The following is a 63,576-nucleotide window of genomic DNA, read 5'->3' on the forward strand; positions in this document are numbered from 1 at the left end:
TCTACCACCAATGGAACAGAGACTTTGAGAAGCAAAGCTAGGGATAAAACACCAGTGGAAATCAATACAACTTGAAGCGAGAGTGAAAGTGAAACCATTTCCCCCCTTTCTTTTTTGAGTTTTCTGAATTAAACCTTACCTCCGTTGTGTGGTTTTTGGGATGGAAATTGGAGAGTGAGGGCTGCGGAGAGAGAGCAATGGATATATAAGGAGGAAGGAGGAACGAGGAAGTACAAGGACGCGGTTAGTGAAGAAATTTGGTCCATTGGATTTAGGTGGGATATAAATTTTATGTATGAAATAAATATATAAAAAATTTATTATTTAGTGTTTAAATATTTTTATTATTAATAAGTTTATTTTTATATTTTTAAAAATTTATTAAAATATTTTTATTTTTTTAATAAAATAATTTTTATTAATAAATATAAAAATTATTTTATTCACAGACAAAAAAAATTATTTTATTGACATTGAAAAAAATAAAATTATTTTAATAAATTTTTAAAAATATAAAAATTAATTTATTAATAATAATAATATTTAAAATAATATTATATTTTATAGAAAAATAAAAAATAATTTTATATTTAAAAAAGTTAAGTTCTATACAAAACTTATGTTAGCAAAAGATTTCCAACTTTGTATTTCAAATACAAATTTTTTCATATGATGGATTAAAAATAATTAATATTGATTTTTAATTTAATTAAATTTTAAATTGAAAAATCCATTAAATATAATTAATATGGTTGGCACTGCAAATGATCATTCTTGAAACAGGAAAGAGACCTAGAGAATTGGTAGAACGAGGCACTCAAGGAGTGTCAGAAGCACTTGAATATTTAAATGTAGGCATTCCTAACGGTAACTTGACCGTTACTCACGCAGGCTGCACCAAGAAGCCAAAGCGCTAATCCAATGGGTGCGGCTGGCTCGGCATTGGCACGTGCCCATCAGTTTGGTGGGTGCAGCCCTAACCGACCATCCCTTTACTCTTTTTAGCTTTTATTAGACTCGTAAATAAATTGCAGTCGTACATAGTTGAATAGCCCCCTACATACGCGCAAAAGTAGACATGATCCATTTTCAAAATTAAAATTAATTTAATTTATAATTAAGTTCAAAAATTAAAATAAATTTAACTAAATTTAACTAAATTAATATTCAATCAGAATTAAACAGTTTAATATCAAGCTTAAACTATTTTAAAAAATTATACATTTCAACCATTATTTAACTAAAATTAAAATTATCCTCATTTCAATTTTAATCATTCAAATTTAAAATTAAATTGAAAGGACTCAAAATGAAGGAACTAATATAGGTGTATTTTTATTGGTATTTTTTTTTATAATGGGCGTAGTTAATTTAGATTTTATATTCATTTTAATTAATTTATTCATTGAAATACATATTTTTATAATATATGAAACTGTCCAATGGTACTAATTATTAGGACCCATGACTATTTTTTCAGGATATAAAATAACCCCATCCCACGATAAGTTTCCACATTATTATAATTATTTGGTCAAAGAAAAGATATTTATCTGCCCTATCCAATAGTCTAAATATATTTACAAAAGAAAGTACAAAAAGGAAGAGCTGTGTGTTCATGCATCGGACAATACTTCTATTTTAGTTTCCACAAATAGGAACAATTTTTAAAATTATTTTTTAAGAATTTAAAAATGATCGCTAAAGAGATAAATAATAGAAATAATAATTTTTATAATTTTAAGAGAGGATATTAATTTTTTTTAATGCTTTTTCTTTATTCTAACTCTAATATGATATTATAAATTTTAAGGATCACCAGACTTTTATATTTTGAGATGAGGCGGGTCTTTGAAAAAAGTTATAGATCCAAAATCTATCTGAACTCCAACACCATATTGGCCCAATGACGCGTACACCAGCCCATGACTTAGGCAGGCTGAACTGACCCATGTGTGGGTCCACCTGGAGATGGCTTAGCCCCGTGATGTAATGGAAGGCAGGAGAGTAGACCCAACTACTTTACAGCTTTATCAGCATGGGTACCGAGAGAATTAAATGGCTGCCTGACAGAGGAGGGTACGCTGGCACATCCTTACGTATGGATCTAATTGACAGAGACAGGTAGCACTGTAGTAAGATGGCGGTTATGCGTCACTGGAGGACAAAGAAAAAGGGATAAAAAGAGGAAGACGTGATCTTTCCAGATAAACTTACCCTGATATTATAAATCCTATTTTCTGAATCTCATAACATCAATTGGTGCTGTCTGTGGGGACGAAGGAGATTATCTCGTCACCGGAGTTTCATTTATGTAATACCTACTGAGTCCACATAGCAAACCTTAACGAAAACCATACCAGTAACACCCCAAACGACCTGAATTCTGCTCAAGAAGGTCAGCAGTTCTCATTTTTAAGCCCCACAACTCATTCAAGTGGAAAGTGGGTCCAAAAGTTATTGGGATCAATTTGGACCGGCTTGTTTCAATTGGTATCAGAGCAATCCTGGATTAGAAAAATTGCGTAGAGCTAGTGGACCTATAAGGAAAGGACTACTCGTGTGAAATGAGGTGGAGTCGCTCGAGGTACTAGCGAACCACAATACCCGAGGGTTCGGTTCTCGCTTAGCAATTGTATTCGATTCAGTTGCGATGAGGACGTCGCAAATTTAGCAGGGGAGACTGTGAGATTCAGCTGCTTCCCGTCCCACATCGATGGAATACGGAAAATCAAAATTTTATATAATAGCTAGCACGAAACTACTAAGTAACTTGGGTTAACTATTTTGGGCTAAGTGGAAAATGGGTCCAAAAGTTATATGGGTCAGTTTGGGCCGGTCTGTTTCAATTGGTATCAGAGCCACTCTGGGTTAGAAAAATTGTGCAGAGCTAGTGGACCTGCAAGGAAAGGGCTACCCGTGTGAGACGAGGTGGAACCACCTGAGGTACTAGCGAATTACAATACCCGAGGGTTCAGTCCTCGCTTAGCAATTGTATTCGATTTAGTTGCGACGAGGACGTCACAAATTTAGCAGGGGAGAGTGTGAGATTCAGCTGCTTCCCGTCTCACAGACGGCGCCATGTGGTTCATGTCTCCTTCGTGCTAAAGGACACAGAGGTTCAAAAAGGACACAAAGGTACGATCCTATAGAATAGATCCTGTTCAAGTAAGGTTGTACCTCTATGTCCTTTAGCACGAAGGAGACAGGAACCACAGTCTGTCAGGCAACCGTGCGACCACCCTAGCCACGTGTGGCTGAGAACAATCCTCTACAACTCACGGACCCCAAAGGATCCTTAGCCGTTAATCACGCTAAGATCAAACGACCATGCTTCATCTTCCAAACTATATCGTTCCAATTTTATTAGATGTCCCTTAGCATGCGAGGAGTTACTCCGAAATAACGAAAAACCTCTATGAAAAAGGGAGAAAAAGAAAAGGTTAAACTAAAATCACGCTGCTTGACAAAAAAGACCAAGCTGCAATCCGCTGGGGTTAATCAAATCCGGCGGCGGAGGATCGGGAAGAACAATCCTCTCATTACGATGGAGAGTCCTAACACGATAGATGGAGGTATCTAGATATTCTCGAGAAAAGAAGATGGTAAGGGAAGCAATAGTGATGCAGGACCTCAGATTTGCAACATCAGGAAGTCTAGGGACAACCATTAGAGAACAAAAGATGTACCTCGAAGAAATTTTGCAGAAGATGAGAGAGACGAAATACAGAGAGCAAAGTGAGAAGAAGAGTCTGGAGAGAAATGGGAAGTTTGAATTTGAAAAGAGTAAAGACAGAGAAGGGACGTTTTGACAGGAGCCTCCCTTGAGCCCAGTGGTCATAATGGAGGCCTAGGGATTTACCCCCTCATCACTCATGAAATAATTGCTGAGGAGGTAAAGGGGCACTTGACGACCGCCAAGCTTCTTACATCCTGAGGTGAGGCTGGACCCTAGAGAAAGACATAGGTCCAAAGCCCATCAGAACCCCCAACATCAGATTGGCCCAATGACGCGTACAACAGCCTGTGACTCAGACCAAATTAACCCATGTGCGGGTCCACCTGAGGATGCTTAGCCCGGTGATGTGATGGAAAGCAGGAAAGCAGGCCCAGCTACTTCGCAGCCCTATCAGCATGCGCGCCGGGAGGAATTAAATAGCCACCTGACAGAGGAGGGTATGCTGACATATTCGTACGTACGGGGTTGAGTGATAGAGATAGGTAGTGTTGGTGTATTTGCCCTAGGCTATTATTGTAACGACCCGAAAATAGGACCGCTACCGGCGCTAGGATCCAGATCGGCTTAAGGCCGCCGGGACCCGTAGCAAGCCTGACATGTAACCTGTGAACCTGTTCAATCCCATACATGATCAACAATCATACATAAAAATTTAAAACTTTTCTTTTCCTCATTCACCAAACTCAACCTGTGCATGCACTATACATAGCATAACTTAAACATTAATCCCTCTGTGGGATCTCATCATTTGCCCCAATGGGCGATACATCAGAAGTTGAGTTGGTAAAACATAAACATCAAGATCATGTATATAACAAAAAGGGATTACAACAGACTATGGTCAAGCACACTTCTAAACCTTAATATCATCATTACATAACATGGCTAAACATAACATTAAATCATTACATAATTTGTCATGTCCACTTTCTATCTATTACAAAACAAGGACTTCTTTACTCTTGCTGACCTCCTGGTCTACCCTGTACCTGCAAGCCTGGGGGTTAAGAGAGAGGGGTGAGCTACAAGAGCCCAGTGAGCAGAATAATAAAACAATTTAAAACATATGGTAACATGGAATGCATCACAACACAGCTAATCACATCAAGGATGAATTTGTCACCAATAGTCCCCTACATGGTCCAACTGTGCCAGGGGCGTAGAATGGGCCTCACTGGTCTTTCTCTTACATAACATAACATAACATGGTCCAACTGTGCCAGGGGCGTAGAATGGGCCTCACTGGTCTTTCTCTTACATAGTGCCAGGGGCGTAGAATGGGCCTCACTGGTCTTCCGTACCGTATCATCATCATCATAGCATAGGGGGACTAATGGATCATTCAACATTCATCCACATCATCAAACATAATATGCAATGCAACATATTCGTGAGTCTAATGCAACACCCTATTATCTCATGGCATTCATGATGCGTGAATCATGTTAAAACTGGTTTATTTATTTAAAAGCATAAGAGTTATTCCACTCACCTCTGGCTGAAGCTCTACTGACTCTGAAGTGACTGACTCACTGCTGGGGTCCTCGGTTCCTCGGGTCTGAACCTACAGAGGTGGACTCAAATGAGGGACCAAACATACATGAACATAACTCTAAACTACTCCCCAAAAACCCCCTAAAATACCTCAAAACAATCATGCAAAAACATGTAAAGAAAGGCTGGACAGGGCAGGTTCGGCGGCACCTTCGGCGACCGAAAGTCCCTCCAGAGCCGAAACCCAAACAGGTTCGGCGGCACCTTCGGCAGCCGAAAGTCCCAGACAGAGACGAAAGTCTCTTTTCGGGGGCAACTTCGGCAGCCGAAAGGCCTGCCTCCCAAGCCATGTTCGGCGGCCGAAAGTTCCTTCGGCTGCCGAACCTGGTTTCTGCCAAAGGGCAGAAACTTGGCTCCCTTTGCACAAAATCTTCTCCCATCCAATCCAACATGCATATAACTCACCAAATCATGCACAAACACACACATTGGCTCCTAGGGGTTTCAAACTACCTAAAACCCCAACTACAACACACAACAACAACACAATCCAGGCCACATTGCTCAAAACATAACATTAACTCAAAAACCTAACTATGAGCTAAACATGCATTCTACCCCATAGATCTTGCATAAAACTTACTTTAAACATAAAATGAGCTTAAGATCGGCTCTTACCTCTTGAAGATCGAGAGGGAGACGTCCTAAACTCGGAGGTGGGAGATTTTGAGTTCTTGAACCTCAAAGCTCCAAAACTTGCTCAAATCTCTTCAAAACGACATAAACCTTGTTAAAACATGAAGGATTGAAGGAAAATCATCAAAAACGAGCCATGGAGGAGCAAGAACTCACCGTAGCCGAAAATGGGGAGAAAACTCACCCGTTTCGGCTATGGAGCTCTTATATAGGGGCTGGCCAGTTCACGTTCGGGGGCCGAACGTGCCCCCACATCTCATGCATGTTCGGTGGCCGAACATGAGGTTCAGCGGCCGAACCTGGTTTCTTTCAAACAAAACTTTCGGAGGCCAAAAGTGCTCCCAAAACCTATCCACGTTCGGCGGCCGAACATGACTTTCGGCGACCGAACCTGGTAAAGGTTCCATGGTCTTTTTCATTTAAAAACTCAAATTCTTTCTTACTTAAAAATCATTAAAACATGAAAACATTTGTGAAAACATGATTTTACCCTTCTAGAGGTCTCCGACATCCGAGATTCCACCGGACGGTAGGAATTCCGATACCGGAGTCTAGCCGGGTATTACAATTATCTTGGACCTTTTTGTATGTCGTTTTGGTTATTAATAAAAAGAGGTTTTACTATCATTATTATTTGTTTGCATGTTACATAATAATGATTAACATCCTTGGTTACTTATTATTATGGTGATAATAATAAAACATGACTAGTATGATTATTGATTGATAATCATGAGATGATTATGTATATGTTGATATAATTCAATAATTATAGATACTTGTTAAAGAACAAAATATTGGATGGACCCGCATTGAGATTATTACATGGATTCGTGTCATAAGTGAATCTCAAAAATAGTTATGTCTTAATCCTTTGACTTAAGATTGTCATAGTTTCCAACATAAGAACTATTATATTTTGAAATAACCAAATAATGTCTTTAATCGGACAATCATAAAGGTTATGATTGAGCATAATAGAAATTATGTAGAGGATATTAAACAATCAAGATAGAATTTGTCCCTCTCTTTGAGAGAGATATCTTCCGGGCCCCTCGATAAGTGAGACTGAGAAATGCATGGTTGTGCTCAAATAAATTGATAGTGTGATCAATATCATTTGGTTTTATCAGTCTACTTAGAGATCGAGAAATCATAAGTTTGAACATTATAAATTTGACATTGACCATGACTTATGTTCAAACTAGATATTGTTTGACAAACGGATTAATACATGTTCTATTTATTAGGTTTTATCAGACTATCAATCCTCATATTAGTTGGGTAGTCATAATGTCTTGCTATAGGCCGCTTATGATTTATGGGCCTTGTGGGACTGGGCCTATTGTCAATTAATATTGTAACAGCCCGGAAACCGAACTGCTACCGGCATTAGGATCCAGATCGACTTAAGGTCGCCGGGACCCGTAGTAAGCCTGCTATACTGTCTGTGTACCTGTGAAATCCCATACATGATCATACAGTTTCTATCAAACCATTAAAACTTTTCTTTACTCCAAGGCTTAACCTGTGCATGCACTCTATCTCTGCTAGTTTATCCCCACTCTAGGCGGATATAACTCATAATGTTAAGCCTGGTTTTCTCATATACATAACAAGAAAAGAAAACATACCTATATTGATCATGTGTATACAAAAAGGGATTACAACTCTTCTAAGTCAAGCACAAGTCTATACACTATACACTAGCTCTTTACAATTACATGTCCACACTAGCTATTACATAACTCTTCTTCCTTCATACCCTGCTGGCCTCCCTCTGGACTCTGAACCTGCAAGACTGGAGTTAGGGGAGAGGGATGAGCTATACAAGCCCAATGAGCAGAACTATAAAACATGAGTTAAAAACATGATCTCATGGAATGCATCACATCACAGACATTTCATCTCAGGGATAAACATGACCACCAAAAATCCCACTATAAGGATGCCTGGCCTAGCCAGGTCTTACAACCTCGGTTTGCCTGGCCCGGCCAGGTCTTACAAACTCTGCCTGCCTGGCCCAACCAGGTCTTACTATCTCTGCTGCCTGGCCTAGCCAGGTCTTACCTACAGATGGCTGCCTGGCCCGGCCAGGTCTTATAACAGAGCTTGGGCTATTGGAGTCGCCTTGGTCTATCCACTTCCTCATATTCATCGTATTATGCAATGCGGCATATTCGTGAAACTAATGCAAGCATCCTACTAGACTCATTATGATGCATGAAATATGCTCAAAGCAGTTTAGTTCTGAAAAGAGAAGTTCCACTCACCTCTGGCTGACTTTGTACTAACTCTGCAGGTTCGGAAACAGTGCTCACTGTTGACTTCCCTGATTCCTCTGGTCCGTACCTACACAGGTGGACTCAAATGAGGGACCAAACTAACTCAAGAACATCTCTAAGAAACTCCCCAAAAGCCCTCTAAAAGATCCTAAAAAAATCACATAAAACATGCAAAAGAAGGTTGGACAGGGCACTTTCGGCGGCAGGTTCGGCGGTTGAAACCCCCCTCCAGAGACGAAACTCATGCATGTTCGGCGGCACCTTCGGCAGCCGAAAGTCTCGTTCAGAGACGAAACTCAACCTTCGGCGGCACTTTCGGCGGCCTAAACTTGCCTCCAGAGACGAAAGTCCAAATGTTCGGGGGCAAGCTTTGGCAGCCGAAACTGCCTCCACAAGGGGTTCGGCGGCCGAACCTTCCTTCGGCGGCCAAACCTGGCTTTGCCCAACGGGCAGAAACCTGCTCTGTTTCATGCAAAACTCAACCAAAACTTACCCAACATGCATATCAACTACTCCCAACTAGCAAAGACCATATAACATGCATAAAGAGGTCTCAACCTCTCTTAAACCCTCAAACAAACATATCAAACAACACTTAAACATGCTTGAACTCAAAGATCTCCAAAAACCTCTCCTAAACCTAAGCATGCATACTACCCATCAAACTTCCATAAAACCTTCAAAAAACATTAAAAGAGCTTCTGGATCTTCACTTACCTCTTCAAAACAAGAGATCAAACGATCCTAACGTGGAGATATGGAGAAATCCTCTCTCAAACTCTCCAAGCTTCAAAACTTTGTTCTTTTGCTCCAAACTCTCAAAACCTTCAAAAACACATCAAAACTCTTCAAAACCTTCAAAGATTTTAGCAAATCCATGAAAGTCAACTAGGGAGGGTGTTGGACTCACCTCTGGCTGAAGATGGAAGCAAAATACATCCTTCCACCGACTTGGCGCCCTTTTATAGGAGGCTGGCCAGACCACCTTCGGCGGCCAAATGTGAATCCGAAACCATGCAAGGTTCGGCGGCCGAAAACTCACTTTCGGCGGCCGAACTTGCCATTTCTCCCTTGACTCTTTTCCTTCACAAAACTCATTTTCCTTTATACTTAAAACCTTAAAACAAGTTAAAATTCATTAGAAAACATATGTATTACCCTTCTAGGAAATTCCGACACCCGAGATTCCACCGGACTACAGGAATTCCGATGCCGGACTCTAGCCGGGTATTACAAATATGAGCCTATTAGGTCACACACAAAAGAACGTTGTTGATGTGCTATGTCATATTAATGAGCTAAAAGCCCATTAGTATAATTAATAATAAAAATATTATTATTATTAATATTAATTATTATTATAAGATAATAATATTTAAAAAGATCTATAGTCTATTTGTAACTGTTACAGATAGAAAATTCTTCGATTTTTCTTATTAAAACAAACTATCACGTAAGATATTTGAGTATCTGTGAGATTGTAATAGTTGGTTATGCATACAACTCTTTTATGAAAAAAAGTGTGAAAAAACTAAAAAAAACTAAAAAACTTATAAAACTCCTGTTGCGAATTGTGGGGTAATGTTTTTTAGAGAAATTGTTTTGAGCTGCAGATTGGAAAAGCACATAGCTTATCCATCTTTGAGAGAGCTAGCACTCTAGAAGGATAAAAGACATTTGTGTGGATACCATTGAGGGTGTTCGTTGAAAAGCAGCACCTTGAGTCCAGGATTGTATCTTTTTGTCGAGTCTAACAGGTTAGTCTCTTATCTTTCCTTTCGAAATAAATTAAGTACTCGGATTTTATGAAGGAAACTAGAGATTTTTATTTTTTGCTGCGTGTTTGAATTGCAGTAATCTCTGGGTTTCCTAACAGGTGACATTGTAGTAGAGTGACAGTTATACGTCACTAGAGGACAAAGAAAAAAGAATAAAAAGAGGGACACATGATCTTTCCAGACTAAGCTTATCATGATACTGTAAACTCTATTTTCTAGATTTCAGAACATTAAATTTTATTTTTATTATAATTTCCAGCAATTTTCAAATGTTCGGTGTGGACTATTTTAGGTCAAGTCATACAAAAAAGAAAAAGTCATACGTAATCAACCAGGAAGAATATTTGACTTGCCATGGGGAGATGCATATGTGTATACGTATGTACAGGATTATCCAAAAGTTGTACGTAGGTCAAACAGTTAACTAAAAATTGAATATTTTAATTCAATAATAATATTTTTTTTGATACAAAAATTTAATCCGAAAACATAATATTATTTTATATACTCAGAGAATCAAGGGAAAAAAGAATCGAAAGCTTACGACGGGTCCAATTGATAACATCGCTCCTTGATTTTGACACTACGGTCATATCCTTTGTTTTTTTTCTTTACACGACTATAAAATGTTAGTGATTTATTTAGAGAAAAAAGATTATTTAAATATTATTTTTTTAATGAAAGTGATATTGGAATCTTATATCTTCCATGTGATCATTAAAGAAAAGGCTACAATTGATTAGAGAATGAGAATATCCAAATTCACATTTTTGTAATAATTACAAGCTGTTAACATGAGTCTTTTTATCACCGTATGTTTATTTATATATATTAATTAGGTTGGTATATTTTTGAATGGTATATTTTTGAATATGATAATAGTTCGATTTTGGATATCTCGGTTCTTATTAAGTTCATAAGAGAGGGTCAGATTAGAGTCTCATAGCAACCCAGCACACTAATACACTTTTCTGGACGCGATCTAGATCTCAACCTAATAGAGTCCAAAAAGTTAAAGTTCAAGTTACTCGATTTGATGAGTTAGTAGGGCTATAAACCCCTTATGCATCTAGAACTAGACCCATATAGGTGCTGGAGGAAATTAAATAGCCATCTGACAACTTCAGGCGCTGGATGAAATTAAATAGTCATCTGACAATGGAAGAACGGGGATATTCGTACGTATAGCCCTGCGTGATAATGACACGTAACTAAAAGACAAAAGTGGACGGATATAGGGAAGAAAAAGGGTGAACCATGAGGACTAAGCTTACATACATACCAAAACTCTACCCTCTTCTGGATCTCAAACCATTAATTGACGCCGTCTGTGGGGACGAAGAAGATCTTTTCGTCATCGGAGTTCTTACCCTCATTACATCCACTGAGATCCACATAGCCAATCACGACGAAAATTACACCGAAAGCACCCAAACGATCTGAACTCTGTTCCGGAAGGAACACAGTTCTCATTCTCTAGCTCTGTGGTGCCACGAGAAGGTGAAAGACCCAAGAATCACAACCTACATAAAAAAGCCACACGGTAAAAGTCGGATAGAGGAAGATACCGATATAAAGAGAAAGGGCAATGTAGGGGTGATTCACAAATTATGGAAGAAAAACGTCATAACTAAGTTGCATGGTCACTTATTTAGCTCAAAGTATTTTCATTATCATGATTAGTTATAAAATTAAGATTGTAGATGAAAACCTTGTGTGTATGAGACTGAACATGATAGTATACTGAAATAACTTAAAGGCATGAATTTTAACGTGGGAAACATTAAGAAAAGGATTATTTGTTTACGCATAATATTGAGAAAAAATGTAAAATAAATCACGCATATGAATTATTATTTAATGAATTCTTTGAATCGCATAAAAAGATAGGGTTGGTCAAAATTAATATCTACATTCCCTTGTAATATACCCTATGCAAGCTTTTATTTTGCAGAAAAATTTTAAAAAGAAATGAAGAAGACCCTAGTGAGGTAGGTGACCGGTCTCGGAATATAATTGCTGACACCACAAAACCTGCTGAGGAGAAGAAGACCCCAGTGAGTTAGGTGACCGGTCTCGAAACATGACCGCCGGCACCATAAAACCGGCTGGGAAGATGAAGCTCTCAATGAGGTAGGTGACCGATCTCAGAACATGATCGTCGGTACCACAAAACCGACTGAGGAGAAGAAGACCTTAGTGAGGTAGGTGATCGGTCTCTGAACATGACCGTTGACACCACAAAACCGGCTGGAAAGATGAAGCCCTCAGTGGGGTAGGTGAACAACCTTGAAATATGACTGCCAGCACCACAAAACCGGCTGAGGAAAAGAAGACCCCAGTGAGGTAGGTGATTAGTCTCGGAATATGATTGATGGCACTACAAAACCAGCTGAGAAGAAGAAAACCCTAGTGAGGTAGGTGACTAGTCTCGGAACATGACTGCCGGCACCACAAAACTGACTGGGGAGCGAACGCAACATAAAAAAATAACATCAACAAAGGCCATAAGCCTCTAAGAGAATAGGTAAAGGCCTGGCTCCAACCTCACAAAAAGAGCTCGGATAGTACAAAAATAACATATGAAAACCCAGCTCCGACCTCACATGAAGAATAAAAACACTGGACCACAAATAAAAAATTTGAATTCGACCTTACAAAAGAGCTCGGACCACAGAATAATGAGACTCCGATCTCACAAAATAGCCAACATATAAAGGAATTAACCTAAGGCATCCTAATGCCTGCTTCATGAAGCAACGTGGCCTACTAAAGGCCAATTTAAGGCTCACAAAGTCAAAGCGCTAAAGTGCCACGCTGACCTCAGAAAAATGAGCTTGGTGCCAATAAGGTCAATAGGCAAATAGAATTAAGGCAAAGCGAATCCTAGGCAAAATGCATACCAAGATAGAGAACTAAACGAAAAATTAGGGGCAATCATGAGAGGCGCCAACCTCAAGAATTGACCTCTGGCACCAAACCAGTCTGGTTAGCTTGGAGAAAGGTCTAGGCAGTAAAGAGCCCAAAAGACGCTTGGGGGCAGACAGCTCGGAAAGCACTTAGGAGCAAATAACCCAAACAACCGAGATGCACCTAAGAGCAAAACGCTCAGATAAAGAATCAAGAAGCCCGGGATGATATCAAAAGCCAGAGAGCTCGAACGAGGAGGCAAGGCCAAAGTGCACAGAACGATATAAAAAGCTGAAGAGCTTGAACAAAGAATCAGGGATAAAGAGTCCGGTAAAAAGCCAAAATGCTCGTAAGAACTAATATGCAAGATTGATATGTAAAAAGGAAGTACCAAAATAGCAGGACAGATCCCTTTCTCCGACAGTCATAAATAACCATTGGAGATATAAAGGGACAACACCAACACTAAGTCAAATAAGACCCATCAAGATCGTGACACATGTATACGTAATCCGAAAAGGTCAAATGAACCATTTCGAATGGTCGAATAGGGCAGTAGAAAGCCCCAATTTATTGGGTACAAAAGAATCAAATCCTAGTATGGTCAGATCCAAAATAGATAGACCTACCTCTTCAACCCTTGGCCGATATCTCCAAAGCCCAGAGAGGTCGGACATACCTCTTTAAAGGCCTACACCTACAAGTCTATAAGCCTACAAGAGAAAAGTTGAGAAACAAGCAGTCGACCTAAGAAAAGGGCCTCAGCATGCGTAAAGCTCAGTAAATAAGACAATAACCTGACTCCGACCTCACACAAAGGCTCGGATTATAAGGACGTAAGTGAAAAATTCAAATTCAACCTCACCAAAGGACACGGATTGCAAGCATACCAATAGAAGGCATAGCTCCAACCTAGTCAAAAGGCTCGGATCGTAGGAATATGAGACCCCGATCCCACAATAACTATAAAAGTGTAATTCAATAATCAATTCATTATTTATCTCTCTGTGTATGTATATGGCCAATTTAAGGGTGTCCTTCTTATTTTGCGTTTTTCTTAAGAAAATCTGTCAATGTAGGTATAAAGCTTCTTCACATTTTCTATGAGTTAGTTATGGGCTCAACTTTCACACGCAGACCTCAAAAAAGTGAGCTCGGCTCCCTCAAGGCTCATACGCAAATAAAAGCAAGGATAATAATGAGAAGTGCCAACCTCAAGAATTGACCTCTGATATCAAACTAGTTCGGTAAAAAGAGAATCTTAGGACTTAACCTAGAAAAAAAAAAGAAGAGAAGGATCTAAAAGACGCTTAGGGGCAAGAAGCCTAGAAAGTGCATGCGGACAAACTCAAGAGTAAAAGGCTCGAACCAAAGCCAGGGCCAAAGGGCCCTGAATGATATGAGATTCAGAGAGCTTGAACGAGGGAGCAAAGTTAAAAAGAGAGAACCCAGCATGTGCGAGACTCGAGGAAAAGGACGCAAACCTAAGTGAGCGGCCTCTTAAAAGGGCCCAGATCGCAAACAAGGAATCCATTCCCAACCTCTCTGTAGAGATCGAATCACAAGAGAATGAGAGTTCGACCTCACAAAGAAGCTCGACTCATAAAAAACTCTAACCTAAGGTACAATGCTGACCTCTCTAAAGAGCCTGGATTACAAGAAAATGAGAGTCTGACCTCACGAAGAAGCTCGGCTCATAAGAAAAATTAACTTAAGGTATGATGGTAATATAAATTTCACGAAAGAGTATACTTCATCAGAAAGTTAATCTAAAGTTTGTAAAGTCTAAGGCACAGCACCGAAGCAAAAGAAGAGCCCAATGCCCCTAAGACCTAAAGAAAAACAAAGCTAAGGCAAAATCAAAATAAAAATAAAACTAAGAAACTTCAAAGAAGCAAGAGATAGGAAGACACGAAGGTATCCAACAGATAAAAAATAATAAATAATACAACAAATAAAATGGTCTGCAGATAAAACAAGTCGGCAGGACACCAGCTCAGCACAATTCAACATGAAAATAGCCTAAGTATAGGAAGGATACAAACAAGTCTGAATTAACGAGCTGACAGTCCGGCTACATTCATAAGTTATGCATACAAAAGCATACTAAGTGTAAAAATACAAGCAAATTTAATGAGGGAAATAAAAGGTGAACAGAGGAAAAACAACAAAAAATTGAGTTTTATTAATTATTTGAATGGGTTACAGAGGCAGTAGGGGAAGAGGGGGCAAAACTAACTAATTCATTTACAGGGTTATCTATCATATTCTCCCCCCGAGGTCCAAAAGGCAAGCAAGGAGCGTTTTTGGGCAAAGGGTTGTCATCCTCTCCGTAGCATACCTCCCCGCTGTCAGAGTCCACTTCAAGGGCTCGCATGTCTACCAACGGAGTGGAGGGGGCATCCCTAACCGCTTTAAGGCCTTGATTATACCCGAAAGCGAACATGCAAAAGGCCTCCCTGTATATATTTTTCTTCATCTCCGCAAAGACATTATACTCTTCTAACCACGCTTCACAGGCCTGCTGGATTTGGTCCTTCAGCTCTGTCAAGTTCTTATACTCCTGCAAATGCTCGTCACATGCCTGCTAGACCCTATCCTCTATAATCCGGACATCCTTTAGCAATGAAGTACACCTCTCTTTCAGGACAGAAACCTCTCGATGGAGTTGTTGTTGCTAAACGCGAGACTCCTCCGCTGCGGAAGCCATACCTTTCAAGTCCTCAATGTGTTTATTAAGCTCTTATTGGAGGACAACAGCATGGGTTAAAGCCTCATTGCACTGAGACCTGGCCTCATCACGCTGGCAGCAGGGCTCCTTCAAAGCAGACAACTGTGCTAAGGCTTCGTCTCGCTGAGACTCCACCGCAGAAGCCCGTTAAGAAGCCTTGCCGACCTCTTCCTTCATGTCTCCCAGCCGTTTGGTGAGGTCCTTGATCTGGTTCCAAAAGTCGATGATATACCCGCGGGCCTTACCAGTGACCACAATTTCCTCACTGAGCGCTTCGTCAATGCGCTGGTCCATTGAGCTCTGGAGGGATTGGTCCCGAGCATCAATCTCCATGAACACACCAATGCCTGTCAAGGAAAGGTAACAAAAAAAAAGTTACAGAGACTAAAAAAAGAAATGTATTTAAGAAAAGCAGACGACTTACCATGAGGAGCATTTCTCTCAAGGTATCCCCTAAGTCCTCTCGAAACCATGAACTGAAGGCCGCCTGTTGTTTAGTCGAGCAGGCCAGATGGCTGGCGAGAGCGAGGAATTAGGGATCAAATTCTCACGCAGCATCTCAGCCACAGAAGCCAGAGTAGACTCAGCAGTCACCTCGGCAACACTTAACAGCTTGTTGTCTAAGGCAGACGCTAGGTGCTCCACTGCTTTCTTCCCTTTGTTGGCTGAAGGAGAGAGGGCTGCCCTTGCGGGTTTAGGAGTGCAAGTGCGTTTAGTAGCCCTGCCCTCGGTTGTAGTCTCAACAGTTCGGGCTTGCTTGGCAGCCTGGCCCCTAATTACGACGGCCCCTACGGCCTGGATAGGCGGGATATCAAAGGAGCCGCTCCAGTGCCTTCTTCCGAGCTGCTCCCCGTAGACTCACTAAGTGTAACGAGCTCCCTGGTGGCTTTCTTAGGGGGAGTCTGGACTGAAGCCTAAGCTTTAGCTGGGACAAAGGTCCTGGATGCGGCGGAGCAAGAGCCCTTAGCCATAGGCACTAGAGCCTGGGAAGGTGCCAAGGCAGGAGTAGCATGGCGAGTTGCGAGTGTAGAGTCGACGGTGTGGAAAACCTCATGAGTCACGTCGACCATGGACTTATTGGCCTTGAAGGCCGCCAGGGTCGCCTTCATACCCTCCCAGAATAGGGTAAAATTCTTAGGCAGTTTGATCATGTCCATGGGCACAGTAGAAGCTAAAAAAAGAAACATCAACCTAATTAAAATTCAGAGCCACAAGAGAAAAAACACAACAAGAAAGAAAAATAGATAAATAACAATACCAGCTTCTTGGCAGTCCCGAAGGCTGGATATAAACATACACTTCTCGATATCGTACTTCCTCGACACAGAGGTCAGTCGAAGGAGGCAGATTTAGTCCACTAGGGTTAATTTGGGGAAGTTATTGCAACCTTAGGGAATTTCCCCCAAAAAAAGATCGACATCCCAGCTGATCCCCGAGCTTTCTTTCAACTCGACTACCACAAAAGCGTCAGCCCAGCCTTTGATCAAGTCCTTGTACCCCGCAAATATAGACAACCCAGCTTGGGGACTAAAGTAGTAAAACTCATAGTTGGACCAGACTAGATGAAAGAAGGTACATAATAACTCGTTGGAGGGGGCAAAACCCCAATACAAACAAATAGACTCGAAATAGCACATGAACAAGATGGAGTTTAGAGAGAGCATCCGAAGAGTCATCCTAAAGTGACAGAAGACCTCGATGAAGAAGGGGGTGAAGGGGAAGGTCAGCCCTAGGTCGCGCTGCTTGACAAAAAAGACTAAGCTACACCTCTGTTGGGCGTCTATTAGACCTGCCGGAGGGGGATTAGGAAGTACAATCCTCTCATTAGGAAGAGGGGCCCTAATTCTATAGATGGTGGTGTCGGCTTAGTCGCTAGAGAAATAACGAGAAAGGGAAGAAGGAATGATAGAAGACACTAGACCCACGACATTAGGAATTCTAGCGGAATCCATGGGGGAGTAAGACATACCTCAGATTGAAAAAGCGGGGGTCATAGAGAAAAAGGAGAACAAGATAGCAGAAGTAGCGTAAGAGGCAGAGTAGCGAGTGAAATCAGAAGAGAAAGTTTATAATGGATAAAGACGGAGAAAATACGTTTTGATAAAAGCGTTCCTATAGCTGTGCGATAATGATTGGGGCATCGAGATTTCCCCTTTATTAATCATGGAATAATTAACGAGCGAGCAAAGGAGCACTTGATAACAGTTGGGTATTTGACATCCTGGTCCTTACTAAGCCCATAAGAGAGGATCAGACCAGAGTCTCATGACAACCCAGCACATCGGTCCACTTTCCTGGGCATGGCCTAGACCTTATGCTAACAGATCTGACCTAACACGGTCAGGGTCCAACAAGTCAAAGTCCAAATTACTCGATTTTTGATGGGTCAATAGAGCTATAGACCCCTATGCATCCAGAACCAGGTCCATACAGGTGCTGGAGAAAATTAAATAGTCGCCTGACAATGAAAAAAAGATGACATCTATACGTACGGTCATACATGATAATGACACGTCACTAGAAAATAAAAGAGGAGGGATATAGGGAAGAAAAAGGGTGAACCATGGGACTAAACTTACACGCATACCAAAACTCTACCCTCTTCTGGATCTCTGACCATCAAAATATATCAAACTAATATGAAAAATATGCTTTTAGAATTGGTATAAAAAAAATTACTGTCAACCCACAGAAAATTAATAATAATAAAAAAAATTCTATGATGTGAAATTGAGTCCATAGAATATTAACAACGAAAGTTGCTCAAAATATTAAAAACTTAAAACATTAACACTATTAAAGGAAAAGAATTTTCTTATGCAAATTTTTTTTAAAAAAAAAAAAGGAAAAAAAGGAAAGAAATGAACGTTTTCATATCTGAATACGCAAAAATAATCCATAAATTCCATGCACAATTAATATTAAGCATTAAATATCATATTCTGTTTAGGTGGCAACTTTGGAATAAGTCTCTCGAAGGATTTGGCAGTTAATAATGTTTATTTAGTTCAACAAAACTGAACTAACTGCCACTATCAGTCAATCCTGTTGTGTTGTGTCATTGATAACCAAAGATCTGAATAATTCTTGGCAAATAGAAGCAAAGATGAAATTCAAAATGACTACTAAAATTGCATAGGACTTGCAGCTGCAAAGACACTGCACTAGGAGGGTTCATATGCCATTCTACTTTATAAATGTCATTCTACATGGACATCTAAGCAAAATATTAAGGTACATCTCCTGTCCTTCTTTCAATAGAACAATCTACTAAATATTCCATTTGCATATATAACTCTAGTTACTGTCTGATCATATCAATCTTTCTTATTTAGTTTCAACTTTGTTTCCACTTCTCCACTATACGGCGAAACGTGGTATGCATACTGTTGGAGAACAGAGAACACAACCATCTCCAAACATACCAAGACATTCTGAAGAGCTTCCTCAATGTGCTCCACATCCAACCAAAAATGATGAGATCGAATTATACCCAAGCCAACTAGTATGTCAAGCACCACTCCCTGCACATAATGGAATGGCATTTGTAAACAAGAAACATAGCATATTTTCCAAACAAATGAAATGGACAACAATACAAATAATTGGGAAAGATCAAATCCTGGAAAGGAAGTTTCAGCAGATTGCAAATAAATCATGATTATCCAGCTTTCATAATTTCTGAGGTGCACAGAACTACACAAGGAACTGTAACTTAGGCTTGCTTCGCAGAACAAGTTACCAAACTTCATTAAATTCTGGAACTTTGGTTAAACAACCCAACTCAAAACTAATTTAAGCACCAGTACAGTGAATGGTGGGTGTGAGGTTGATTATTTATGAACCTTTTTCCCCTGTGTTCTGTTAGAGGGCTCTTTATATGCCCTTGAAGCTCTTCCCAAAACCTCTCCCAGGAAGATGCAGAAGGACAAGCAAGAAAGCAGGGTAGATATTTACCTGCCAAAAGCAAAAGAAGACAATCCCCTTGATGCATAAGAACTTTGCAAGTGGATTGTGTGGTGCCAACTCCTTTGCAAACACATGGTAAAAAACCACCAGAGAATACAATGCCAGAGAAACCGAAATGTTAAGGATAATGGTGAATGTCCAACTCAACCAAGAAGGGTAAAACCCAAGAAGTTGTAGTGTTATCATCAAAATGGAACATATCGGGCGGATGATAACAAATTGCCATGTCCAGTATTTGAGAAGCCTTAGTGTACGGTGGTCCAGCCGGACAGTGCGAGGCTGCAGTTTATGAAACCAAATATTCAATATAGACACCTAACCAGTAGTATCATTCATTTGCAATCATTTTAAAATAAAAAAGGTAAAACAGAACAATTGTTTCACCTGGAAAAGTGTCATCGGGAAAGAATGGTGAATTTCTCTTCCTTTTATTCCATCTGGTACAATATTTCTACTAATGGATATATTCAGGTAACTGTACATCAAAGCTAGGAATTTGGCAATCACCTACAAGCATAAATGAAAAGCTAGAAGTGAAGTAGAGAACCAAAAGGGCCACAAGATGGCCAAATCATAATTGAGTATGAGGCACTCACCAAAGCCTCATAACATTCCTTAATTGAGTCCAAAAACATGAAGAATGCCTTACTCCCCTGAATATCCAATAAACCCACAAACGAGTCTATGGCATATATTGGAGCCATAAGGATAATAATTATTATGGCCTTCTGTTCCTTTGGGTTTTTCCAGTAAAAAAGATGCTGCGATAGGAGCTGCAGGGTAAAATGCATTGTTATCATCGTACAGAATGCAGATCCCATTAGTGTGAGCTGTCCTGGGTTCAAAGTGGTTATATCCATTATTGAACAGCAAGCTGAGAAGTCTCTGTCAAGCAGCATTAAAAACCATCAGGACTAAATAGATCAGTGGTCAACAAAGGAATTACAAATTGAGCAATATACATGCACACGTTTGTTCAAAGAGGTTATATACATTATTGAACAGCAAGATGAGAAGACTCTGTTAAACAGTATTAACAAATCATCATGATTAAATAAGATCAGTGGTCAATCGAAGGAATTACAAATTGAGCAATATACAGGCACACATTTGGAAGAGAAAACACCTAAACAGGCCTCTGCAAGACTGCAACTGCAGAATTTAGTTTACTGATGTTTATTATCTTACTCCGATCTACAAAAAGCAAAAGATGCACCAAAAAAAGCTCAAAAAATAAAGTTACACATTAAGCCACTGCTTTGAAATCCCCCCATGAATACATATCCATTAACTTATACCATATAATTACGATTCAAAAGATATGATGTTGCAAAAGCTATTGCTAATATTGAAGTTGAACATCATCAATGGATCAAGTATCACAGCTATGAGTCCAATAGAGAACGAAATGAAACATGTGAAAATTGAAATTGCAGTCCATTATGTAAAAGAAAAGTACTTCTAGCAACAGAATATCCCTCCTATCAATTTGAATGCTCACTGCTATCAGCACAAAGTTCAAGTCCCAGATGGTACACCTAAATACAAAGATGTCTTGAGCGCTTTTGTTCATGAACAGGGTAAAAAAATTCCACTTCTTGTGCTTTAGATTAGAGAACCAGAAAAACAAGAACTTTGCAGAAGGTCACCAATCATATTCCCCTAAACTATGAAACTTACCGGATCAAATCAAGGTAGAGTGAACGAGAAAACGGAGATCGACTGAACTTGAACAATGATTTGAAAGGCACTTGTTCTTGCTTCTTGGGCTGTTGACCGCTCTGTGGATGCAAGAAAATAAAATCCTCCAATAGTCCTGATTGAACATCAGAAATTCAGAATTCAGGAGTAAATTCCAAGTTAATAACGTGGGCCCATGACAGGCAGACGCGTTTCGGTCGACCTTATGATCTCCATAGAAAAATTTTCCAGTCTCCTGTCCTGGGCTTCTGGCTCGAGCCTACAGGTGTCCATCTGGGGGTAGGTGTTGGAGTTGGGTTCAGGTTGCCGATCCAAATATGGGCTGCAAACTTGGACTAGGGTTCGTGCCTAAGTCAGAAGGATGGCTCGTTACAGGTTCAGCCAAGTCAGAGACATTGAAATAATAATTGGCAGAATACCCAAATATTTAAGAGGCCTAACAACCAAGCCCAACCTACAGGCAGAAAGCAGTAGAAACCAGATCTTTGTAGATTGTGCTGTGATTCATATCTTGAATTTGGCGGGTTCTACCTTTGCCGTCCCAAGTATTTTCCGCTTACAATGATTGCCATACAAAAGCTGCCAAAGCAAGAAGAAGGAAATTATAACACCCCCATATATATATATGGGTTCAACAGAAACCTCCAAAGCTTCTGTGCTGTCTCATTCTATCCTCGTTGAAAGCTACCTTCTCTTTTTTCTTAGCGACCATAAAATGGTTACAAAACCAAGCTTTGGACTTTCCGTTTGGATAATCATACAGGTCAGAATTATTCTCTTTCAAAAAACTTTTCACATATTCCTTATTTTCATTTCCAACAAGTGAACCTGAACAAAATCCACGAATATCGTCTTCTTTTAGGGAGGAAAGTGGTCCATTTAGTTCCTGGTCTTAAAGATTATGGGAAGCAAGACTACTCTAGTATTAGCTTTACTGATTGTTTTAATTTTTACATGTTATTGCTTTGAATGGGGATTGTGTGGTACAGTGAGTTATGATCATAGAGCTCTGGTAATCGATGGAAAGAGGCGGGTCTTGCAATCTGGTTCAATACATTATCCTCGTACTACTCCTGAGGTGTGTTTTTGGGATTTACCTTAATTTTGCATATAAAGGGTGTTTCTGTTTTAGTTTGATTGGTTATATGACGTTGCATTATAAGACAATGTGGACTGAGGCTATTTGAGTTGAAATTTCAGGTGTGGCCAGATATTATTAGAAAGTCGAAGGAAGGGGGATTGGACGTGATTGAGACCTATGTGTTTTGGAACTACCATGAGCCTGTGAGAGGACAGGTTGCATATGAGTTCTTATGTTTGTTATAAAATTTGATGTTCTGCTTATTCTAATTTGTTGTCTGTAAAGTTGGAAATGCACAATCTACTGATTTCGTGTTGTTGATGTTATTCTTAAAAAGAATTTGGTTGGATAATCTTTTGATTCATAATGGTATGCAAGGAGGAAAGATGGCCATAATTCATTGATGAGTTGTGGTTTCAAGGCATATTGGTGTTAGCATTTCCTTATGACATTGGTAATCTGTAATCATTGGTGTTGTTTTCCTTTCTTTTGATCGATAGCTATGGGAAAAAGAAAATTATTGCGATTATCTTTGGCTTAATCAATGTTATTTGATAAAACACAATGGGTAAGCATGTCGTGTGATTACTGAGTCAACTATCAATATCTTCCCATATTGACAATGTCAGGTCAAGGAAAATTAAGTGCATTATTGTCTATATTACCATAGTTTTCTGTTGATGGTTCTGGCTGACCTTCTTATTTTTTGCAATTTGTAGTACTATTTTGAAGGCAGGTTTGACCTGGTGAAGTTTGTGAAAACAGTTCAGGAAGCTGGTCTTCTGGTTCATCTGAGGATTGGACCATATGCCTGTGCTGAATGGAATTATGGGTCTGTTCTGATTATGATTTCTATTCATGCAATAAAACACATACTCTTCTTTTTTTTTTTTTTTTTTTACTTTTTCCTACTAGTATATGATTCTGTCTATATTACATAGTACTTACTACAATGTTTGAAAGTGTGATGATGGTGGCTGCAGTTTTTCAATTTAATGTACAATATATGTACTACCTCAACAACTCCTACTATATTTGGCTACTCTAGTTTATCTTCTCACTTCATTAGTATACTGTTCTTATAAATGTATGCTAGGACAAGGCTACTTTACTTAGGATAACTGCCAAAAAAAGTTCATTACATTCATTATCTCTGAAATTATTTGCAGTTTCTCTCCAGTTTAGCATTACCTAATGTTTGAAGTTCATGGTTTATGACAGCGGATTTCCAGTTTGGTTACACTTCATTCCTGGGATTCATTTTCGAACAACAAATGAACCATTCAAGGTCCCTTATGATCCTTAACTTGGCAATATTCAAATTCCTTAACTTTAAAATTCATTTCTATGTTGATTACAAATTTAAAAGGATTTATTTATATAATTGATAATTCATGCTGTCCTTTCCTAAAACTTATATGTTGTCCATATCATTGTCATTGTAGGAGGAAATGAAGCGTTTCCTTGGAAAAATTGTAAATTTAATGAAGGAAGAGAATCTCTTTGCATCACAAGGTGGGCCAATCATTCTGGCTCAGGTGATTGGCTTATACATGATATTGCAGAACTTTGTACTGTTTTGTGAATTTCCAAGTGATAGGATGTTGATACTTCTATTACTCTAGTTCATTATCATTTGCTTTTCCAATAAATAAATGAATAACTGTGAGCTATCATATGCCTCTGTAATAAATAAGCGAACCAAGTATATCAATTCAATAGTGCATAATTCAGAGTAGCAAGAATTATCTTGATTCTATTTTTCATTCTGTAACAGGTTGAGAATGAATATGGGAACGTTGAATGGGCATATGGAGCTGCAGGAGAGTTATATGTCAAATGGGCTGCAGAAACTGCTGTTAGTATGAATACAAGTGTCCCTTGGGTGATGTGCCAACAAAAAGACGCCCCTGATCCAGTTGTATGTACTCATTTTATGGATAGACTTGTTTTGTTCCTTGGTAGCACATTAAAAACATCTTTGTTCTAAAGTGGAGAATTTACTTATTTATTATCTTATCTTTCTAATAGTTTGAAAGTTTTCGTTAGTTGTTTATAATGAGAAGTTACATGCAGATAAATACTTGTAATGGATTCTACTGCGATCAGTTTACCCCAAATTCTCCTTCGAAACCAAAAATATGGACCGAGAACTATAGTGGATGGTAATGATCTATATCTTTTGCAACCTAAAAATTGTCTTGTGTATAAGAAAAGTTCTATAATGGTTAAACAAAACATTAAGGTATCTTATTTGATGTTGAAGGTTTCTTTCATTTGGTTATGCGGTTCCCTATCGACCTGTTGAGGACCTAGCATTTGCTGTTGCACGCTTTTTTGAATATGGCGGTACTTTTCAGAACTACTATATGGTGAGTCTGTAATGAGATCTACTTTCTTTTGTCTTGTTTATTATATTATTTTGTCAAATATGATAAAATCGGTCAACGCATTGTTCTGCAAATTGTGCTGACATTTACTTGTAGTATTTTGGTGGAACCAACTTTGGAAGAACAGTTGGAGGGCCTCTGGTAGCAACAAGCTATGACTATGATGCCCCAATAGATGAATATGGTAAATTTCACCACTAAACATTTTGAACTGACCTGATCACCCAAGGAACTTGTTATTCCATGTGCTAACAAAGAATCATTCTATTTGACTACTGAATCAATCTCTTCATTTTTTTCTGCTCTTTTTGTAGGGGAAGATTTGTTATTTCCTGTTGTATAATTTTCTTTTTCTGCTATTTATGCTGTTCATGTATGCCAAAGTGATGTCACATGCAATCAATTTGCAAAATAACGTGTCAACAGGCATACACTGATGTGAGATTAAATTATAGACCTATTTAATTTAATTGAATCCAACGTCTGACTAGAAAACTTTGCTTTGTACTTTGAGGGGCCAGTTTATCTTTTTGAGAGCTCTAGTTTTCAAATGTTCTAAATTCTGTATTTGATCATCTAGTAAGAGCTGTCCAATGCAGGCTTTATTAGACAGCCAAAATGGGGTCACCTACGTGACTTGCACAAGGCAATAAAGCAATGTGAAGAATATTTGATCAGCTCAGATCCAGTGCACAAGCAGCTTGGCAATAACTTAGAGGTATATTAAATGTTTCAACATTGCTTTGTCCATCACTTATTTCCTCCTAGACTGGCAAGACGTCCCGTCCTTGAGAAGCATAATGACATATTCAGTGGTTAGCGTTGTGGATAATGTCTGTTTGGCACATCTAGGTGCCATCTTGTCTCATGACATCTCTATGTTTCTAAATGTATTTATACTCTTTTGCTCTCCATGATAATGCTTGCTTTGTTGGTTCTTATTTGTTGTTTGTTTTGACTTTCCTTTCCTTTTTCTTTTTTCCAGGCACATATCTACTATAAATCTTTCAATGATTGTGCAGCGTTTCTTGCCAATTATGACAGCAGGTCAGATGCAAATGTTACTTTCAACGGAAATTTGTACTTTCTTCCTGCTTGGTCTGTGAGCATACTTCCAGATTGCAAGAATGTTATTTTTAACACTGCAAAGGTACTCAATGCCCAATAAATACAAGTACAAATTAACTGCACATTGAGGAATTTCAATTCATGGTCTATGGTGAAGTGAAATACTTGTTACTCTTTTGGGACTTTGGTATAGACACTTGAATTCTCACTCTTTTCAATTTTCACTGTAGTTCCCCTGCAACTGAATAAATTAAGCTCTTATAATCTCATAGGTGCACATATGTTTAATCATGTTCTTGCATCTGGATATTGGGACTTATCATGTTTGGCTTTTGGGTAATTGACCTTTTAACTATTGTTTTTCCCAAGTCAAATAGTCCTAGGATCACCTTTCTTTCTTTCTGGTCATGCAAATCTTGCTATGGAAGTTGACCTGAACCTAAAAAACTGATCTGCAGCATAATTCTCAAGTCACCAACAAAAATGCATTGCTGAACTCAATTACATGCCATTATGCCTTGCCAGTTAGAAGATTTATCTAGATCATTTCTTTTTAGTTCAATCTAAGAATATTTCTTTTTTCTCCAGTCCAAAAGGAAACAAAAGAGTGATGATGAATAATCCTTACTCCTTCCCCTGTTTTCCCCCAGTTATTATGTAGAGGAAATATCTTGTACAGTTATGGCTTTGTTGAATTCATTTGTTCCATCATTCTTCATGTTGAAGATTGTTTCACAAAGAAGTCTTGGTGATGCTTCATTTGCTCAATCAACCTCTGTTAATGAGATATCACTGGAGCCAACAGTGTGGAGTTGGTATAAAGAAAAAGTGGGCATTTGGGGTAACAACTCATTTATGGAGCCAGTTCTATTAGAGCAGGTTAATACAACAAAAGATACCAGTGATTTTCTGTGGTACTCGACCAGGTAATTAATCAATTGTTCATCACCACCATCTCTCTTTCTCTCTCAATCTCTCCTAGTTTCCAATTATGAACTTTATATCAATATTTTTTATTTTCCTAATTAGTATTCTCCACTCCATTAGCTTTTTCACCATACTAATCCTACTTCTATCTATTCTGTTCCAACTTTCATTTTCCTATTATGATTTGCCTTCACTTCACAATATTCACAATATTAGTGTGAATGCTGATCAAGAGAAAGATGTCGTTTTAAATATTGAGAGTTTGGGGCATGCAGCTCTACTTTTTGTAAACAAAAGGCTTATAGGTGAGAAAATTATCCATGCTGTCACAATGAATTTTACGTTCACTTGTTTTAGTATGATAAATAATGAACATCACATAATGGTATCTTGCAGCATTTGGATATGGTTATCATGATGATGCAAGCTTTTCACTCACTCAGAAGATTAGTCTAAATGAAGGAAATAACACACTGGATTTGTTAAGTATGATGATCGGTCTACAGGTAATTGTTTATCATTTGCTTTCAAGAAATAACCCACTATATCTATCAAGTTTAATATGGTCTGATGTTAGCAGTCAGTCGTAATGTGCCGACACAAACTGGATCCTGGATATATTACTGTCTTTTTTAGTTGTCAAGTACTTTTCTAAGGTGATAGTTAATGCTAATTAATAATGCATCTGTTGTCTGTTGTAGGGGAAAATCAAATCTGATGTAATATCAATAAATTAACTATTAGCTTTTCTAAGGGTATCTAGAATTGAAGAGACTCCTACTTCTCACCCACTATGAATGGCTTTTGTTTGTCCTTAAGAGGTGAAATCAGGATGGCATTGGTTAGAAGAGTCCTCTCAAATTGGATTATGAGAGGCACCCACTTGTTCACACATTGTTTGTGATGTGTCCCTAAAATTTTTTTTCTAAGTATCTTCACATTGTCATTCCTGATTCTTCTTTCCCAATCCATATTAAACAAAGAATCAGATCCATGAGAGTTGGATGAGTTGGCTCTGCTTCTGATTACCAATTATATCATGATCTGTTAAGATGTGCTGTAGAAGGTTTAATATTGTATATAAAATCTAAAGGTAAAAATTTCCAATCTTGATGAGAAAATGACAAAAGCTTTGCTATATATAGATTTTCCAATTTTATCATTACAGTTTTGAGGTATCTAGAGAAAGATGATTGAACTTAATTTATTTTGGATTTTGTGCAATTTCTTTCAAAGAATGAGCCAAGAAAGGAAAACGGTTGTTAAGGAGCCTGTAAACATACTTATACCAGAATCACAAAATAAGTCCCTATTCTAATAACAAAGAGAAATTCACAAAATATGATAAATAGTTGTTTTCTAAATTTATTCCTACAATAAGTAGCCTTGTAATTATGAAGATGGTATTGCACCAATATCAGTGTGAGATGCTTTGGATATCTAAGGAACTAACTACCTCAGGTATTTATTGAGCTATATTATTAATCAAGCTTGCTAATACTTCTAATTATTTGGTATGTTCAGAACTTTGGACCATGGTTTGATGTTCAAGGAGCTGGAATTAATTCTGTTGTGCTTATTGGCTCTAATCACGGCAAGAATAATATTTCTTCTGGAAAATGGACCTATCAGGTTGGAACGGTCTCACTATCTGCTTTGCTTGGCAATAAGCTGTACTATTTCATTTTTCACCTGTTGGAAAAAACCAAGCTATGCTTTCTTCTGGGGGGCAAAAAAATTGTGCACTGAAAGATTTCCCTTCCACTCAACACCACTCCCCCACCACACCCCAAAAATGAAAAGCTCCAAAACTAAATAAATAAAAATGGAAGGTCCCATACATGCTGATTAAAAAGATGATGTCACCTTGTGCTTCCAACGTTAAACATATTTCCTTCTTCAGGTGGGACTTGAAGGGGAATACCTTGGACTGGATAAGGTCAGTCTAGCAAATAGTTCACTGTGGAATCAAGGGACTCCTCTACCTGTTAATAAGAGTTTGATATGGTACAAGGTAAGTGCATGTCGGCAACATTTTATGGTATCCATTTGCTGATTCTGCGGATCTTTGCATGTAGAATATATACAAACTGATTGATGAATCCTTTCTTTAGATTTGTTTGCACCATGCTCTGATGACACCTACCTGTGCTTAGGTTGATACAATTTGGATAGGATGGAAAAATTGTTTGTGATTGACACCCATTTTAGTAATGTTCATGTTACGGATGTTGATGATTAACCCCCCAAAAGGGCTGCAAAGTGCAGCTTCATCTCTACCATACGATGAAGTGCCTCTGCTTAAATGACTTGCAGATGATATGGATTGCAAATTGGGCTCCAATTGACTCTCCTTTGTTCACTTGATGAAATTCAATTTTCTTGTAACTAATTCTGATCTGATGTGTTGCCACTTGAATACTGAAGCCAGGTTTTGATGTTCTATTTTTCCTTTTCTTTTTAGGGCGTGTTTGTCCCTCCTGAAGGGAAGGGTCCTTTAGCCTTGAATCTCAGTGGCATGGGAAAAGGTCAAGCTTGGGTTAATGGACAGAGCATAGGACGATATTGGCCTGCCTATCTCTCACCAGCAAAAGGTTGCACTGAAAAATGTGATTATAGAGGATCTTATAACCCATTTAAATGTCTGAAGAAATGTGGTCAGCCAGCTCAAACACTGTAAGAAAGTATAGCTCTTGTTTTATAGAGTACGACATTTTACTATAAATTCTAAAAAGATGATATTGTCCAGGTATCATGTCCCACGCACATGGGTTCACCCTGGTGAAAACCTACTGGTCCTACATGAAGAGCTAGGGGGAGACCCTTCAAAGATTTCTCTGCTAACAAGAACTGGCCAAGAGATATGTTCAATTGTGTCAGAGGATGATCCACCATCAACTGACTCTTGGAAACCAAACTCAGAATTCAAGTCTCAAAGCCCTGAAGTTAAACTGACCTGTGAAAAAGGATGGCGTATTACATCAATCAACTTTGCTAGTTTTGGAACCTTTTCTGGAAATTGTGGCACATTCACTCCAGGAAACTGCAATGCTGACATGTTATCCATTGTTCAAAAGGTAAGAAAAACTTTTTCTCTTCTGTAAATCTGAAACCAGTAACCCAGGTTTGCTTCTGATTGTTGCCTTGCCAACCAAATCTATCCTATGATGGCTGTTTGTCAACTAGGCTCTGGTTTCAGTCGCTTGCTTAGACACGAGACTGTAAGTAAACAGTTGTCTCGTGTGAATAGAGATACAATGTGGGGTAATGGTTGCTGGAGGTCTCAGCTTTCTAAACTTGTTGCACTTTGCTTTCATAGGATTGGCTTCAAAGCAATTCGCTCAGTTTCCTTTTACTCCGCTCCCCCTTTCACTTTTCTACATCTTCACATGTTCAAATGGAATTACAGGTTTGCATTGGTGAAGAAGGGTGTTCAATCTCTGTATCAGCTGCCAATCTTGGTGACCCTTGTCCTGGAGTTCTCAAAAGCTTCGCAGTTGAAGCTCTTTGCAGCGACTAATTCCATTGGCTGCTCCAAAGTCATTGTGATGGCTTCTTGATAACTAGCTCAAGTAGCCATGCTTCATGTCTTGGAGTTATCCTCCTCAATGTCTTGTATATATTTTTCTTTTCTAGCTTCAAACAAAGCCAAATAAGTTTACATTGACGACTATGGTGAACCTCGTTATATGGTTGGTGGTTGAGAGCGCTGTTTCAGTAGCCCTAAGACATGTCTTCCAATAAAAATATTGAAATTATACAATTTATGAGTTTTTTTTTCCTTTTCTTGTTTCATTATTTTTAATTATTATTTAATCTCTATAATATAAAAATTAATTGGTTAGTCTATTAATTTTAAAAAATATATTAAAATATTTTTAATATTTTAAAAAATTTATTAAATTAATTTTTTATATCAGAAATATTTTAAATTTTTTATAATATTTTATAGCTAATAAATAATAATGGGCTTTTTACCAATTTAAGAGTAGGAGACTTTCCTACTCTTAATTTATGGATTTAGGGTTGGTTGAAAAATATTTGTGGATTTGGAATTGGGTTGTCAAGTATCACTCGGAAAGGTTGGTTGGCGCCTGTTAAACAATCGCTAAAACCTGGCTCCACTTTAAGTGCCATTAGGCCATAATTTTTTTTTTTAAAATTATTCCTTGGGTGGCGCGAGAATTTAATTTAGTTTTTATTATAATAAATATTTATATTATATTAATTTAATAATTAAATAATATTAATTATAAATTTATTTATTATTATTAAATATATATATATATATAAATATTAAATTAAATAATTAATAAAAAATAGATAAATTAATTAATTAATTAATATAAATATTTAAAATTATAAAAATTAAATTTATTTTTTATTGCACTATTATTTAAAATTATAAAATAAAATTATGTTGTGATTTAAATAATTAATAATAAATAAATAAATAAACTAATTAATATGAATATTTAAAATTATAAAAATTAAATTTACCTTTTATTGAAATGCTATTTAGAATTATAGAATAAAGTTATGTTGTGATTAAATGTTATTCGTGATCTTGATTATTTATAATTTATCAAAAATAATAAATTTTATTAATTTATTCTGTAATTAAATTAATTAATTAATTAATTTTTTTTGATAAATTATAAACAATTTAGTATTTTTATATAATATTTAATAGCAAAATAATATAATAATTTTAAATATTTTTATATAAATTATTTATAATTTATTAAAAAAATAAATAAATTAAATAATTAATTCAATTAAATAATTTTGTATAAATTTAATAGCAGAATAATATTATAATTCTAAATATTTTTATCTACATTTCTTTATTATTAACTTTTATAGTATTTTTATATATTAAAAATATTTTTATAAAATATAATAACTATTTATAACTAGTTTTAGTACTTTACAGAGTTATAAAATAATATTAAATTCGTACGAAATTACTGATACTATTTAATTATAGGATTACAGAATTAATCTATTAAAATAATAAAAAATTTTATTATAGGATAAATGTATACTATAAAAAATTTAATAAAGTGATATTGTATATAATAATATTATAATTGTAAATATTTTTTATGTGCAGTCTTTTATTATTAAACTCTTATATATTAAAAATATTTTTATAAAATATAATAACTATTTTTAACTTAGTATTTGAAGAGTTATTAAATAATATTATCATGTGATTAAACGTATATAAAATTATTTATACTATTTAATTACAGTATTAATATATTAATTTATTAAAATAATAAAAAAATTTATCACTATATAAATATATATTATACAATAAATTATTTTCATACATCTAATAACAATAAATAATGCATCTAATTATAATAAAATTAAATTTTAAAATTATATAATACCAGTAATTTTTTATTTAAAAATTAATAATAAAATGTATTAAATATTATAATATTAAAATTATTAAAAAAATTTATTATTATAAAAATATAATATTTTTAAATTAATATAATATAAATATTTTATTATAATATATTAATAATTAAAAAATAAAAAAATAAAAAAAATCCCAATAATAATTAAGGTTAGTGCAGTTATAAAATAATATTAACTTTTGAAGTATTTTGTCTGAAGGACAAACAATAACTGAGGTTAATGGTTCATTTTAAATTATTGCCAATTTAGGATTATCAATCGGTTGAAAATCGATTTCGTTTAAAATTTTTTACTCGGACGTGGCAGAGTCTGATTGGTGAGAGAACTTCAACGCCGATCAGCACTAAAATACCTATGCGCTGCCGCAATAACAAAAGATCAGGTTGTTGGGTATGTAAGTTGGTTGGAAGTAGAACGCGGCCTTGTGGAGGGGCCATGCCAGATGCTTCCCCTTGAGCTTTTCATTTCGCCTTGAAATATACTTTCTGTTCGTTGATTTTCTTATAAATTTAGTTGTACCTGTCAATTTTTTGGTTCAACAGAAATGGGTGGTGGGTCTGGGCTGTGGTGGGTTGGAAGGGTGCTTGTTCTCGTCCAATTGGTTACTGGAATTCTGGGCTGGGGAAAGGAAGGTCACTATGCGGTTTGCAAGATAGCAGAGGTGAGATTTTCTGAGATTCTTTTTTGGGTTCTTAGTAGCTACTAATTTAGTCAGATCACGACAATGAGGGATTTGTTTGTCCTGAGAATTACTTTAAATTGATTTCTATATTGATGGGTTTTACTTGGAAGTGGTGGTGGTTTACTATTTGAAGTTATTGTTTTGATCATTCCAAGTTGCCTGAACCTGATTGAATATTATTCGAGGAATGAGTAGTAACTTTTTGATCCTCGGGGTATTCAACTGAAGATGCTCTAGCTGCTGTCAAGTAATTGCCTCAGGCTTCTATTTTAGCATAATAACTACTAATTTAGTCAATTCACGATCACCAAGATTTTTTTTTTCTTTCCTGAAAATTGGTTGCTTTCTTTATGGGTTTTACTTGGTGTAACGTATTTGAAGTTGTTTCGATAAATTCGCAGTTGTCTGCCTGATTTTTGTCGTTGGATATAATGATAACATTTTATTCTTCAGGAGTATTTAACTGAAGATGCAGTAGCTGCAGTCAAGGAATTGCTTCCGGATTCTGCTGAAGGTGACCTTGCAGCTGTTTGCTCCTGGCCTGATGAGATCCGGTTCCACTATCGCTGGAGTAGTGCTTTGCACTATATTGATACACCAGATTTCAAGTGTAATTATCAATATTGTAGTAAGTTATCTTCGCTGCTAATGTTCCTTGGTTCAGCTGTAGACATAAAATTATCTATTTCCTTAATGCGCTTCACTTTTACAGATAGATACATAGTCTGTTTAATAGTTGTCTCCCTCTTTCTGATAGGGGATTGTCACGACTCTGCTGGTCTAAAAGACAGATGTGTAACTGGAGCAATTCTCAACTACACAAACCAACTTACATCAGTATATCAGAATTCCAATTCAGTGTTCCAGTGTAAGCATCCCACACATTTAAAATTAGACGAACAAAAGTGCTATAGCATAAATATGTTTCCTCTAACTTGGTGTAATTTAGAACTCTACAATGTTGGTTGCAGACAATTTAACAGAGGCGCTCATGTTTTTAGCCCATTTTATTGGAGATGTCCATCAGGTCTGCTCTGCTCCTCTTGCTGAAACTATCTAACTTTGAAGCAGCATGTAGGATGCAGAATCTAAAGTGCCAGAGTGACTGAATTATTTCTCTTCTATATTTATTTGCATAGCATAACAAGCAGTATTATGAAAAATAAAAGCTGGCCTTCAGAAAAATGTACTGACCTTTATTGAAGACAAGGGAAGCTAAAGGCCTTCTATTTGACACATAGAACACCATACGTTGATTTCAGACAATAACTTATTATTATTATTATTATTATTAGATGTTTTGCTTGACAATGATAGATATTCCATCTGTTACATGATAATGCATACTGAGTGCTCGTACATTGTCTACAGAACCTCTAAACTGCTCTTGCTTTTCTCAACTTATTTTGAGATGACAGCCCCTGCATGTTGGTTTCACTGGAGATTTGGGTGGAAATACAATAATGGTCCATTGGTACCGTAGGAAGACAAATCTACACCATGTAAGTGTTATATAATCTATTAAGAGATGAAGAGAGAGGATTATTTTCTCCTTGTGATAAAACATGTTCTCTCTAAGTACTGAGCTTGGGTTCAATGCTGCACATGTCATCAGTCCATTCAACTTGGATGGTAGGCACAGAATAATTGAAGTTTTAATGACAATATAATAAAAAAATCAGTGCTGTTGTTCCATGCAGAAAAGCTTGCTTTCTTTGAATTGAAACTACCATTTGGTCACCCTCACCTGACAATTTTTTTTCTGTCATACAATATGCACCTGTGGACTAGAATGGTGTGCCAAATGCTGGTCAGCTTTCATATGCAATTAGAACAACAGACTTCCATAAAATAATTTTCATTCCTGGAATTTGCATGACTACACACCATTGATACCATTTAGACCCATTAGTATGCCTTCAGTTTTGATACAACTCTTCTATTTCAGATATGGGATGACATGATTATTGATTCAGCTGTGAAGACATTCTATGGTTCAGATCTTGCAAACATGATACAAGCCATTCAGAATAATATAACAGTATGTTTTTCCTTCTACCTAGTGTATCTGAATGTTGACAAGAAAAATAGAACATATACTAGAGAGATTATATAACTTTTCAGGATTGTATAGATATATTCTTTTATTCTGGGGGAGTGGTGGTCTACTGGTAGACCATTATAAAGCATAATGGTTGAATTGTATTGAACCCATAATATTCCATCACATTCTCAACAGTTACCAAATATTTTTGAAATTCTTTAATGTATTTTATTCATTTGAAAATCATGAACGACATTCTTTAGAAGCTCAATCTGGGCAATGAATCTGTTCCTTTACAATTCTTTTTGTGTTGTGGAGCTTTAGATCTTTGCAATTTCTTTTCATTTTTTATTGTTAGGATGATTGGTCCAATCAACTGCCACTATGGGAATATTGTCAAAACAACCGCACAGTTTGTCCAGACCCGTAAGTTCATGTCTTTTCTTATTCTACTATTTGCATCTAAATGTACGTATCTGATTATAAGTTTTATGATATTGAAAATGCTGACAGTGTTCTAATAGTTATCCTATGCTTAAATTTGTTAGAGTTGTTTGTTTGATTTAATCCTTGCTACCAAATGGTCAAATGGTCAGGACATAAAAAAATATCAAAGTAAAATAAATCGGAAGTGGATTATGGAGAAGTATAGTATGCTTTTTTAATTCAACGTACACATAGGATAGTGTGTAATTGAGTTCTGTCACTTTTCTGTTTTGGTTAAAAGTGGTTGAAACAGAGCTTTTTCATTTATTGAGACTGCTGGTATGCAGATGTATATATAGAGTGAGAGAGAGATGGAGGCTCTCACAGAGTCATTCTTGTTTGTTGTGCAGATATGCTTCTGAAAGCGTTAGTTTGGCATGCAAGTTTGCATACAAGAATGCCACACCTGGAAGCACTTTGGGAGGTATTTGTTTAATTACATGAAATATATAATTACCATTTTGTTAGATGCAAATTGCAAAATAAGTGTGCACGAAACTTCCTCTGCAGCATGTTCAGGAAACTGCTTCAACAACAAAAAAAAAAATGTTCAGGAAACTGGCATGTACCATTTTGATCGTTGGATGGGACTTTTGTTCCATATAATTCTTTAATTCTTGATATGCTGTGCTGCAGATGATTACTTTCTTTCTCGGTTGCCTATTGTGGAAAAAAGGCTTGCTCAAGGTGGCATTCGATTAGCTGCCACCCTCAACCGCATTTTTGCTTCTCAAGGCAAGAGAGCTAAAGCATGAGGATAGAAGAGTTGGAGAAGTATCTTCAATGGATAAAATAGAGACGGGACAAAACAGACCATTTAATATACAGCACAACCTTCCCCTTCACAACGCCTCATGAACCAACCTGATTTATTATCTCTTTCCCGTTTGCCAATTCTCTGAAGCTTTCTGTAACATGAACTGTTGACATCATCCCATCATGTTGCTGGGATGCCTTTATATTCCAGAATATGCCTTGTTGCTAGCAAATTATCCATGGAGAAAATTTATTTAGACCCGATCTAGTGGATTCAAGACACAAAGATGATGAGACTCAAGTTTAATTATGTACTTATCTATACATATTAATTCTAATTATTAAATTCTTTTTTAAATTTCTAAGCTCACACCTGGCATTAAATAGTTGTGAAAAATTTTGACAAAAATTTCCAAATTGGGTTTTTGATTTAGAGCCCCAGTCCAAAAGTGGGACCAGGCGACAGCCTATATCGACCGTGAAACTCGAAGTCGTATTTTTCGAAAAATAAAATCGTGAGCTTTTTTTTAATTAATGTATAATAAAAAAAATATTTATTTTTTATTGTTTACCAAATTTTTTGGCAAACAAAACTGTTTTCACATGAATATTTTTAAATTTAATAAAAATAAAATATAAAAATATAATTTAAATTTTTAAAAATAGAAAGATATATACATATATTAATTTTCATATAATCTAGGAATATAAAAAAAAGTTTCAATTATAGTAATATGTGCCATCAAAAGCCGCACATCCACCTAGTCTTTGCAACGAAAAATCTAGAAGACCAAAACAAAACATTATCCACTAAGACGACTTCTTACTTGCCAATACCAGCTGGAGGTGAAACGCTGCGCTTGACTTCTCCAGCCTTACGTCTAATGGGTAACCCTTCACTCAGCTGCTGCTCATGCTTGCCTCCGTACCAGTCCCCACCAACGCCGTAGCTTCTCCGTCTCTCTCCGAACTCGGATCTCGGTGATCCGAAGGATTTGTTCATGTCGAAATGATTACCAGTATGATCGGCTAGGTGATCGACAACAACGTTTCCCAATTTTCTTTTATACCCAGAATCCGATTTAAAGAACCTGTTCAATCCCGATGTGGCTGCATGGTAGTTGTGCTTCACGACACTAGGATGCACTTTCCTGGGATGGCCATCTTTGCCAAAGACGCTAATTCTCCGGCCTTTTCCAAACTCATTTCCGGGTCTGACCATCCCAATGGCACTTGCACCGCTGTTCTTGTAATTGAAGACGGTGGTCTTGATGGTCTGTAAGTGCCGTTCGCCAAAAACGTGTCCTTTTATAAATCCATTCGCGGGTCTGACCACGGCAATTACACAATTTGCTCCACTGTTCTTGTCCTTGAGGACGGTGGGTTTGATGGGCTGTAAGTGTTGTTCGCTGATATCATGGCCCCTTCCAAACCCATTCCCGAGTCTGACCATGCCAACACCATTTGCACCACCGCTATTGTCGTTGAAGACGGCGGGTTTGACAGGCTGCTGTTTGCCGAGTTTGACCACGCCAACACCATTTGCACCAAGATTCTTGTCCTTGAGGACGGCGGGTTTGATGGGCTGTAATTGTTGTTCGCTGATATCATGGCCCTTTCGAAACCCATTCCCGAGTCTGACCATGCCAACACCATTTGCACCACCGCTATTGTCGTTGAAGACGGCGGGTTTGACAGGCTGCTGTTTGCCGAGTTTGACCACGCCAACACCATTTGCACCAAGATTCTTGTTATTGAAGACGGTGGGTCTAATAGACTGTACGTGCTGTTTGCCGATAAAACGATCTTTTCCAAATCCATTCCCGGGTCTGGCCATCCCAACACCATTTGCTCCACCGTTCTTGTGGGTGAAGATGATGGTATTGACGGGTTGTAGAGGGAAGGGTCCAGATAGATAATAAGGTCGAATTGCAATACAGCTTGGAATATAAATAAGAAACAGAGTGAAGAGAAAGGAGGTGGAAATGAGGGGATATTTGCAATGAAGATTGCTCTTGAAAAACACCATTTTTGCAGAGAGTGGTGCACTGGTGATCTGGTTCATGCTGGTAAGTGGTGAGTGGCTGACTTGCTGATTGCTGTGGAACTGGCGAGCTATATATAGTTGCGGCTGCTTGCTTTGCGGATAGTCTCTTTTGTCATAAATTTATATTCGGTGCCGATTGTCTCTTTTGTCATAAGTTTATTAACACATCATTGCCGATTGTCTCTTTTGTCATAAATTTATATTTGGTGCTCAACTGTTTATATTTTGTCATAAACAGTTGAGCACATCATTGCCGAGGAATAAGAGGTTAAGGACACTTTTAGTTTTAGTGAGGGACCGCTCGCTCCCTTGAAAGTCAAATAAGAAGAAAGAAGGCAGCTTGGTAGCGCCCTTGTTTTGGGTACAAAATGTCACGAATCCACTTCTAAGCGGGCGAAGGGTCGCCGTAGGGTGCTCAACTGTTTATATTTTGTCATAAACAGTTGAGCACATCATTGCCGATTGTCCTTTATGACAAAATATAAACAGTTGAGCACCAAATATAAATTTATGACAAAATATAAACAGTTGAGCACCAAATATAAATTTATGACAAAAGAGACAATCGGCAATGATGTGCTCAACTGTTTAATAAATTTATATTTGACCACTTATCCTTTTATGGCATTGTCTCTTTTGTCCTTTTAAAATTATTTTACCGTCTTAAAAGGGAGAAAATAAAGGAGATAGGAGAATCGCCGCCAAGCAATTCCACATCATTGCCGATTGCAGTTCAAAAGAGAAAAAAAAAAAATTAAATAAAAATAAAAGTTTTGCCAATTGATTCAAAAAGTCCAAGTCTTGCAAAGGCCCATTTTGGCACGTGTCAAAATATTTGGCACGTACCAAATATAGCACGATTTGGCTCCTTTTTGATATAGCACGTTGGCACGTACCAAATATAGCACGTGTCAAATATAGCACGTGGCACGATTACATTTGAACATGTGACACGTGCTATATCTGGTACGTGCCAACGTCTTTCTTTTGTTTTTTAAAGAGGCGGATCAATAAATCTTGGATACAATTTGCTCTCCCTACTCAAGCTCGAACCCAACAAAAAAAAGACAGTAATGTTCTTGAACCTTCTATTTTTACGAATCATGTTTTTTTGTTTTTGTTGTTGCTTTCTATTTCCCATATTTGTTAATGCCAAATACTCTGTTTTCTTGTATTTGTATGGTCTGCTGAAGTGTATATTTAATAATGGGTAGCTTTTGTTTCCGTTTAATTATAGTTGGTTTGCGTTTCATTCGCGTTGGTGCAGTGTTGTTTCCGTCTTGCTTTTTCATTTTTGCTCATTTTCTTCCCGTTGTTCAACAAGATCCGTAAAAGTTGAGATTTTTGCTGTTTAACAACTTGTTATCTTTTGGAGTATTGAATTTAGTATGAAGTTTGGGCGATTTTTACATTGTAATGAGGTGGGTAAATCTTTGCATGCAAGTATTCGTCTTTACCTTTAAGTTGTTCTAGTAATTTCTCTCACGTTAAACTATTAAATTATTAAGATTTGCTTATTAAAATAATACCCAGGTCATGAACTTCGAAAATAACGAACATTCTGGAGTGATGCCAGATTTTTTCTTTCTTCTTTTCCTTTTTAATATGAAATATTGGGTATCTTCAGTATGCGACGTTATTTCTATGTAAGTATATTCATTAGAGCATGTAAATCATGTCCCATGGCTGCTTATTCTTTCTACATGAAAAGGAATGCCGATTCTTGATCATTTTGATTGCATCATTCGATTAGTAAATGGTTTCCTCTAGATTTTGAAATCTTATCAAACATATTCTGGGGAACCATATTAGCTATGCGCTTTAATTTGGCCACTAGGTAAAATACAAATGCACATGTTTTGCAAGTTTGTCTTTTGTTTAGCGATGCGCTTTAATTTGGCGACTATATCAGTGATGCGCCTTATTGTGCTTTAGCTTCTGACTATAATTATCTTTAGTGTTCACTTTGTATCTACCATCACCTGATGAGGAAAGCTAAGTTTGTCTTTTGTTTCCATGTTAACTAGTCTCGGAAAGAATCTTTATTCTCTGCCTTTCACTTTTCCTTCCATAATATATGCAGCTCTTGAGTTTCTCTCCCTCTTGTTAGTGCAGGTTCAAAAGCCCACAGCTTCTGATTGAATTGAGAGTTTGAGCTTTAAGCAATCTGGTCTTGCTGACAGAACTGATACTCTCTGCATGGCTTTTTCAAGGATTGCTAGGAATGGCTTGAGAAGAGCAGGAGGCAACTCTTGTAGTTTTGCAGAGAAGGGTACACTGTGTGAAGGAGGTTTCAATCATAAATGGTTTCACCTTTCCTTAAAAATGTTACTGCTGGCAACAATCTATCTTAATTTTCCAGCATCAAGAAGGTAAATCATGCCACATTATCAGTTTCATAATGCAGAGAGGATACTGGATGAGTCTGAAAATGAGAATGAAGAACCAAGATATTCGGGTCTAGAAGCAATGTTGGATTTGGAGGGAGAAAAGAAAACTAAGAAAGAGAGAAAGAGTTGCTGGAACAAGATCTGATTTTTTTTTTACTTCTTTTTATATATATTTTCAGCAATACAAGTCTACATATAAAGCAAAATATCACATGGTTTCTACCTCATCAGCTAAGAGAGCAATGGAACACCTTACTTAAAAGATTTGTCTTGCAAGTAAACTTTCACATCTACTTTTGCAGTTAGATTTCAGAATTAAATACAAACAAAACATATGAACTAAAATCTTGAAATTTGTAGAAAATTTGGAGTTTGAAGCTAAAGTATCATTTGCTTCAACAAGCAACCAAGCCTGGTGAAGAGCCAAGGGTGGTTGTTCTTGGCACTGGATGGGCAGCATGTCCTTTTATGGAAGGACTTGACACCAAAATCTATGATATTGTTTGCATATCTCCAAGGAATCACATGGTCTTCACTCCTTTACTTGCTTCAACTTGGGTTGGGACCCTTGAGTTTTGATCTGTAACTGAGCCTGTTAATAGGATACAATCTGCATTGGCAACAAGTCCCAACTCGTACTTTTATCTGGCTTCCTGTACTGGCATTGACACAGACAAACATGAAGTAAGACTTTTTTGCTCCTGTTAGTTATGTTGATCTTAATTTCTTGTTGGATTTTGGCCTTGTCTACACAAGGTGCATGATGAAGCAATTACAATAAGTGTTCAGTTATGTTCCTTCTTGTAGTCAAGTTTAGCGACGCCCATCCTTCATTGGTGAACTCCACCAAGCCCCCTTTCCATCCCACATGAAAAATAAATAGATAAACAAAAACCCTTTTCTCCCTATCACCAACTTGACATACTTGTTTGGCTGGACAACGTGTAGGACTTCTTGAAGCCAAAGTTTGATGAACTACTTATTGTGGTGATGCTATTGCAGGCATATCTAAAGAAGAGAAGAGCCGCCTCTTACACTGTGTTGTTATTGGAGGTGGTCCAACAGGGGTGGAGTTTAGTGGTGAATGAGTGATTTTATCATGAGAGATGTCCAAGAGCAGTATTCTCATGCTAAGGATCGCATTAAGGTTATCCTCAGAGATAACATGAAGTCTCACTTACTAATGAGCAGTAATTTTGCATGGACAAATCTACTATTTTGTGTCATTTGATTATGTTTTTGTTCCTTTCTTCTTGAACAGGCAAACGAAATTCTATCATCCTTCGATGTTGACTAAGGCAACAAATCATTTGACTAAGGTAATTAATTTAACTTCTTGTCCAATATCCCAGATTGTGTTTCCTTCCAATACCTTCCATGACATGTGGAATTTTTTATCAGTGTGGAGTCCGGCACACGCGAGGTGTAGTGAAAGAGGTGCATCCCACCAAATTAGTTCTCAGCGATGGTGCTGAAGAAGTTCCATATCGACTCTTGGTGTGGTCTACTGGTGCTGGTCTATCACAGTTTGTAAAGTCACTCAATGTTCCCAAGTCCCCTGGTGGAAGGTATTAGACAAACAACAATTTTATTTGCACCTTCTTCACATTAATTCTTCCTGTGTTCTCTGATCCATGTAAGATCCTCTTAACAGGATTGGTATTGATCAATGGTTGCGGGTCCCTGCTGTGGAAGATGTGTTCGCACTTGGAGACTGTGCTGGTTTTCTTGAGCAGACAGGGAGGCCAGTACTTCAAGCTCTGGCTCCGGTCGAACCCTGCAAGTGTTCCAGCATTCTGATATGGTGCCACCTACGGCATTAGAGCTAATTAGTTGCAGAAAGGCAAGGGAAGTATCTAGTGGAGCTGTTTAACAATATTGGAAAGCAAAATGGAGGCAAGGCTTTCAGTGTGATGTCCCTCTAGGTGATTTTTTATCTACAGGCATCTGGGTAGGCATGGCATCTGTAGGCCGTTACAAGGCACTGGTCGATTTGCGCCAGTCCAAGGTAAGGATAAATTGTCTTCGGAGTCTGAATCTCGAATCTAGTAAGCTAAACAAGGAACAAATTAATACTATGTTTCAATTTCCAATAGATGAAAACGGGAGGCTTTTTATAACGGGAGACTTTTAGGGCTTTTTGTCAATTTAGAACGGGAGATTTTTTATTTATGTATTTAGAGCTACCATAAAAATATTTATGGATGTTGGGTGACAGGTGTTTAAGTAGCGTCCGGCCATTAATTTTTTATTTATTTTTTTTAGACCTTAATGTTTTTAAAATTTTTTTAATTATTAAAATATTAAAATTATATTAATTAATATATTATTTTTATATTATATTAACTTAATAATTATATTTTTTATTAGAATAAAATTTTTATAATATATTTTATTAATTTTAATATATTTTTATAATAATATTCTAATTAAATAATATTAATTATAAATTTATTTAACTATTATTAAATATATATACAAGAAAAATTGAATTAAATAATTAATAAAAAATAGATTAATTAATTAATTAATTAATATGAATATTTAAAATTATAAAAATTAAATTTATTGTTATTGGAGTGTCATTCGTATGAATAATATTAATGGTCCTAATATGTTAGAGAATTATGAAATATAATATAAAAAATTTATTATAATAAAAAATATAATATAAAAATTTAATTATTATATAAAAATATAATATAAATAAAATTATTAAATTAATATTATATAAAAAGAATATATTAATTAATTAATATAATTATAATATTTTAATAATAAAAAATTAAATTAGGGTCTCACCTCTTACAAATAAAATAAAAAAATAAATAATGAAAAAAATAAATAATAGCTTGGCACAATGTATTTATTTTTTTAATTATTAATATAGTATAATAAAATAATTATATTATATTAATTTATTAATATTATTTATATTATATTTTTATAATAATAAATATTTTTTTATAATTTTAATATATTAATATTTGATAAATTATAAAATTAATATAAAATTAATATTATGTTGTGATTAGAGATATAAAAACAATTTGGTTGCGATTAGATATATAAAAATAATTTAATAATATTGTATATATTTATTCAGTATTTTTTATTATTTTAATAAATTAATACAATAATATTATTTTATTATTTTAATAAATTAAGCCAGTAATACTATTATTAAATAGTTAATTTTTTAATCATCTAATAATGTTATTTTATAACTCCACAAATTACTAAAATCAGTTATAAATAATTATCATATTTAAATGCATAAAATATTTAAAATTATTATATTATTTTGCTATTAGATATTATATAAAAATATTAAATTATTTATAATTTATTAAAGAAAAATAAATAAATAAATTAATTTAATCGTATGATAAATTAATTACAGTATAATTTTATTCTATCTAAATATTAATATATATTTTATATATTAATATTTAATATATTTTATTATTAATATTTAAACTAAAAATATTACTGACGCTATATAATTTCAGTGTTATAAAATTAATATTATTATGTGATTATATACGGCTGCACAGTTTAATAAAAATAAATTTATTTTTTATAATTTTAAATATTTATATTAATTTATTTTTTTTATTAATTATTTAATTCAGTAAATAAATTTATAATTAATATTATTTAATTATAATATTATTATAAAAATATATTAAAATTAATAAAATATATTATAAAATATTATTATAATAAAAAATATAATATAAAAATAATATATTAATTAATTAATATCATTATAATATTTTAATAATTAAAAAAAAATTAAGATACAGTGGCGCCCGGAAATAATGATCTAGTGTCATTGTGAGTGGCGCCAGGCCATTCTAAAAAAGAAAAAAAATAATTAAATAATTAAATAATGGCCTGGCGCCACTTAAAGTGGCACCAGATTCCGGCGCCTATCAAACAGACGCAAAACAAGTTTTTCGGCTTCTACCTGTCATCCCAACCCTAAATCTGTAAATATTTCTATGCTAACTCTAAAGATACAAATAAAAAGTCTCCCATCCCTAAATTGAAAAAAAAGCTACAGATTTTATGTGGCAGTGAACTGGGCAACCACCCTGGTTTTTGGCAGAGACAATGCTAGGATTGGATAGATTGGGACAAGGCACCTATTGTTGATTCTTTAACCTCTGAATCAAAAGAGTTTGGAGCCAGCCTGCAATTTAAGGTTTCTGTTGCTAAACCAATATGGACAGAATGGAGATAGATAAAAGATTAGAAAGCTAGAAGCCTGAAGAAAAATGAAGGACACAGCTTTATCAGCCACATAGTACACCGACACCTGTTTTGCCATATTGATATTTGTAGTATTACAGGTCCTGATCATCAATTGCTAATTGTGTTGTAATCTAGATGATATGTAATATATCTTAAAGTTTGAATTAAATGGTATAAATAATTAATACTCAAACAAGCATACCAAACTTCATTGAACTGCCTTTCAGGTTTTAATAGCCATAATAGTGAAAAATTCAAAAGAATGAAAAGCAAGAGATGACCATTCATGTGCAAAACTGCAAGCTTTTGTACAAAAGGCTGCCTCACAAAATCATCCAAAATTGGGTCTTTCTATAAACAAGTGGTGGCTATAACTAAGAAAAAAGAGAAGCAGGTCCTGCTCGTCTACTATTGAGAGAGAAGATAGAAGCAACAGAGTGAGCCAAACCCACCACTATATCCACCTTCACCTGCCCTCTTTTCGGGATCGGACAGCTAGATAAACTCCAGCTGCTCTTGCGCCTGCCATGTTTCTCTCTCTCCCTCTCTCGAGAAAGCAGTATTAAGATATTAGAAGAAGAAGCGGAGGCTCTGAGTTGAGTTGGGGTTGTTTACCGAATCCTTGGGGGATCATATAGAGGGCGTGGTTAATTACGGCCCTGTGATTTTGATGTCATTACGATATATGCCCCTACTCTGCACATAGCATAAGTCTCACTTTCTTCTTCTTGCTATGAGGCTTATATGAAATCTAGGGATATAGAAATGTGCATATATATTTTAAAGATTTATAAAGATTAAAGCTTATCAAGACATCAATTTCAATATAGAAGGCTCAGGTTTGAGTCTATTAACCCCATAATTCCTATCAAAGATAAAGATTAAAGCTTCAGATAAAGCAAAAGCAAGAAATATTAGTGGGATGTAAAGAAAAGTGGGAATCCCATTAGATAACCAAACTTCTTTCTGTACAAACTAAAGAGACACTAATTAAATAATCAACATCATTAGATTACAGATGATGGATGGTGCAAGATAAAACAAACAGCTCTCCTTCCTAAGTTTCTAATCTCTCTAAACCAAAATTTTGCAGGCAGCTAATAATTAATCAACTGAGCAAACCAGCCCTTCTGCTGCGAGTAGAAAAGATAGAAGCAAAAGAGTGAGCAAGACCCAACACTATTGCCACCTTCACTTGACCTCTCTTGGGGATTAAACGCTGCGAGTAATTTCCACCATTTATCATATTTCTCCTAGCACCAGCTGCTGCCATTTTCCCTTTTTCTTCTTTTCAGAGACTGCAAGCTTTGTAGCTAGATAGAGAGAGGATTGTGCTTGTGTCCTGTTCTTGGTGAGTGATGTCTAGTGGGGGAGTTGGTTTGTTTATATATATATACAGAGAGAGAGAGAGACAGAGAGACAGAGAGACAGAGAGACAAAGGTGAGGTGGCTTGCATATGCTAGGTTCGTTGCACCCTTTACTTTGGCTACGAAGCTTTGTCCTCTATTTGTTGACGATATTGTCCTTGCCTTTTAGGTGGAAAGTGGTGATGAGTGGGGGTGGTATAGGTATTTGGAAACTAAAGTTGTTTTTTTTTTTAAATTAAAGCGAAAAAGAGGATGCTAGTTTGGTATATCCCATAAAGATTGAATTGAAAATATGGCATTCTTGCTTATGGTTCACGTGGGCATTTAATATAATCTATTGAATATAGCAGCCAGCCACATGGTTGGCCAGAGTGTCAGTGTTCAGTGTTCCACTTGTTGTCCCACGCTGGTCTGTGGCCCCACCTCAGATGAAGTTGTTGGAAATGAGAAAGAGTAGACTATCCAATTTTAGACTCAGAAGATTGTTCCAATTTTAGACTCATAAGCAAGTCTTGTGAATTGAAAATACATGCAGTTATAAAAAAAAAAAAAAAAAAAAGAAAAGAAAAACATTGCGGTTCATCATGAAAGTGACCTCTGCCGTATATGCTATTCCTTGTGCATTAGCTGTTACCAAAAATCGTGGGCGAGAAGTGGCAGTGGCGTTATACTGCTAAAAGCCAGCCTAAACTGAAGATAGCTTCATCTTCTCATTGGTAGAAATACAACATCAATTTCTTGCCACTCCTGGTTTTGGAAACTGTAAAAACTAACCTTTACGGCATCTTATACAGAAAAGAGAACTATAAAAGAATTCAAAATTTTAACTACTCATATACTTCATAATTTTTTCATTATTATTATTTTAATACTGAAACTAAATTATTTTAAATATACTTTTTGTTCATATTTGACAACCTAATTATAAAAATAAAAAAATACACATTTGTTTCGTTTTATGTTCTTGTCAGACCAAGAACAACAACACCGATTGCAAAAATAAATCTCAAAACCGCCAATTCAAACTCCAGGTGAAACTAGATCACATACTTGAACATCTTCTATTTTTAATGCAGAGCAAATCACCGGCCGGAATCCATCCATTCTTCCCTATTTCCTCTAACAATAAGCAATACACTTCTTACAGTTCATGGTGCAGCTGCCGCTGCCGCCACCAGTTCCGGAGCCCTTCCCAACCGATTGTAGGAGGTGAAACACTTGGCAGGACATGTTAGCTTTTTCTTGTAACAAGGACCCTTCTCTTTGCATACTATACTAGGCCTTGTAATACCACCTTTTGAGTAGCTTCCATTTGGAGCACCATACCCGCCACCAGTTATCCCATTTCTCCACGCTTTCCCAAACCCGGATCCTGGCTCGAAGAATCCGGCAATCCCACCATCTTTGTTTCTTGGGTTGGTGGACTTGCTTTTGGATGAGTTGGGTTCGGTTCGGGTCGGATCGCAGCGGAGAATGATGCTAAGAGAAGCAAAGTGGCCGAGAGAAAGAAACAAGTGAAGGTGTTCATTTTGGGAGATGGATTTTAGATAAGAGGAAGAAATGGTGCAGATATGAAAGGAATATTTATTGGTAAAAATGGTGTATTTAAGGATTTGAGTCTACACAGTTGTGCATGGTGGTGACTCTTTTGAATCTAAAGTAGTAGTTTTTTTTTAGAAAACAGTTGTGATTTTATTATTACATTAAAGAAGTCACAGTAGAAAGAGGTGGATTAATATATCAAACTCTCAAAACTTGACTCGGAATGTGCATATGTTGTTAATAAATGGATAACTATATTTGCAGATTTATAACTAAAATAACATTTAATATCAACGATCTCACTTTAAAAATTTTTACTATCACTAACAATCAAACCAAATGATGATTTAACGGTAAACCTTATGAATTAATTGTTTAAACAACTGAAAGGGCATCTGATCATTCAATCAAAACCCGCTGCCAACCTTCATACTTTATCCAACTTAACACTTCAACAGTGTCAATAGCTTCTACGTTTTTTTGCTGAGAAGCAACCTAAATAACGCTAGGCTTTAGCTGCCACAACTCCGCATATGAATCTCGTAAAATAGCGCATAAACCCACAAAACTCAAATTCGGGCCATTAGATGCATCCATATTGACCTTCATCCATTCTTCTAGTGGCCATTGTTATGAACGTAGGTAGTCTGAATTTGGTGTAGCAGCAATAGTTGAGGAAGAAGCAGCAAAAGTCCAATTTTGTAGGAACCATGAGGTCATATGAAAAGTTTGAGAGGGAGGTTGTCCTTTATGTTATCGCGCAATAGAGTTCCTATTAGTTCATAATATCCAACAAACCATGAGTATTAATATCTAAAAAAGCTAGAACAAATACAGTCAAGAACCAATTCATCAATAAATGAATACCTGGATACTGTCATCCTATATCAGTTTGCACTCAATCTTCTCGAGCAAAAGAACATTGAAAACTCCTCGAGCAAAAGAACATTGAATCAAACTACATATTATAATCTCACTTCTCGAGCAAAAGAACAAACTGCACATACATAATAGACTTGTATCTGACGTCGTTGTGTAATTATGGTTTTTTTTTTTTTTAAGTAAAAATATCTATTTTAATATATTAAATTAATGTAATATATATTGTATATTAGAATAAAAAATTTAAAGCTCTTGCCGTACATTCCAGTATTCTTTTTCTCTAGACTTTTAGGCTTTTGAATTGATGATTTTTATTGGATTAATTTTTTTTAAGCCGTAAATACATCAAAAAGCAGTAAAAATTATATAAAAAAAGACCAAACAAAGACTAAAGACCAAGAAGTCAATAGCTCTACTTTGAGAGATTTGGTCCCATTGTACTCAATTGGGTGCCTTCTGCTTATGGTGTTCTTGGCATGATGTGGGTTTGGTTGCCATTGGGTAATGACTTGCATGGCCTCTTCTTTGATCCTCAATAAGTTTAAAGCCAAATCGGGCAAGGTTCAGTGAAGTGGCCTCTAAGGCAACAACAGTTTCTGGTCCTAGCTCCAGTCATCTGGCTTGGTATGGTCACTGTTCTGTCCCATTGTGGTCCGTCCACCAGGGTTTCTCTTTGAGCCTGAATCCCTCTAGGTGGATAACTTGTGGCCCTTAAACCTTTTTTTGATGTTCTTCCTTGTTTCTTGGGTTGTTTTAAGCCCAATTCTATGATGTATTTAGCCTTAGATTTTTTGTTTTATGAATAAATGATGCTTCCCTTTTGGAAAACGAAAATAGAATAAAAATTTAATTTTAAAATACAAAATGCATGGGATGGATGCACTACTAATTTCAAGAAGAAAATTTTGCCGACTTCCAGTATGCAAATTTACAAGTAATATGAGTTGTCCATATTAATTTTTGAAACCTAATTAACACATATCCTTGAGTTGGTGATGAGTGAGATAACTTTTTTCCTTTCATCTTCATAAGACCTTTTGATTAGGGCATGGCAAATTTTAAAGTCAAAAGCTTGCCTGTCTTCAATTAAACACCTAGATTTGAGTTGTTCTTCCACTGCGAAAGTAGGATACATATGTGTGTGTGCATCAATCAACCGTCCTAACTGGTAAATAATATGGTTAATAGACCATTAGTATTGGTCCTATGATGAGGTTTGGTAGGCAAATGTTGTCCCCACCCACTGTCTTTATTGTTTGGATCATTTCTAGAATACTATCAGTTTGCTCTTATTTGTTGCAGCCTTAATTGTAATTCTTATGACCCAAAAGCTAATGGTTAAGAGCTGACTTTTAGCTAATCTGACTTGATTTAGTCTTAATACACACAAATTTGAGTTTCCATCCTTAATTTTCTACTTGAAATAGAGCTAATTATTGATTAACCCATGAACTTAAATGCAATTTGCAATTAGCAATGTACCAAAATTGAATTTCCAGGATCCCATAATTAATTCAACCCCTTATCTTCTTTAATGGTAATTTGATCACATGCTGGCGGCGGTTTATCTTTCGTGCAGATATTAGAGATTAGACACCATCACATTTGACTTATTAATTTTATGATTTGTTTTATTAGGAGAGCATTAATAAATAAATGTAGTCATCATTTAGATAAGTTGCTGCTTCTCTATCAGCAACCTTTTATGATGTTCAGCAATTTGATACAAATAATAATATATTAATCTAAAATTAATAATTTAATTACTGCCGTTTCTATTTTTTATTTTATTCTTTTGTTGCCAATATTCAAGAGAATTGGTTTGCTTGGTAGAGACAAGGTCACACGCACTGTACACCCCATGCTACCGCCATTTTGGAAACATTTCCTACCACTACCTGTCGTCATCTTTGTCTTATTGCACAATAATCTTATAGTGGTGTTATAATCACGTAGTGGCATACGTCCAATAATATTTTATTTATTTTCAACCAGCAAAATATTTTTGCTGTAATGATGTGGCGGAGAACTTGCGTGATACACTTGGAATCAGCTCGATGGTGACGGACGCCGACATTGGTGTCTAAGCGAGAAGCCAGTGGATAGAGTTCGTGATTTCTCCACGTAGAGGTTTGTCGCATTTTGTCGTCTTTTGTTTATTTCTTTTATTTATTTGTGTTGTTTGCCCCTACTAACAACACGGGATATGCGAAACTTAATGCAAAGCAAGCAGCCGCAACTATATATAGCTACTCGCTAAGGTCTTTCTATCGCCAGTTCCACAGCAATCAGCAAGTCAGCCACTCACCACTTACCAGCATGAACCAGATCACCAGTGCACCACTCTCTGCAAAAATGGTGTTTCTCAAGAGCAATCTTCATTCCAAATATCCCCTCATTTCCACCTCCTTTCTCTTCACTCTGTTTCTTATTTATATTCCAAGCTGTATTGCAATTCGACCTTATTATCTATCTGGACCCTTCCCTCTACAACCCGTCAATACCATCATCTTCACCCACAAGAACGGTGGTGCAAATGGTGTTGGGATGGCCAAACCCAGGAATGGATTTGGAAAAGATCGTTTTATCGGCAAACAGCACGTACACGTACAGTCTATTAGACCCACCGTCTTCAATGACAAGAATCTTGGTGCAAATGGTGTTGGCGTGGTCAAACTCGGCAAACAGCAGCCTGTCAAACCCGCCGTCTTCAACGACAATAGCGGTGGTGCAAATGGTGTTGGCATGGTCAGACTCGGGAATGGGTTTGGAAAGGGCCATGATATCAGCGAACAACACTTACAGCCCATCAAACCCACCGTCCTCAAGGACAAGAACAGTGGGGCAAATTGTGTAATTGCGGTGGTCCGACCCGCCAATGGATTTATAAAAGGACACGTTTTTGGCGAACGGCACTTACAGACCATCAAGACCACCGTCTTCAATTACAAGAACAGCGGTGCAAGTGCCATTGGGATGGTCAGACCCGGAAATGAGTTTGGAAAAGGCCGGAGAATTAGCGTCTTTGGCAAAGATAGCCATCCCAGGAAAGTGCATCCTAGTGTCGTGAAGCACAACTACCATGCAGCCACATCGGGATTGAACAGGTTCTTTAAATCCGATTCTGGGTATAAAAGAAAATTGGAAAACGTTGTTGTCGATCACCTAGCCGATCATACTGGTAATCATTTCGACATGAACAAATCCTTCGGATCACCGAGATCCGAGTTCGGAGAGAGACGGAGAAGCTACGGCGTTGGTGGGGACTGGTACGGAGGCAAGCATGAGCAGCAGCTGAGTGAAGGGTTACCCATTAGACGTAAGGCTGGAGAAGTCAAGCGCAGCGTTTCACCTCCAGCTGGTATTGGCAAGTAAGAAGTCGTCTTAGTGGATAATGTTTTGTTTTGGTCTTCTAGATTTTTCGTTGCAAAGACTAGGTGGATGTGCGGCTTTTGACGGTACATATTATATTTGAAACTTTTTTATATATATGAAAATTAATGTATGTATATATCACTCTATTTTTAAATTTTAAAATTTTATTTTTATATTTTAATTTTATTAAATTTAAAATATTCATGTGAAAACAGTATTTTTTAAAAAAAAATTGGTAAACAATAAAAAATAAACTGTTTATTTTTAAAAATTAAAAAAATACGAGTATTAATTTTGACCTAATTCATAATTATTTCTAAAATAATTAATGAAAAATTATAAAAACTAAAATTTTAAAAGATAAACTATTAAATTTAAAATATATATATATATATATATATATATATATATATATATATATATATATATATATATATATATATATATATATATATATAATTCGAAAACCCAAAAATAATTCATGTGGCAAAACATTCTCTGATGCAGACACCAATTATCCTTTTAAAATTGTTTTGCCGCCTTAAAGGGAGAAAATAAAGGAGACGGGAGAATCGCCGCCAAGCAAGTCGGCATCATTGCCGATTGCAGTTCAAAAGAGAGAAAAATAAATAAATAAATAAATAAATAAAAATAAAAATTTTGCCAATTGATTCAAAAAGTACAAGTCTTGCAAAGGCCCATTTTGTAAACTTCAAGTCTGAGCCTTTAACTCCAAGATATTAAAGTCTCCAACTTTATATTCAAGAGCTACGTAAGCTTTGGCAAAAACACAGCTTTAATTTCTCCAATTAAAGAAAAAAGAAATAAACAAATCCAAGGTTACAGCAGCCTTAAATATTTCAAGTAAAAGCATTTACAAACACTCAAACAAGCGATAAACAATAAAAGCCAGTCTCATGCCTAGCAAATCTTCCCATCCGAAATTTACGTGGCAAAGGGCAATATACAACCTAACCCACACATAAGCTCAGAATGCGTGAGCATAGGATCATCAAATTGCAGCCCTCATAGCTCCTCTAGCAGCCTCTTGCTTCATCTGAGCAGCTTTACCACTGCCGCGGAAGTACATGTATACTTGCTGCACACATGAAGCCGAGGAAGTTAGATGAAGAACAATGCCCATTAGAAAGAAATTTACATGACAATTTACTGCAATAAGAGAAAGTAGTAATAGAAATGGACCTGAAGAACCCAGATACTAAGCACCAACTCAAGGCAGAATAATCCGAATCCAACAAAGTAGAATATCTGTAAGCAAAGAAACAACCATTATTACAGTTCAGCCAGAGAGCATTACCAATAATGATATGTTGATTTCAAACATATCCAAGTTCAGACCATATGTCCGAGTAAAATGGCAAAATAAGGATCAGAAAGTATCATGTCATTAACCAAAGAAGTATATTCTGGAGGTTAGATATACTCACGCCGACCAAGGCATGGTCACCCAAAACATCTATTGCAGACAGGATACCACTGTTCCAAAGAATCGAAAAAGGAAAACGTCAGCACATATTCAAAAAGCTTCTTCATTGAAGACAAAGAAGAATTTTAACATAAACATGACACTTAAAATGCTTCAGGAACCGTACGTGAAAGATTTCCCTTTGAAAACTATAGGAGGAGCAACTGCCGCTACAATGCAGAAGCCGATGTGAACCTGTGAGACGTAAAAAAGAATTATGAAATTAGAGATTCATTGGTTGTTACAGGAGAATAGAAGATAAACTGAGAGAAAGACAGATTTACCAAATAAAACAGGAAAAACCATCCAAACCTTAAAGCACTGTCAGTCCTGCAATAATGCACATTCATTTATTATTACTTATGACAATGACCTATAGACTGTACAAGTATAGCCAACAGATAAAAATAATCTAACCCAAGAAAGTGAATAATAAATAAATGACAGATGATTCAAAAGAATCCCACATTTTTTTTTATGATTTATAACAATATTTTTGGCCTCATCAACCATGAGACAGTTAGGTATAGAATTTACAACAGGGGAAATCATTACCTAAATGCACGATAAAGTGGACGATACCACAAAACATATGCCCCAGGAACTCCTGCTATGAAGTAAATGATAGCAAGAAACCAGATTTTCACCCCTAGGACAAAAACATGATAAGATCATATTATATAGCATTTTAAGACATCATTGACATAGTAAAAATTGAGAGCAGATTTTGGCCAAAACAAACTGTGAGCAGAAGAAAAGTGAAACATAAATTTCTAAATTAACCTTCGCCCTTAATCCATGCAGTCGTAACAGCTATAATGTTCCAGAAAAGACAGAGTACCAATCCTGCACAAGATACAAATGTCACTCATCACTTGTCTTGGTCCATCCTCGATGCATAATATCAAATAACTTTCCACATAGAAGATAGAACAGCAAATCGATAATTGTCTGAACCATACATGACAAACCCAAAGAAGAAATACGCAAGACACTCACCTTACACAATTTGACCCAAAAAAAATTGTTCCAATACAGCAAGCCGCAAGAAGACCAGAAATTCCAATGGAGCCATTCAATCAAGATAGAAAGATATGGTAGCAATCAAGATCCAGGTCTGCATTGTGCTTATTTAACAAAATTAACCACAGATTGCATTTCTTCGTTTTCATGAGTTTAAATTTCGCACCATAAAGTCTAAGTTTCCAACAGATTATTCAACATCAAAAGCCACCATTTCATGCAAAAATTTACACCTCAGATTTCCCTTCCCAGGATCCTAACCATAAATGAGTAGGCATGAAATATGCTTGAAAACATAAGCAATAGAAGATCAACTTAAAACTTTTTCTCTCTGCCTTTAGAACAGTAACTGCTCAATCACTTCTTTCGAGATTGACTTTACAAATCACCGGTCACATTCCTAAGCAGAAGTGTGTTATGGAACAATGTGATGTTAACTTTCCCAAGCTAGGAGTAATGCACCAATTTTGTGAGGAGACAACCAGTAAATGCCACAACGTAAAAGCCATAAGCCACAAGAGAAGCTCACAGGAGGAAACACAATTCAAAAGACCCCATAAATATTTAGACTAAAACAGGGAATAATGAAAAAGCTGGTCCCTTTTGTAGTTGGCCTCATAACCCAGCAGTGAGGAAGGAACAGATGCACTTCATCCAGAAGAATTGAGGTTTACCAAAATGATGATATACAATAGAGAAAATGAAATAGCCACAACTTTCATATTGACAAGCCTTAAACTTCCCAAGGCCTGCTCTTTACTAAAATTGATATCAAACATCCTGGAAACTAAATTAAACCTAATCATGAAACCATGACAAAATTCTACATGGTGACTGATCATTGAGAACAGTCTCATGTTAACTGAAAATGAACTGAAAAATCCTGTGGATGCTTCATGTTAAAAATTATTGCTCAATATGCAAGCACACTAGTTCAGTAAAAGGAAAAAGAGGAAAATTCCATTTCATTGGCTGTAATGTGTAAAAGTCATCAGCCACAATGATGTTAAATACTCTCTCCTTGTCCCCCCCCACCACCACCCCAATAAAAAGAAAGGAAAAAAAGATAGCATTACTGTTAGGGCAGGGCAGGGAGGGGAAAGGGGGACTCTTGACAAGCATTGTGCTAGCAATATCTTCTTTCTCTTTTTTTTTCTTTTTTGCAACTTCGACAAGTTACCAAGGGGCAAAAAATCAACAAGCACAACACAATGTTCTCCATAATATAACCTCATTTTCTCTCACTAAGACATAAAAACAAACCTAGTGATTTGCATGCAAATAGCATTTGATAAGAACATACCTAGAAATGTTGTGAATGCAACATATTGAATTCTTTGTAGATGAACTGGTATTTCATTAGCAATATCATGATGGATAATGGGGAAAAATGGCGGCCAATTTTTCTCATCTAGGACAATCCCAGCTGCAAAAGAGAAGAGAACTAGAATGTAAATTATACCGCAGAATTAAAATGGTAGCCACTAATACTGAAGAAAACAATCAATCCACAATATTTTACACAATATGGTCAAACAAAACTTAGCTTCCAAATTACACCCAAAAAGAGCTGGAGTGGGAGACAAACATTGCAGGATAGTAGGATGCGAAATTAAGAAGAAACAAGGGCTAAGTTGACTTGTAAATGTAGAAGTATGGAACAATATCTAAGAGACAAAAGACCTATTTCATTATGTGCATCTTTTCTCTTCTTTGGAAATGAAAAAAGACACAAATGCCGAGCCAGACATGTAATGAACATCAATGGCTAATTAAAAAATTAAGAACATCTTACCTCGTGCAGCTGCATCTTCCCGCCGTTTTACATCCTTAATAGCACCAGTAAAGACAGGTTAATGATATTATAAGATCCAAATCAAAAGGAAAGTCACTAAACAGAAGCTATTATGGTAAGGTCAAACAACCATAAAGGAAAGTCGCTAACAAGCTTTTACTCCAAAATGCTGCAAATACTACCAACACAGGTTAAAAATAATTAAACAAGATCTGTAAAATTACTAAAGCTTCAGCAAAAGCTTTTTCATATCTGTCCTAATAGCATCCAAATGACAGATGCTCCAGCATGCTTTTTCATATTTGTCCTATTAGCATCCAAATGACAGATGCTCCAGCATTTAATCTTATAACAGAGCAGAAGAAATTTGAATCAAAACCCACAATAGAAGGTCACTGATATTCATAATTCCAAAACTCAAATTGATGCTTTTAGAAAGAAACTGAGAAATCGCTAAGAATAAATTTTGTGACAATGAAATTTCAGAGGGTAATGGACTAATGGTAAGTACATCCTCACAATTTCCTTTTACTTGACTTGCATAAAAGTCATACCTCCGCTAATGCAAACTAGCACTCTAAATGCATAAAAACCTGACTTCAAGCACCTTGTAATGTAAAAAGATAATTTGAAAGGAGAATTTTCTGTGCTGCTTTCCGGCAAAAACCTCTACAGTACTGATATTAAAAATTCTAAAATTGACTTATTATCATACAATAAAAATTTGTATTGTGGAAATGCAAAAGCTAGGTCCATGGTCACATAACAAAAGTTTGAATTTGTTCATTTTTACTGACACATACCTGCTCTCGCCTTCTCAATTCAGCCTCCTTAGCTTGGAGTTCCTTTTCCTTCTTCTTCAAATCCTAAATTGAAAATGTATTAAAAACAAAAAAACTTTATGAAATACAGGCGGCTTATATGAATGAGGGTTTTCAACAGCCAGAGAATTTCATCTTACTGTATTTGAATCAATTGGAATGTCAACTGTTGCACCATGATCATATACAAAATCAGCAGGCTCAGGAGGAAGTGGTGAAAGCCTAGAGTTCGAAGCTGGAGGAGCACTCTGAAAATTAGAAATATTATGTGTAAGAGTTCTTAATTTGATTAATATAAATAGTTAGCTTACATGCAAAGATAATAGTTGAAGAAACCTAAACAAACTACCAACTAGCTGGGTCAAAATAATACCCATTGATCTAAATAAAAGTTGTAATTCCAAAAGGTAAGAACAACACTTATATGTTGGACATAAAAGCATTGATCTATTTTTGGAAAAATAATTAGAACTTACTGATGTGTAAAATGCACCTCCACTGAACTTCTGACCCGATGATTTCCCCCTTACAGCTGGATCCTAGTTACAAAAATTAGATTAAACATAAGTTGCTAGCTTTGTAATAGTATAAAGAACAAAAATATTAGAAATATAAGGCAGAAAAGAAAAAATCAAGTAGCCAATCATATGTACATTGATCACATATGGAAAAGATAATGAACTGTTCAAAGGAAAAAAACTTGTGCTAACCACGTTGCCCAAGTCTCCAAAATTTTTCTTCAAGCAGATAAAGTTGGGCTTTTTATCTGCTATCCTCTGAGCTAATTCACAGTACTTAAAGAAGAAGACCGGCATGCACAATCACAATTCACATAACAGTATCATCAAACCACTTAATCACAATACTAAGTTGGATAATCAGAATGTTTATTCACAGACCATCATACAAATATTAATTACATTAATTATCCTCGTAGTTTCACACTAACTCAAAAACGTAAAATATTTGCGGCAAAGCGAAAAAATTAGCTACGCATAGAGGGAGAGTTGAGGATTTTGCAACTGAAAAAACCAAAGCACCAAATCAAATCATAAATTCCACATCAAAAAGCTACATCAACCACTAAAGCTCAACAGCCAGTAAATCTCATAATTCCCAAGTACTTAAGCATAAATTCTAAAACCCATAACCCAGAAAACCAAACCACCAAATTTCCAACTTCATCCGTCCATCATACAAAATAAAACCCAAAAATTAGAATAACAAAGGGAAAGTAAAGAGGAAGAGACTCACAGAAAAGGGGTTAACTTCTTCTTCATCAAAAGGGTTAGGATCGTAGCGACCAGCCATGAGATAAACCACTTAGAAACCCGACGAGAAACACAACAACTGCAAACAAGGATGAGAATAGAAAGGCAAAAAGGCTTGAGCAGGAAGCAATTTTCAAACTAAAAAAGTTAGGCAATTAAACACGAAAAAAGGAAAATAAAAGAGAAATTATAGAGAGAGAAAGCTTTGGCATACAGGTCTATAGACACAGAGTGAGAGAGAGAATTTGGAATTCTGTGGTCGGCTTATTACAATTTTGGGTTACTGTAAACGGCGGGACGATTTTAATGTTTTTTAAAAAAGATTACACCTTTTTTTTTCCAAGATTTTGAATAATAACAACATTGCAAACTAAGCTTCCAACTTGTATTCTTTGTTTTTACACTTCTTGTCTTCTTTCTCTTCAAATATGATGTGATGTTCTTCCTTTTCTTCCTACCTTAAACATTGTTCTCATCTTTAACTCATTTCTTAAAAAAAAATTGAAGTATATATTATATTTTAATGTTTTATTTTGATTTAAGTTAAATTTCTCCATAACTATATAACATTCTAAAAATATTACAATTCATCATTTAATTTAAATTTATTCAAAACCTATTATTAAAATATCAAATAAAATTATTATTTTTATTTATATTATTATAATAATATATCTAATTATAATTACGGAACTCCGATGGAATAGGGTTATTTTTTTGAAAATGAAAGAAATATCATTAACTCAAATCCATTAAAAGAAACTATATGAGGAGGAGGGACATGAACCCAAATTCCTTAATCTGACTCAGAATGAGCCGATGTTGCTAGAACATGAGCGACATCATTCGCAGACTTATGAATAAAACTACTTGCTTATTAATAACTGGATAGAAGCAATTTATAATTTTGAATAAAAATTTTTTTATGAAATAGTAAATCAAAATTTTTGACTTCATACGAGATTTATAAATAAATGGTTGTTGATAACGAGTAAGAAATAAATAAATAGTTTATGTTTAGGGCTGAAAATTTTATTTCTGATATTTTGGATGCCTGAGTGGATTTTTGACAACATTAGGTATGAAACTACTGTGGAAGTTTACTTGCCCAGCAGCCATTGAAGGATTAGAATTGTTTTATTTTTCTTTCGTTTAAACTTACATTCTTTGGAATTTGCCAAATTTAGGGTTTTTTTTTTTTTTTATGGAGTAGCAAAGGGAAAAGAAATAAAAACTAAAACTTTATTGTTTTAACCATCATGATTAAAGTATCAAAACTAATAATGTATTTATGATTTACTACTCAATGCCAATTTAATATTTTTTAAAAATAACATAATAAGAAAAAGTTTAATGCAAAAAAATTATTATTACATTTGTCTAAAATAATATATTATTTAAAAAAATTAAGATTTTTTTTAATATACAAAAAGGGGAGATTCTTTAAACGGATGTAATCGGACGTGGATAAAAAATAATCTGCAAATTAATTTGTATTAATTTTGCAAAGGGTGAATTTATAAAATATTTCAATCAATTAAAAAAATTGAGAATTTAATTATTAGTGGTTTTTTTTTCCAAATGTTATCCCATATATATTAAATATAATGATTAGGATTTTTTTGTAATTGTCTCATATTGAATTTGACTCAGAGACACATAGTCATTGATCTAACCATTTGTTTGTTATTTTATTATAATAATTTTAATGTGAAATAATTATAATAGATATCACAAAACACAAAGTTCTACAAACGTGTGGAATGCATTAAATAAACAAGTAAGAATATAATCCTTGTATGCTATATTGGACTTTTAAATGGTGCAAACCTGGCATGAAGGCTCAAATGCCTAATTAATTAATTAAAAAAAATTCATCAAACTGCGGTATAAATACGATGATTGCAAGAATTATATATAAATTAATTCAAGATAATACAATAAGATTACTCTTCAAACTCAATTTATGCATCAGCTTCATGATTTTTGACAACGCGATGAAGCGTATTGAAGGTAACGATTTTGAGTTCAATGGTTTTAAGAAATGAATTGAAATATTTGTTTCTTTTGCCTCTCAATAATTAATGGAGACAACGCAATCGCATTCATTGTTTTCAATCGGTTTCAAGTGGCTAGGTAAATTGATATTCAAATATTAATTCAAAATTTTTTTTTAAAATCTTTTTCAAATAGACGTTGCAAGGTTGTGATCAAGTTCTATTTTTAATACTCAATTTAGTCACACTTGCACTTAATGAGATTTTATTGACTCCTCTCTTTAATGATGACATCAAGGCAGTAGTTTCTTAATTGGGTGCAACTAAAGCTCTAGGTCTAGATGGATTATCTTGCATGTTCTATAACATAATTGAGATATGGTGGGTTCATCTTTATGTTAAGCTGTTCGCAGTTTTTACGAAATTGGATACTTATTGAAGGAGCTTAATAGGACTACTATTATTCTAATTTTGAAATATCGTAATCTAATTCGTATTTACTAGTTTTGCTTAATTTATGCAATTTTGTGTATAAAGTCATTTTCAAAACTATGACCATCGACTAAAGTCATGGATGCATTCTCTAATTCCTGATGATTAAAATGTCTTTATTCTATATTGGGCCATTCAGAATAATATTGTGATTGCCCAAGAGGTTTTCATTATTTGAAAACTTCTCCTAATTTACATTATACTATGCCTTTGAAATTGGATATGTATAAAGCGTATTGATAATATACACAATTATGTAGTTTTAATATTCTAAAATAGTTAGATATTGAGTTTGATTTCATTTAAAACATGTTAATTCATTTAAATTTTGTTATCTTGGTAGAATTGGAGAATAACAAGAGAAAAATCATTTGGATTCTATAATATCAAATGTGGTCACAACCAAATTTATAGAAGGATAAGGAGCAGAGTCATACTTAAACTCTAATCTGTGTTATGGACTATGTTATGGGCATAATATACTTGATGAACAGACTCCAGTTTCAAATCGAGAAACAAACAGATAACTTACATCTACCAAGATGTACTCGACTTTGATTTTAGCTACTTGTGTTTAGGTTAAATTAGAACTCTTAGCACTATAAAAAGAGGATATTCTGATATTTTCGACATCTCATCTCATCTTTCACCTCCTATTCATAGCCATGAACATGTGTGGCTAAATTTCTTCGTTTCAGTTGAAGGATAATTAAAGTTTCAATTGAAGGATAATTAAAGTTTCAGTTCAATTAGTTGTGAGATTTATGTAATTCTATTATTTTTTTAATTATTCTTAGTATTTATATTATTCTTGGTATTTATATTATTTCCGTATTTATTACTTACTATTATTCTATTGGTTGTTGTATTAAGGTGCCATTGCTCAATTGATAGAATAATATATTGCTATTCAGGTTAATTAAATCCGTAATTGTTTAGTTAAACTGAAATAATCAGTGAATTAGGTTGCGTAAGACTTTCCTAAAGAATGGTATAATCTAACTTAAATGAATCGAGCGTCTCACATTTGTTAGTTAGAAGTCCTTTTAATTCTTTTAATTCTTAATGCAATAATTGGATTAAATCCTAGGAGCATCTCCCACGATTGTTCAAGAGTTAGAGTTAGTTAACGAGCGTCTCTTAACTAGTTTAAAATCTAAGAAAGGATTAGATATCTGAAACGTTTTCGATATCTATAACTGGTTTATCAATAATTAAATTAAGATTATTTTATATCTATGATTAACCAGTAAAAACTAAAACTAGAATTATTCCTTTAACTGAATAATTCTCATCTTGATTCTTTCTCTTCAATTTAATTACTTTTTTTTTGAATTGATTTTATTTATTTTTCTATATTCAAAACCTTAATGAGACTTTTTTATTTAGAGTCATTGTGATCAGGTTTTGTCTTTGATACCCAATTTAGTCACACTAGCACTTAATGAGATTTTATTGACTCCTCTCTTTAATGATGAGATCAAGGTAGTAGTTTTTTAATTGAGTGTAACTAAAGCTTCAGGTCAAGATGGATTATCTGGCTTGTTCTATCAACATAATTGAGACACAGTGGGTCCATCTTTGTGTTAAGCTATTTGCAGTTTTTATAAAACTGGGTACTTATTGAAGGAGCTTAATAGGACTACTATTATTCTAATTTCGAAATATCATAATCCAATTCGCATTCACCATTTTTACTCAGTTTATGCAATTTTGTGTATAAAGTCATTTCCAAAACTGTGGTCAATCGACTAAAGTCATAGATGCATTCTCTAATTCGAGATGATTAGAATGTCTTTATTCTATATTGGGTCATTCAGGATCATATTGTGATTGCCCAAGAGATTTTTCATTATTTGAAAACTTCTCCTAGTCTACATTATACTATGCCCTTGAGATTGGATATGTATAAAGCGTATGATCAGGTTGATTGGGGTTTTTTGCGTTTGATTCTACTAAAAATGGTTTTTGCTTCACAGTGAGTACATTTAATAATACAATATATTACAATTGTGAGTTTTTCTATTCTAATTAATGGTATTCCTACTGCTCCTTTTCACCCTTTTAAAGGACTCAGGCAAGGAAATCTTCTTTCTCCTCATCTTTTTCTATTTATTTCTCAATCAATTTCCTACCTTCTATTAGATGCTCAGGAAAAGGGTCTCTCATTCAGGGTATTAAAGTCTCTCAATATGCTCCAATAATCGTAGATGTTTTATTTGCATATGATACTTTATTATTTGCTTGTACAACAAGACAAGAAGTAGATAATTTGTTAGGTATAATTCAGTCCTACACCATATCTTTATATCAATCAATCAATTTCCAAAAGTCTCACATTTTGTTTAGTAAACATACACCTATTGCTCTTAAACACGAACTTCTCAACAAGTTTCATATGCATGAATTATGACCTTCATATCATTATTTGGGTCTATCAGTACTTCTAGGACGCTCCAAACAACCAGCATTAGCAGTTGTGAAGGATAGGATTCGCTCAAAAACTCAGAATCAAAAACAAAAACTTTTATCACAAACAGGTCAAGCTACAATGGTTAGATTTGTTTAATTTGCTATTCTCACTTAATGACTATCTTTCAATATCCCAAGCAGTGTTCAGCAAAACTCAATAGCTTATTATCAAATTTTTGGTA

The 63,576-nt window shown here is 35.6% G+C and overlaps 6 protein-coding genes and 1 pseudogene across 11 annotated transcripts in view; 3 read left to right on the top strand and 4 right to left on the bottom strand.

The window, feature by feature from the left end:
- The window catches only part of LOC110605281, a 1,692-nt gene extending 1,476 nt beyond the window's left edge, over positions 1-216 (bottom strand). Inside the window, exon 1 of the mRNA XM_021743722.2 lies at positions 1-216. This exon is cut by the window's left edge and continues 542 nt beyond it. Coding sequence (XP_021599414.1) covers positions 1-98 — 98 coding nt within the window. The 5' untranslated portion in view covers positions 99-216.
- Positions 217-18,740: 18,524 nt separating this feature from the next.
- LOC110605109 (transmembrane protein 184C) lies at positions 18,741-21,482 on the bottom strand. The gene is made up of 5 exons (XM_021743431.2): positions 21,283-21,482; positions 20,199-20,487; positions 19,987-20,109; positions 19,591-19,881; positions 18,741-19,157 (listed from the first exon to the last, which is right to left on the bottom strand). The coding sequence occupies exons 2-5, from the start codon at positions 20,460-20,462 to the stop codon at positions 18,951-18,953; spliced, it is 885 nt and encodes a 294-aa protein (XP_021599123.1). The 5' UTR covers positions 20,463-20,487; positions 21,283-21,482; the 3' UTR covers positions 18,741-18,950.
- Positions 21,483-22,075: 593 nt separating this feature from the next.
- Positions 22,076-30,551, top strand: LOC110605108 (beta-galactosidase 8). Its single transcript, XM_021743429.2, has 19 exons — positions 22,076-22,381; positions 22,504-22,599; positions 23,104-23,216; positions 23,606-23,672; positions 23,830-23,922; positions 24,162-24,305; positions 24,461-24,549; positions 24,651-24,756; positions 24,871-24,958; positions 25,374-25,492; positions 25,760-25,924; positions 26,569-26,768; positions 26,986-27,074; positions 27,166-27,275; positions 28,294-28,401; positions 28,673-28,783; positions 29,234-29,445; positions 29,519-29,846; positions 30,179-30,551. Exons 1-19 carry the CDS (start codon positions 22,205-22,207, stop codon positions 30,287-30,289), a joined length of 2,526 nt encoding a protein of 841 aa, XP_021599121.1. The 5' UTR covers positions 22,076-22,204; the 3' UTR covers positions 30,290-30,551.
- A 2,025-nt stretch (positions 30,552-32,576) lies between these two features.
- Positions 32,577-36,437, top strand: LOC110605598 (endonuclease 4). Of its 2 annotated transcripts, none has more exons than XM_043952839.1 (9): positions 32,577-32,866; positions 33,341-33,515; positions 33,645-33,755; positions 33,859-33,914; positions 34,306-34,389; positions 34,836-34,928; positions 35,290-35,357; positions 35,705-35,841; positions 36,054-36,437. In XM_043952839.1, the coding sequence occupies exons 1-9, from the start codon at positions 32,750-32,752 to the stop codon at positions 36,170-36,172; spliced, it is 960 nt and encodes a 319-aa protein (XP_043808774.1). In that variant the 5' UTR covers positions 32,577-32,749; the 3' UTR covers positions 36,173-36,437. The 2 variants fall into 2 exon arrangements, with proteins under 2 accessions (XP_043808774.1, XP_021599919.1); XM_021744227.2 differs by having other exon boundaries at positions 32,580-32,866; positions 35,768-35,841.
- Positions 36,438-39,176: 2,739 nt separating this feature from the next.
- LOC110605055 (internal alternative NAD(P)H-ubiquinone oxidoreductase A2, mitochondrial-like) lies at positions 39,177-42,867 on the top strand. Of its 5 annotated transcripts, none has more exons than XR_006349157.1 (7): positions 39,182-39,290; positions 40,336-41,294; positions 41,613-41,757; positions 41,872-41,929; positions 42,012-42,178; positions 42,265-42,618; positions 42,707-42,867. XR_006349157.1 is itself a non-coding variant. In XM_021743357.2 (7 exons), the coding sequence occupies exons 4-7, from the start codon at positions 41,717-41,719 to the stop codon at positions 42,431-42,433; spliced, it is 435 nt and encodes a 144-aa protein (XP_021599049.1). In that variant the 5' UTR covers positions 39,182-39,290; positions 40,336-40,886; positions 40,971-41,294; positions 41,613-41,716; the 3' UTR covers positions 42,434-42,867. The 5 variants fall into 5 exon arrangements, 4 of the variants coding, with proteins under 4 accessions (XP_043808256.1, XP_021599049.1, XP_043808257.1 ...); XM_021743357.2 differs by having other exon boundaries at positions 40,336-40,886; positions 40,971-41,294; positions 42,265-42,867; XM_043952322.1 differs by lacking the exon at positions 39,182-39,290 and adding an exon at positions 39,345-39,641 and having other exon boundaries at positions 42,265-42,867.
- Positions 42,868-47,140: 4,273 nt separating this feature from the next.
- LOC110604504 lies at positions 47,141-47,794 on the bottom strand (annotated as a pseudogene).
- Positions 47,795-52,815: 5,021 nt separating this feature from the next.
- Positions 52,816-58,809, bottom strand: LOC110605104 (secretory carrier-associated membrane protein 3). Its single transcript, XM_021743426.2, has 14 exons — positions 58,648-58,809; positions 58,417-58,512; positions 57,639-57,701; positions 57,303-57,410; positions 57,145-57,207; positions 56,342-56,375; positions 55,850-55,972; positions 54,307-54,369; positions 54,079-54,172; positions 53,808-53,853; positions 53,651-53,718; positions 53,486-53,534; positions 53,241-53,306; positions 52,816-53,136 (listed from the first exon to the last, which is right to left on the bottom strand). Exons 2-14 carry the CDS (start codon positions 58,471-58,473, stop codon positions 53,050-53,052), a joined length of 921 nt encoding a protein of 306 aa, XP_021599118.1. The 5' UTR covers positions 58,474-58,512; positions 58,648-58,809; the 3' UTR covers positions 52,816-53,049.
- Positions 58,810-63,576: the final 4,767 nt, after the last annotated feature.

The sequence above is a fragment of the Manihot esculenta genome, chromosome 17 (assembly GCF_001659605.2).
Source record: "Manihot esculenta cultivar AM560-2 chromosome 17, M.esculenta_v8, whole genome shotgun sequence".
Lineage (NCBI taxonomy): Eukaryota > Viridiplantae > Streptophyta > Magnoliopsida > Malpighiales > Euphorbiaceae > Manihot > Manihot esculenta.

What these genes read in the sequence shown, in the direction of transcription:
- LOC110605109 (XM_021743431.2), bottom strand. Translation starts at nt 20,462, where the DNA reads ATGGATATAACCACTTTGAACCCAGGACAGCTCACACTAATGGGATCT. An exon ending in AGGAATGTTATGAGGCTTTG is followed by an intron (nt 20,110 to 20,198) that starts GTGAGTGCCTCA and finishes TTATGCTTGTAG; the next exon opens with GTGATTGCCAAATTCCTAGC. An exon ending in TCCCGATGACACTTTTCCAG is followed by an intron (nt 19,882 to 19,986) that starts GTGAAACAATTG and finishes CATAAACTGCAG; the next exon opens with CCTCGCACTGTCCGGCTGGA.
- LOC110605108 (XM_021743429.2), top strand. Translation starts at nt 22,205, where the DNA reads ATGGGAAGCAAGACTACTCTAGTATTAGCTTTACTGATTGTTTTAATT. An exon ending in ACCGAGAACTATAGTGGATG is followed by an intron (nt 24,550 to 24,650) that starts GTAATGATCTAT and finishes TTGATGTTGAAG; the next exon opens with GTTTCTTTCATTTGGTTATG. An exon ending in GGTCAGCCAGCTCAAACACT is followed by an intron (nt 29,446 to 29,518) that starts GTAAGAAAGTAT and finishes GATATTGTCCAG; the next exon opens with GTATCATGTCCCACGCACAT.
- LOC110605598 (XM_043952839.1), top strand. Translation starts at nt 32,750, where the DNA reads ATGGGTGGTGGGTCTGGGCTGTGGTGGGTTGGAAGGGTGCTTGTTCTC. An exon ending in CCATTCAGAATAATATAACA is followed by an intron (nt 34,929 to 35,289) that starts GTATGTTTTTCC and finishes TTTTATTGTTAG; the next exon opens with GATGATTGGTCCAATCAACT. An exon ending in CGCACAGTTTGTCCAGACCC is followed by an intron (nt 35,358 to 35,704) that starts GTAAGTTCATGT and finishes GCTGGTATGCAG; the next exon opens with ATGTATATATAGAGTGAGAG.
- LOC110605055 (XM_043952321.1), top strand. Translation starts at nt 41,717, where the DNA reads ATGTCCAAGAGCAGTATTCTCATGCTAAGGATCGCATTAAG. An exon ending in CAACAAATCATTTGACTAAG is followed by an intron (nt 41,930 to 42,011) that starts GTAATTAATTTA and finishes ATTTTTTATCAG; the next exon opens with TGTGGAGTCCGGCACACGCG. An exon ending in CCCAAGTCCCCTGGTGGAAG is followed by an intron (nt 42,179 to 42,264) that starts GTATTAGACAAA and finishes TCCTCTTAACAG; the next exon opens with GATTGGTATTGATCAATGGT.
- LOC110605104 (XM_021743426.2), bottom strand. Translation starts at nt 58,473, where the DNA reads ATGGCTGGTCGCTACGATCCTAACCCTTTTGATGAAGAAGAAGTTAAC. An exon ending in GGAAGATGCAGCTGCACGAG is followed by an intron (nt 55,973 to 56,341) that starts GTAAGATGTTCT and finishes TCTCTTTTGCAG; the next exon opens with CTGGGATTGTCCTAGATGAG. An exon ending in GTGACCATGCCTTGGTCGGC is followed by an intron (nt 53,307 to 53,485) that starts GTGAGTATATCT and finishes CTTTGCTTACAG; the next exon opens with ATATTCTACTTTGTTGGATT.